We start from the raw sequence: 72,089 nt of genomic DNA on the forward strand, positions 1-72,089 counted from the left end.
TTATTGGGATACTTTTCGGTCGCTCATTGAGAACCAATGGATGTTGTGATTTATCTTTGATGCTTTTCAGTTGCTTATAGAGAAGTGAGGGGATTATTATGATTATATTTATGATGATTTCTAGTGACTTGTATAGGAATGAGGTGATTTTACTATGATTCTTTGATTTCTGATTCATGAGCTTAGTGTAGGTAATCTATATGTAGTGTCAGGAAGTGGCTTGCAATGGCGGCTGGGGCCCTAAGTGGATGCTAGGGTAACTCATTGTAAGTTATTTAATATTTGATAAAATTACACTAAATGAGAGTAAAATGAACCCAATAAAAGTTAATTGCATTGTCTTACCCATGCCTCGAGTTCTAGTACATACAAAGATGGGAGTAGAGAGAACACTTGGTTGTGACCTTGCATTCTGTAGTATGCCTTGTTAGTTTGAGAGGATACTAGTGGCCACATTGGGATCACTAGGGACTCGGGGGTCCTAAGGGACTGCTCAGGTAACTCTAAGTGTGATTCATGCAATGACACTTGCCTGCTTACATAGTAGGTTTCCTACATGTCTTTGTGTGCCTCTGGAAATTAGATGTCAATCTATCTTAGAACCTTTGAGATAGAATACTTTTAGGATTTCTTGGACTTAGAGAGTACTTTTGATATGTGGATTGATATCCTGTTTGAGACTTGAGACTATCTCCTTAGCACGGTAGGGGTGCACCATTTAGGTTCCACACAGTTGAGTGGTAGTGCTTTTTCACTCTTACCATTGAGATCCATCTATAGTCACCATGGTTGGAGCTTCCTTATCTGCATTTATTTTCATTCTTTCTATATATCATTTGAAGGATGGTTATATTTCATGATGAATGTTGTATCTTTTATGATGGATGGGCGTATCATGTATGGTGGATGTTTTCATTTATCTTATTGTACTTTGTATCATGGATCCGAGGAGGATGATGTATCTCTATTTCTACATATGTATAATTCTTTTAAGCCTTCCATACCCTGTGACATGTATAGTGGATGATTGAGCATCTTGAATTTAATTTGCCAAGAGGCATTAAAAAAAAGAGTATATTATTTAAAAGGACATTGGACTTTATAATTATTCTTTCATATGGATGTGGTATTGATGGACTTAGTATTAGATTAAATTTATATGTGATTCAATGTCATGGGCTCCTTAAGGAATGTAACCTGTTATGCATGTTTTTAGTTGATTGTATGTTATTGCTTCCACTACTATGTGTTTGATGTGTATGGTTTATCTTTCTTGTTAAAAAAAAATGTTGGCAAACTTTATAAAAACTTTAGGTTATTTCTTTTGGATCCCTTGGTGGGGCATTACATCTAGTATCAGAGCCTGAGTTTCTACATTGGGAGCTCTAGGTATATTGGAACGCCACTAGTTGTTAATTAGTTGAACAAAAATGAAAACTTTAAACTGTTATATGTACCTATATCAAACTGGAACTTGAACTAGTTGAACTAAAATAGAACTTACACTTTTAGTTGCATATTTTCATACTTCAACACTTAGATTTCAAAACCAAAACTACACTTAAACCTAAACATAGGCAAGGGTGAACATTGAAACTTATTCTGTTTTCAAAATCATGTGTCTTTTATATCCATGCTTACAGTAGTATGTTTTATGGTTGTTTTAGTATCTTGTATCTTGGATATTATTTTAGGATGGTATCTGGGATGAGATCTTAAGTTAGAGGTCATAGCCTAGGCTATGGTAGAGGCCATGGATGAGGTAAGAACATCAGTGTACATGAGTCTATCCAAAAAGACCTTAATCAGGAAAGGAACAAGGAAGAGCATGTTAGTGAGCATCAGGAAGAGAACCATAGAGAGCAGTAGGATGACTCAGAGGAAGTTAACTTGAGGCAAATGATAAAGATCATCATTGATCACCTACCTCCTCATCAAGGTTTTGGTCAGGATGGGGCTCATAAGATAGGATATAAGCATAAACCTAGGTCTAGGAGCCCTTAGAGGGATCGTCAAAGATCAATTATATCTACTCAAATGAAGGACCTTTAGAGATCCAAGGTAAAATCCTTTAATGGGTTGGGTTTAGGTTATGCAACGGAGTAGTGGCTTATTGCTCTTGACAAGGTTTTCACTATGTAGGACTTTGACAGTAATGTCAAAGCAAGATTTTCTATCACCAACTTGGAAAAATTTGGAGCCACTTGGTAGACTATTGAGGAAAAGAAGTTGGGCATAGACATGTACAGTGTCACATGTGAGTTATTCTTGGAGAGCTTTCATGAGTGATTCCTACCAGAGGAATGGAAGCAACATAAAGAAGACAAGTTCCATAACCTGAGATAGTTCACTATGACCATAGTAGAGTATGAGTGCAAGTTCTATGATCTTATACCTTGTTTGGGAATTAGTGACAACCCAGCTCAGTTGGCACAACATTTCATCAGAGGCTTGAACAACCATCTAATTAGGGGTGTTAAGGTGTTTGAACCTAAAACCCTCAAGGATGTGGTACATCAAGCCATCCTCATAGAGCAGAGTGTGAACCTAGGACATGGGGGTTTTGTAGAAGCACATTTAGCATCAGGATCAAAGGATAATCAGGGAGTAGGTGGTAGTAGGAAACCTCCCTCTAGGGGTAATCAATAGTAGGGAGGAACTTATCCTCCAATATCGAGTGGTGGTAGTGGTTCCAATGCTAGGAACTATCACAACACTCAGCACAACAAGCACAACTAGTATGATTAGAGTATTCAATCTTATCCTGGTGGAGGTCGTGTTTAGTAGTCTAGTGCACCTAGAGTTCAGAGGAGCTTCAATGGAGAATTTTTTTTATGTGGACAACATGGACACAAGTCATCTCATTATCCTTAATGGAAATCACAATTCTCAGGCTAGAGACCTGTAGCTTCAGAACCTATAGTTGGTGACATGGGTAGAGCCCAGAGAGTGTACTCAGTAGAGTCATATCCTCCTATAGGGGGAAATGGTCCAATGGGACCCACATAGTGAGTCCTTAGCTTTACTTTTCTTGTAGGCTTCCAAGTGTAAGCCTAAGTCTAGGGGGGTGGATGTAGTGCCTGCCCCTAAGTTACATTTTGCTATCATTGCAAAACTCTTTTAGGCTAGTTTTATGTTTGATGATTAGTAGCATTATCTTGAGATTATTAGATATTGTTTTAGATTTAGTTGATATATGATGAGATTACTTGGTACTCTATACTTCATGTGTGCATGATGTTTATTACAATATTTTTCAATTATTGATGATATTTAGCTAGATGGATTATCATATGCATTTTCTTATGGATGCTTACCCCATACTACATGTGTATGGTGTGCATGTTTTTTTTCTTTATGTATGGAATTTTTGATGTGGTTAAGGAAGGGAGTTGTAGTCACCTACTAGTCAGGATCTACACAATGTACCACTTCCTACCATTGCCTATTTAGCTTAGTATATATTGTGTTTGTACATGCATGGATCTTATGTAGGTTGTAGGTATTGGGTATCAACTTTCCTGAATTGCCAAGATGAGTGTACCCTATTGCATTATCTCAATGGTAAGAGAGGGGAGATAAATTCTTACATTCAAATCCTAAACCTTTAAGCCATTTGTCCTAATTAAAAATTAGGACGAGTATCATAGTTGAGTACCCTCCGAATGTGTTGAATGATGTTAATTCATGATTATAACCCTTTGATTTGATTTGTGTGTGTTTTTCTATGATGGGTTTTCGTGTTTTATTTTTATGAGTCTTTGGTGAATTTTCCATTAATTAAGTCTAATTAAAAGATTAAAATTAATGGAAAATTATTATAATATTTTAATATTTAATTACATTTAATTAATTGAGAAATTAATTAAATTTGAAGATAAAAAGTTATAGTATAATTTTGAATCTGATAATATTTATTTAATTTAATAATAATATATTTAGAGTTCATTTTTAAATAAATGCTAAATAATATTATTATTTAAGTTAATAAATAAACTAATTTCTAATAAACTACCCAATGGGTTGGTCACTCTAGAGTCTAACACAAATGACCAATTCAAGAAGAATAAAACTAGCTTGGTAGTTTTGTAGGATTATTATGAAGATCTTGAGATTGCAGAGGGAAAGAAATTAAATTTTGGCAAAGCAATTCCTATTAAAGAAAGACAATCTTATGTCCAACTCTTCCAAGAGTGTAATAATGTTTTTGCTTGGGGATATGCTAATCTTAAAGGATTTGATCCACACATTTCCCAACATACAATTGAGTTGGAACCCAATTCCAAACCCATAAGGCAAAAGAAAAGGCCTGTTAATCCAAAACTAGAACCTTGAATGCAAAAGGATATTTTCAAGCTTATTGAGAGTGGAATAATATTTCCTATCAAATATACCAGATGGATATCAAATCTAGTTCCTGTTAGAAAAATAATGGAGAGACATAGTTGTGTATTAACTTTAGGTACCTAAATAGATGTCATTGAAGGAGCATCATCCTTTTCCATTTATGAAGCAGATGCTCCACTATGTTTCAGGTTCAAAAAGGTTTTCACTCCTTGATGGATATTCTGGCGATAATCAAGTTCTAGTTAAGAAAGAAGACTAGTTCAGAATTGCATTTACCACCAAATGGGGTACCATTGATTATAAGAGGATTCCTATTGACTTGTCTAATGCAGGGGAAAATTTTCAAAAGGCCATGGAGATGGCTTTCAACAATCTGATATACAAATTTGTACTGACTTGTCTAGATGGCATCAATGTTTTCTCCAAGCATGTTGTAGACCATATCAAACATTCAAGGAAAATCTTAGAGAGATGCAAACAATTTGGTATATCTCTTAATCCAAATAACTGTGTTTTTTTTGTCCATGAGGGGAAGTTATTGGTATCTATTGTATCCAAATAAGGCATCACTATTGATCCTAAGAGGGTTGCAACCATCCTAGAATTACCTTTGCCACATCATAAGAAGATATTAAAAAGTTTCAATGGGAGAATCAACTTTTTCAAACACTTTATTCCAGATATTGCTATCCTGTTGAGTCCATTGACATCAATTCTTAAGAAGAACACTATTCTTAGCTAGTTGAAAGAAGCAAAATATAGCTTTGAAGAAATAAAGGAAGCATTGTCTATTGCTCCTACTTTGGTGAATCCTAATTTTTCAAAAGAATTCACCTTGTATGCCTATGGTAGTATGGATACAATTTTTGCAATGCTGGTTCAACAAAATGATTAAAACATAGAATAACCTGTTGCCTTCTTTAGTAAGGGCTTAGAAGGGTATGAACAAAGATATAGCTTTATTGAGAAGCATGTGCTTGTTGTAGTGAAAATCCTAAAGAAATTTAGACATATGGTGTCTAATAAAAAGACTCATCTTATGGTGGTCGATCCTAGTGTGAAGGAGTTCTTGTTGAGCAAGGAACTCAATGAGAAAAGAATTGGTTGGATAACTAGGGTCATGGGATATGATGTGGATATTTAAGTAACCAAACTTTCTAGGGGGAAGGGTTATGTGAGAATTTAGCTAATGGAAGAACAGAGTATAGATGAAATAGTAGAAGCTATCCTAACCAATCAAGATATTCCCCAACAAGGTCAACAAGAAAGCTAGCTACAAGATATGATACATTTTCTACAAATTGAAGAATTCCCCCCCTCACTTGATAGGGCTAAAAGGAGGTATTTAAAACTATAGTTTGCACCCTACATATTAGTGGATGGCCTTTTGTTTAGAAAGGATATGAATGGAGTTCTCCTTAGATGTATTAACAATGATGATACTAGCAATTTTTTGGAGTAGATTCATGTTGCAAGAGGTCACTTTTCTCAAAAAATGACAGCATATAGAATCATTAGGACTAGATATTATTGGCCCAACCTATTTAAGGATGCTCATGTCTAGGAAAGAAAGTGAAAAAAATATGCATTTTTTTCTAGGAAGGAAAGGCTGGTTGCCTTACCCCTACATCCTATTTTGATTGATCAACCATTCATGAAGTGGGGTATATATTTTGTGGGCTCGATTAATCCAAATTCTAGTGCTGGCTACAAATGGATTCTGACTACCACAAATTATTTGACACATTGGACAAAAGAAACAACTCTAAAAGAGGCCATTGAGACTTATGTTCTAAACTTCTATGATGATCTAATCTATAAATTTGGAATTCCTGACTCCATTATATCTGATAATGCCTTGGTATTTGTTGAAACAATAATAACTAAATGGTCATTTAAGAATGGAGTATATCCCAACACTTCATCAAATTATTATACTTAGGGTAATGGACTGGCTAAGAGTACAAACAAAAACTTATTGAGGATATTGAAGAGGACTTTAGCAGACAAAAAATGGGACTAGCATTCCAAATTGAGATCAGCCTTATGGCTTGATAGAATCACTCCCAAGTGGATTCTAGGAAACTCACCTTATGTTTTGGTGTATGGGAAACAAGCCAAACTACTTATCTCTATAGAGTTTCCATCATTAGAGCTTGTTGATAGTCTAATACTTTTTGAAGAGGATGATCCTTTGAAGTTGAGGTATGCCAAGTTGTTGGAGCTTGAAGAATAAAGGAGTAAATCATTGTAAATAATGGAACATCAATAGATGTAAACCAAGAGGGTGTTTGACAAGAGGTCTAAACTTAAAGTATTCAAAGAAGGAGATCTGATTTTGTGCTGGGATGTTCTTAAAAGTAGACTAGGCCATCATAATAAGTTTTATAATATGTGGACTAGCTCATTCATGATCTTAGAATGAAAATAACACAATGCCTACTAGCTCTCAAATATGGAAGGAAAAATTCTACCAATCCCTATGAATAGGATACATCTCAAGCTCTGCATTGAGGTATGATCTGCCTGTATATATTCTATATATATATTTCTTGTTTTCATTTTTCCAAAGTGTAGTCCAACACAAGTTGTTTAGTTGTAGTTTTCCCTACTTTCAATAAGTTCCTAGGGTTCTAGAAGTTTGAACAAGAAAAACTATTGCATATCTGCTAGTATAAAGTACCCCTGTTCTCAATATTCTTTCATTTCCATACTTAACCCAAACTAAATATATCTAAGCATGTACAACTATTTTTGAAATTGATCATCATTGCTAGTTTGACTATGTGCCTAATAGATTGTTAAGGGTATTGGTTCGATGTCTAGTAGGAAACCATTTAGTAGAAATTTCCAAAAGTGTTACCCATTTTTTATCACCATGCACAGAATAGATAGGTTAATAAGTCATATTTATTAAAGTGGTGAGAATGAAATATTTTGACTCATTAAATGCCCATGTAATTAGGGTATATGTAAAATTTTGACCATGCTTTGTCATTATATCCCTAGGTTTAAACTTCTAAATCCACATGTCTTATGGTCATGAGATTTCTATTTATTATAATCTTTAAGTTATGCAGGTCCTATTTTATGTCACAAAATTAGAAAATCACAAAGGCCCTTGATCTTTAGCAGATCAAGGGTTGTTTCTTTGTCTCTTTGGGGAGTTGTAAGGTCATTACTTATAACAACAAAGAAACAAGTGGACACATAGCATGGTGGACCCTCTTTTTCTTAGCTCTGAGTAGAGTTCATTGTGCATCTTCTTAGCCATCAAAATCTTCCCAAAATAAATGAACCTTACTATATTGTTAAAATGGTTGCAAGAACTTTAATCTATGTGACATAGTGACCATTTTCAATGTCGATATGTGCAGTTAACTTTGGTTGGTGGGACACAATATGAAAAAGAAATGTTAGAATAGGTTGGCACACAAATACATTCCTATTGGTCAAAGTTTGCGAGAGTACATAGAAGATTCAATGATTTTTTTTCCATAGATCTCTGGAAAATCTATAGCTATCACTATTTCACTAAAAAAAATTGCAAGATCTTTATCCATAGAGACAAAGAGAGGAGGTGACACATGTCCTAGTGGACCCAGTTAGCAAGTCAGCAGAGATAAGAAGGCCAATGGTTGACATGTGGTACATTTTCAAAAGGAAGCAAGGGATCAATAGATGGTGTCTCCTAATCATAATATCATAAATATCCTAATATCATGGGTCAACTAAGTCAACACAATAATACATTGATACAAAGACAAAAGGTGGAAAGCCTAACCTACAATGTTGTAACATGTAGGTGTGATTTGGTAGTCAGATATTATTTGACCCCAAGATGGTGAAATACCAATATAGAGATAGAGAAATGTAGGTTGGAATCAATCTATGGGATGAGTATGTCATGCCCTAAATTTAACAAGGCAAAACACAACCATTTTTTTTAAAGATAACTTAGGAGTTCTCATAAGGGACTATACATAGTAGACTAGGTTATCCAATGGATAGGAGTTTGGAACACAACTCAAGGTTTGCAAGGGATGGATATGCTTATTGGGTTATAACATACATTCAAAACACTACCCAAAGTAATCCATAATTAAATTGGTTAAATGTTCAAATCATGTGGCATCATGATCTAATGTCTCAATTTGATGAAACAACATCAATCTGCAAGTGGAGGGAAAATATAATCTTAAAAGTTCCTAATACTAGCATGTATTAGAGCTCACTAGTTTTTTAATTATGATGTATGGATTAGGTGATGATCTAGAAAAAGAGGATATTTACTTGATGATATAATTATCAACGTAGAGGAATTAGGATTGTCAACCTAGCCTTAAAGGTATAATTTGCATTCCTAAAGTAAAATGTCAAAATCTATATGAACATTAGGTCACAATTGCATTGATTGGAATATGTATACATGATGTAATTCATAGTCCTATTTAGCCTTGAACTCCCCCTCTATGTTGGGATTATGATATATGATAACCCTTGTGATCAGATGTCTAGAAAGTTGATGTAGTGTGTACGCATCTCGTATTACTATTTACCAATCCTTTATTATTATTTGGAAGTTATACCATTATTACTTCATGAAATATAAATAAGGGAAAATAAAGGTTCAATTAAGAATTACGATTCTCATTCTTATGTTACCAACTCAGAACTGTTATGTCTCTTAAATAATAAATGTATGTTCTACTAGAAAACATTATCTAACGACCAACTAGTTAACTAGTACTAATACATATACTTATCTAACCGCTAATGTTTATATATAAAATAGTTATTTTATAATTACTAAATAAATCCTACAATTCTATGTCTATTCACTACAAATCTATATATCTATGCTTTGCTTTAGTTCACACAAATATTGACTTCATTATTTATACCAACTACTAACACAAAACCTTACACCTCCAAACACTCCACTAATCCTTTTATTAAAAAATTTCCCTAAATATCCTAATAATTCCCAATACATTCCCCAACCATCCTAATAATTCTATTAATCTACTTGCAAACCTTGACATTTAATTAGCTTGTAACTTACTAATGTAAGAACACATTGATGTACAAAAGAAATTTACGTTCATATTAAAAAATTTATAGATTTAATTATTACTTATTATTATCATTTTTTATCATTACTAAGTACCTACTTGCTATGTAGGTCCAATATAGTTCTTATCTCACATGTAAGACCAGTCATGTGGAATGTAATTGTGCTTAATGAAAACAATAAGATGTATATACCCCCAAAAAATAAAATTACAAATTTCCTAAACTATCTCCTAATATTCAACCCTTCAAACTATCACTAAATCCTATCCTACTTTTATCACTATTAAAATAAAGGCAATATGACTTTAGATTTCATAACTAAAGATATAACAAAAAAAAAACATATTTTCTTACATATGGTCTCTATCATTATTTAATTACCTATCCCCTAATTACTAACTAACACTACCCTTGCACCATAATACATAAATTAAGTAGCTCACTAAATAACTTACCCATTCCTCCTTCAAATCAGGTGCCAAATATAATTTCTACCAATGAATACCTATCTTACACCCCACCTAAGTCTTTTCCTTTCTCCAACATTAATCCTAACCTTTCTACCATGTCAACTCAGATTTTTCCCAAATCTAGTGCTAATTCTATATGTCACATCCTAAGTTACTTTTCCAAGGCACCTAGGAAGATGAATTTCAAAAAAAATTGAAGCCCACCTTTGTCCAAGGCACCATAACATTTCTCCCAAGGTGGTTTCACTTAGGGAAGAGGGATTGACTTATGTTAGTGGCTTGCACCCCCCCCCCCACCCCAAAAAATACCTTGTCACATGTGTATGGGATAAAAAGGAAATTATAATTAGGAGTGCTTTTATTTTTATTTGTTTAAAATTTTATTGTTTTGAATTTTATTGGTTTTTGATAGTGATGTTTTCCTTGAGTAACCCATAGGAGCTTAGGTACTAACATAACCCTTGACCTAGCATAGTGTTAAACATATTTATATAATTTTTAATTATATATATATATATATATATATATATATATATATATATATATATATATATATATATATATATATATATATATATATATATATATATATATATATATATATATATAAATTGTCATGATGGTGACATGAAGGTCACGTGGCTCATATGAGTCTCCATTTGCAATTCTTATAGAATAGGTATTTTTTGTTATTAAAGTTCTTATTATTTTATGTATTAGATTCCCTAAAGAATATTCTCTTATTATTTATTGGTTTTTAATCTTGGGGAGGGAATTATTTTCTTCCCCTATACATTTTCCAGAGGCCTAATTCACACCTACAAGATTGTCCTCTTATGCATTAGGATTATATATTCTTTTCAAGCTAAATTTCTTTTAATCCTACCATAGGATTTTAGTGAATGTGTTAATGATGTGATGGTGTTCCTAGTAATTTATTAATAGTTTGAAATCCAAATGAACAAATTTTCTTACACATGAAATGAACTATCCAATATGATAAATTTTTTTCATTATATTGAATGCATAACATATAAACTTACAATGCAATCATCTATGTATTGATTTAAATCAACTATATCAAAAGAACCATAACCATTATGAAATATTTTCACTAAATGGTTTACACTTAACATAAGGAGAATGATGTCATTAAATAGCTTCTTTGTAATACATCAAATCACATATTGTGAAACTCATAATGAATATTTCCTTGCAAAGGCTACTTTGTTCAATTTTCTTAGCTTCACAATTTCAGCAATATGCAGTAATATGAAATTTTCATTTTTACATCACATTGAAACAAAATGGAGACTTAATCATCACAACGCCTTTTGTGATAAGATGGGAAGATTGGTCTCTCTACACTTTTGATTTTTCAACATTGTCAAGGGTGAAACCCTATTATTTTCAAGGAATCCATCTTCACAAGGCCTGAAACCACACACAAACTAGGAACCATGGAGGCTCACCTCCCATCCTAGGCTTCTATGAAGCCACCCACCGAGCAGAGGAAACAAAGTCCAAATGGGGTACACATGCATCACTTATTAATGCATGAAACACATGATGTAACACTAAACAATTCCATCCCAAGGGTATTTCATAATGGTTCACCAATGGACCTTGAACATAGGGTGAAGGTGTGCTTTCAAATAGGAGACTTGGCATATCATACCATATCTGATATACAATCTTCAAGCCCTTTCAGGGATTTTAGAAATCAACAAATTTACATGTACTTTCAAGGCATCCATAAATCAAAAAATTTAGATGCTATTTTCGGGCTTCCACAAACCTCCTCCAAACATACTACCATTAGTTATAGCTTCCTTGAAACCCATACTCCATAAACTTCCTTTCTACACCATCTTTCCCTTATCACCCCCAAACATACCATATCATACCATATCTGATATACAATCTTCAAGCCCTTTCAGGGATTTTAGAAATCAACAAATTTACATGTACTTTCAAGGCATCCATAAATCAAAAAATTTAGATGCTATTTTCGGGCTTCCACAAACCTCCTCCAAACATACTACCATTAGTTATAGCTTCCTTGAAACCCATACTCCATAAACTTCCTTTCTACACCATCTTTCCCTTATCACAATGGAGCCCATACTCCAAGGTTTTGAACTATATTTCAAGCCAAACTAAGCCCTTCACCCTAAACTTTTCTTCCCTTCCCAAAGGGTGAGTGAAGCCCTCACACCCATAACAACACTCTTGCACAAAATCATAGAAACTCAAAAAAAGAAGAGGACAATGAAAATCCAAACTTCATGCTCATCACCACACAACACAACACAACATGATACAAGATAAAACTAGACATTTCTCTTATAATGCCAATCTACATACCTACATACTCTTGAATACAATACCAAGATTCAACTTCAAAATGGAAGAAGTTAACTACATGGTAAGGACACCAACCTTGAAATTGCTTTGTAAAATGGAAATGAAAGTTTGTTGAAGAGCCCCCTCCAAGATTCCAAAACTTAATAGTCTCTACACTTAGAGAGTGGGTGAACACCCCACTAGTTTTTCAAAGACTCCCTAAAAAGGCCTTCCCACTAACTTTTTTTTATCAAAAACACCAAGCCACCTCCTCTTACAAACCTGTCTCCCTCTAAGTTTTCTATATTTGACTTAGTGGAAACATGGTAGAGAACACATGTGAGAACTCCAATTTCAAATTAATGGAAGAATCCATGGGTAAAGGGGCCCCCTAGGCTATCTAGTCACTATCATGGTCAAAATAAGCCATTTTCCTACTAAGTCTTGAATAATGTCAAAATATCCAAATCCTTAATATCAAAAAGCAAGTAACATACCCCCACTTAAACATTACATTACAAGCATTTTTGAAATTCAACTTCTGTCAAAGCAATTGAAAAGGTTAGAACATGAATGAAATCATTAATTATATCATTTAGGTCTTAGTGTGTAGACATATGTGCGGATCATCAAAATATAGATATTAAGATAACATAACCCTATAGTCTCGAAAGTATATCAAAACATCAAATTAGATGTATCCTAATTGAAATATGTCATCTATACTATGGAAGATCAGGTGAGGCCTCACATCTTCCCCCCTAGGCATGAACCTCCTCCTGGAGTTCATCAACTAGGTGCAAGTATTAGGATCTTACCTATGTTGCATTTACTAAGGTTGGCCCAACGCGAGTCTTCTACTATTGGTGCTAATAAACCAATCTTTACCTTACCAAGGTCTAACCATTAAATTGTTTATGTCCTTACTTAAGGTTATTAACATAATGTTTTGCTATAGTCTTAACAAGTGTAAGATACAATCTATATCTATGCTAACAAAATTTTCAAGGAGTTTGACCATTCTTTTCATATTTACGACATAGAAAAGGAGTGGTGCCTTAGGGATCTTGTCTAGTAGCTTTACAATGCATAACAAGAAGGTTTAATAGTGCACTAATTTTCTACATGGTTTGTCAAGGATCCTCCTTGGTATGTCCTTTTTCTTGTATCTCAATACAATATGCTTGTCAACATAATTCTCGATAAAATGCCTCATAAGTAATGTAAAACCAAAAATGAAAGGAAAATTTTTTATTGGAAAACAACACAAATGTGGCCACATTGGAAAATTCCAATTAAGACAAGACATTTCCCTGAGGCATAATCAGACCAAAATCAAGAAATATAGCGAAGGAGAAAATGGTAATTGTCACATTGTTGGCAAAACATATAAGTGCAAAATTTGCAACAAGAACCAACAAGAATTCACATTGAATAACAATTTCACAAGAATGATGTGGCCATACCAAGGTTCCCTAATGAAGGAGAGGAAAAACCATCATTTTATAGAACTAATGGCTTAGAAGGGAGTCTCATATCGCCTCTATCTCTAAGTGCTTCCCCATGGATTGTGGTTAAGTCAGGTACACTAATACACCTTACACAAGGTTGTAGTTTATTACATAAGTTGAAACATAATAGGTTAGGCTCCTAATATTGTAACCAATTGCTTTGATACTAGAATGTCATGCCCTAAATTTAATAGGGAAAAACACAAACAATTTTTTTAAAAAGATAACTTAGGAGTTCTCATAAGGGACTATATGTAGTCGACTAGGTTATCCAATGGCTAGGAGTTTGGAACATGATGTAGGGGACTCCCCTTAATACCATAAACTCATAATAGAAACAAAATATGGACTTCTTATTATCACCGCAAATGTGAAATTATAGAATTCTCAATGCCAATATGCTAACCCAAATGGGCACCTTCATTATAGTAATCTGCAAGATAGTGCTGCAAACTATCACCCAGAGTTGTCCTAGACAATGGTTGGGCCTTTCTTAAATAGGCAATTTTATGCCACTAGGGAAGGTTCTAGATGCTCAAACTCAATACCTAGGGTTGAAAGACACTAAAAATACACATAGAGTTGGCCAAATACATCTTTGATAAATTATTTTAGAAATTTCGGTAGCCCAACTTTCGAAGGCCATAACTCACGAGTTGTTGCTCCAATTAGCTATTATAACCACTTTTTGGAATTGCCATCTCTTGATCTACAGGCTTAGAATTGTGCCATCACCCTTTCATTGAGTTTTTAGACCTCATCCGAGCACTCTAAGGCCTCCAACAATGAACTTGAATATTTTTCTACAAAATTTTCCACCAAAAATATGCAATAACTTCTCTGATACTTAAGCTAGAGAAATGAAACTTTATAGTAGGCTTATATCTCTAAAATGAACCTTCTTGTAGAAAACAAGAACATTCCAAGCTCGTATGAAAAACTTACTAAAAAGAGAAAGTTCCCATAAATAGTAACCACCCTGTCTACTAGTCCTTATTAAAATAGAAAAGACTAAAAATAAAATATTTTTTGGGTGATGCAAGACTGCCCTTACACCTAGGATACTCTTGGATCAGAACATACCAACTCAAGGTCTACAAGGGATGACTATGCTTATCAAGTTACAACATACATTCAAAACACTACATGAAGTTATCCCTAATTAAGTTGGTTAAATGTTCAACTCATGTGGCATTGTGATCTAATGTCTCAATTTGATGAAACAACATCAATCTAATAGTGGAGGGAAAATATAATCTTATAAGTTCCTAATACTAGCATGTATTAGAGTTCACTAGTTTGTTAATTAGGACGTATGGATTAGGTGATGATCTACAAAAAGATGATGTTTACTTGATGATATAATTATTGATGCAGAGGAATTAGCATAGTCAACCTAGCCTTAAAGGTATATTTGCATTCCTAAAGTAAAATGTCAAAATCTATATAACCATCAGGTCAAAATTGCATTGATTGGAATTTGTATACATGATGTAATTCATAGTCCTATTTAACCTTGAACTCCCACTCTAAGTTGGGATTACGATATATGATACCCCTTGTGATCGAATATCTAGAAAGGTGACGTGGTGTGTACACATCTTGTATTACTATTTACCAATCCTTTATTATTATTTGGAAGTCATACCATTATTACTTCATGAAATATAAATAAGGGAAAATAAAAGTTCAATTATGAATTACAATTCTCATTCTTACATTACCGACTCAAAATTGTTACGACTCTTAAATAATAAATGTATGTTCTACTAGAAAACATTATCTAATGACCAACTAATTAACTAGTACTAATACATATACTTATCTAACCACTAATATTTATATATAAAATAGTTATTTTATAATTACTAAATAAATCCTACAATTCTATGTCTATTCACTAAAAATCTATATATTTATGTCTTGATTTAATACACCCAAATACCAACTTCATTATTCATAACAACTAATAACACAAAAACTTACACCCCCAAACACTCCACTAATCCTTTTAATAGAAAAATTTACCTAAATATTCTAATAATTACCAATACATTCCCCAACCATCCTAATAATTCCATTAATCTACTTGTGAACCTTGACAATTAATTAGCTTGTAACTTACTAATGTAAGAAAACATTGTTCTACAAAAGAAATTTATGTTCATATTTCAAAATTTATAGATTTAAGTATTATTATTTTATTATTATTATTTATTATTATCTTTTTTTGTATTATTACTAAGTACCTACTTGCTATGTAGGTCCAGTATAGTTCTTATCTCACATGTAGGACAAGTCATGTGGAATGTAATTATGCCTAATGAAAACAATAAGATGTATATACCAAAAAAAGAATACAAATTTCCCAAACTATCTCCTAATATTCAACCCTTCAAACTATCCCTAAATCTTATCCTACTTTTATCACTTCCCAAGATCCAAGGTAGATGTTAAAATAAAGGCAATATGACTTTAGATATCTACATTAATTAAATACCATTTTCTACATATCAACCTGTTCCATGACTCAAAATATAACTAAAAAAACATATTTTCCTACATATGGTTTCTATCATTATTTAATTACCTATCCCCTAATTACTAACTAACACTACCCTTGCACCATAATACATAAATTAAGTAGCTCACTAAATAACTTACCCATTCCTCCTTCAAATCAGGCGCCAAATATAATTTCTACCAATGAATACCTATCTTACACCCCACCTAAGTCTTTTCCTTTTTCCAAAATTAATCCTAACCTTCCTAGCATGTCAATTCACCTTTTTCCCAAATCTGGTGCTAACTCTATATGTCACATCCTAGGTCACTTTTCTAAGGCGCTTAGGAAGATGAATTTCAAAACAAATTGAAGCCCACCTTTTCCCAAGGTGCCATAACATTTCTCCCAAGGTGGTTTCACTTAGGGAAGAGGGACTAACTTATGTCAATGGCTTGCCCCCTCCTTCCCCCCCCGCCCAACAAAAATACCTTGTCACATGTGTATGGGATAGAAAGGTGCTTAGAATTAGGAGTGCTTTTATTTTTATTTCTTTAAAATTTTACTGTTTTGAGTTTTATTGGTTTTGGATAGTGATGTTTTCCTTGAGCAACCCATAGGAGCTTAGGTACTAACATAACCCTTGACCTGACATAGTGTTAAAAATATATATATATATATATATATTATTGGCATGATGGTGACATGAAGGTCACGTGGCTCATATGAGTCTCCATTTGTAATTCTTATAGAATAGTTATTTGTTGTTATTAAATTTCTTATTATTTTATGTATTGGATTCCCCAAGGAATATTCTCTTATTATTTTATTGGTCTATAATCTTGAGGAGGGAATTATTTTCTTCCCCCATACATTTCCAAAGGCCTAATATGCACCTACAAGATTGTCCCATTATGCATTAGGACTATGTATTCTTTTCAAGCTAATTTTCCTTTAATCCTACCATAGGATTTTAGTGAATATGTTAATGATGTGATGGTGTTCCTAGGAATTTATTAGTACTTTTAAATCCAAATGAACTATTTTTCTTACACATGAAATGAACTATCCAATATGATATCTTTCTTTCATTATATTGAATGCATAACATATAAACTTACAATGCAATCATCTATGTATTGATTTAAATCAACTATATCAAAAGAAATATATCCACTATGAAATATTTTCACCAAATTATTTACAATTAACATAAGGATAATGATTTCATTACACAACTTCTTCATAATACATCAAATTACATATTGTGAAACTCATAATGAATATTTCCTTGGAAAGACTACTTTGTTCAATTTTCTCAACTTCACAATATCAACAATATGCAATAATATGAAAATTTCATTTGTACATCACATTGAAACAAAATAGAGATGTAATCATCACAACACCTTTTGTGATAACATGGGAAGATTGGTCTCTCTACACATTTGATTTTTCAACATTGTCAAGGAATCCATATGCACAAAACCTACAACCACACACAAACTAGTAACCATGGAGGCTCATCTCCCATCCTAGGCTTCTATGAAGCCACCCACCGAGTAGGGGAAACAAAGTCCAAATAAGGTACATACACACATCACTTATTAATGCATGAAACACATCATGTAACACCAAACAATTCCATCCCAAGGGTATTTCACAATGGTTCACCAATGGAACCTTGAACATAGGGTGAAGGTGTGCTTTTCAAATAGGAGAGCTTCCATATCATACCATATTTTATATACAATCTTCAACCCCTTTCAGGGCTTTTAGAAATCAACAAATTTGCATGCCCTTTTAGGGCATCCACAAATCAACAAATTTATAGCTTCCTTGAAACCCATACTCCATAAACTTCCTTTCTAAATATGGCATACAATGGAGCCCGTACTCCAAGGTTCTCAACTATATTTCAAGCCCAACTAAGCCGTTCACCCTAGACTTCTCTTCCCTTCCCAAAGGGTGAGTGAAGCCCTCACACCCATAACAACACTCATGCACAAAATCATGGAAACTCAAAAAAATAATAGGACAATGAAAATCCAAACTTCATGCTCATCACCACACAACACAACACAACATGATACAAGATGAAACCACACATTTCTCTTTCAATGCCAATCTACATACCTGCATAATCTTGAATGCAATACTAAGATTCAACTTCAAAATGGAAGATGTTAACTACATGGTAAGGACACCAACGTTGAAATTCCTTTGCAAAATGGAAATTAAAGTTTATGGAAGAGCTCCCTCCAAGCTTCCAAACCCTAATAGTCTCTAAACTTAGAGAGTGGGTGAACACCCCACTAGTTTGTCCAAGACTTCCTAAAAAGGCCTTCCCACTAACTTTTTTAGCAAAAACACCAAGCCACCTCCTCTTACAAACTTGTCTCCCTCTAAGTTTTCTATATTTGACTTATTGGAATCATGGGAGAGAACACATGTGAGAACTCAAATTTCGAATTGATGAAAGAATGCATGGGTAAAGGGGCCCCCTAGGATGTCTAGTCACTAACATGGTCAAAATTAGGTCCCTAACATGTTATACTATCACATGGGTAGCTCATTTTCACATAAAAGACACTTTGGGACCACCTAATGACCCCTCAAAACCCTAGTCAAGTCTAAATTCGAATTTCCTTTGATTGTGAGCCATCCTACCCTTTTTCAAGTGGGTTTACTTACTCATTAGCAAGGTAATTAGTCTTAGGGTAAAATGCCACAATAACCAAAACCCTAGATGACATGTCATTGCACCCAAAATCCACAAGTGTTAAGTGACACATAAAACAACATTCGACATCACCATGACATGCCCCTAATGCATCTTTATGATTAAACATTTCCACATATAAGAAAAATTACATTTACAAAATAAAATAAATCACAACAAAGTTTTTCCAATATTCTATAGATTCGCCTTGGTTAAACTATATTCACATAGGTTTGAATCTTGTTTCTCACAAAATTTTCATGGTTCCATTTCTTGCACATTAAACTCGAGCATCAGTAGTCCAAGGAGGTCATATAAATATATATCATAAATGCATATAATTTCAAATGTCACATAATCTTATTAACATAATTCAATTAAATTTCCTATCCTAATCATTTCAAATAAATCATTCAAAATGTTAAAATATCAAGATCCGCATATCATAAACCATCATAATCAAATCAACATTTATCTACATATCACATTAAATCATAAATCACTCATTATCATAGTCTAATTCTATCATGTCATAAAGTTGCATCTATATGCGTTCAATCATTCCATTCACAATATCAAGTTCATAGTACATATCATAGATGCAAAACACTATTGTAAATGTCAAAATCAATAGATAAAATAAGTCATTGTCCTACTATGTCTTGAGTAATGTCAAAATATCCAAATCCCAAATATCAAAAAGTAAGTAACATAACCCCACTTAAACATTACATTACAAGTATTTATGAAATATAGCTTCTATCAAAGAAATTGAAAAGGTTAGAACATGAAAGAAATCATTAATTATATCATTTAGGTCTTAATGTGTAGACATACATGCAGATAATCAAAATGTAGATATTAAGATAACATAACCCTATAGTCTCGAAAGTATATCAAAACATCAAATTAGATGTATCATAATGCAAATATGTCATCTATACTATGGTGGATCGGGTGAGGCCTCATAGAGTAGGTGATTCAAGAAACCTAGTTTTGATGAATATAAGATCTACAATTAAGTATGGAGATGAAGGAGATTAGATCAGATCAAATCAATTTCTGTGGGATGATCACTAAGAAAATATGATTCATTCTAGAAGTAATTGCAAAAGTTAATGACTATACCGGTGGAGGATTGGTTGTGGATTTGATCTTTGGATACTATAAGAAGCAAAGCAGTAGTTAAGGCCCTCCTACAATAAGAAACACCTAGCCTTACCCATGATGGGGAGAGTATAGAACATAAATGTGAATGTAAGTTCTTAGAAATATCTATACTCTTCTAGTGAATTTCTGACATATGCCCCTCCCATTTGAAGGTTGTTGCAATCCTAGTCGATTTAAGGATTCCCAAGATGTGGAGAAAGGGCTGGCATTTTAAAGTTTTATGAAAGATAGTATTGTTGAGATCTCCCAAGATTCCTTTGCTCTTTTCCTCTATAGACTACTTTATTTTATAGTTAATCTGGTTGAATGTTGTTCAATGACCTTTAAGATCTAATTGAAGGAACAATCTTAGAACCCTTATTATGTCTCCTTATTGCTTCAATAATTGATTTGATATAGATTTTTGTAATTTAATTCTTGAATCACTAGGTTGTTTCTTAGTTTTGGTTGCAAGAAATATTTGATGTATTCATATAAGTTACAAGTTGAGATACTCTACTTTCCTTAAAGTTGTGACATTTTGAATGTTGGCATTCCCTTTAACATCTCATTTGAATCATATCCTCCTTGTGAAATATTTATATGTGAATGACTCTTTGTAGTATTGTGTTCTTGTTAGCTACCCAGAAGTGTTTCATCAAGTTAGGCTATTAATATCTTCATCCTACCATATTCTAGTGTATCACCCCATTTTTACCTTTTCAGTATCTACCTTCAAGAAATCCTTCTAACCCTTTCCCACTCAAGTTTATTTTCCTATTTGAAAAAATAAATTAGTGAAACATCGAGAGAAGCCGACCTATAACCTAGAGATTCAATCCTAACTTAGGTACTTCCCACTACCTAGGAGTGTTTCCATGTTTATGTAAGTGACTAAATACTAGAAATTATAGTTTCAGTCTAGTCGCAACTTTAAGAGATAACAATTTCCAACCTGGTTCTCTAGCTAGGCTCTCCATTTTTTCTTCATCTAGTTCTCTCTACATATCTCCTATTTTTTTCCTTAATAATAATCATTTCATCGTAGAGCCAAGAGTCTACCTGGAGAGAGGTGTTAGCTTTCAACTTAACCTTGTGGAGAAAAGATAGCTTCACCATATTATTTTCATCTCTAGTCTCATCATCAAACCTTTTCTCTAAATTAGTTATCACTTCCTAGGTTTCCTTTAGTCGTAATTGATTTTCATTATTTAATCCCTTTTGATCCATCATCTTTTTCTAGTACTCCTTATTCAAACTCTACTCTTTAATGGAAAGGGCATTTAACTCTACATTTTTCTCCTTGTCAGAATCCAACAAGACCTAGCATCAGTAATTTCATTTTTAGTGGATGTAGGACTTTCACTTTGGTTCAAAATATTCTCGTTCTACTCCAAAAGTTCATAAATTGATTTTGACTCCCACTCTTTGCTACTTTCCTAATCATTATTAACCAAAGAGAGACCCCAACTACCAGAATACACATTTAGGTTAGAACTAAGATCCCTAGTTTCTATTTCATTTCCATCCTCTTCATCTATACTTTTCTTAGTTTTAATGGCTTCCTCATTATCTTTCTTCTCAACCTTAATCTCCTTCTTTTTACTTTTCTATCAGTACAACCCTCCTCGATTTTCACAGTATTATTTTTAATTTTCTTAGCACTCATCTTTTGATGAGACTCATTACCAACTAATTTTCCCTTCTTCTCCACAATCGGTGAGAGCTTCACTACATTATTTCTATAGTAATTTTTAGTTAACAAAATAAGGCCTTTATGGAGTACGAGCTTATTTTCCTTCTTTCTATGGGTCTATAAATTATTTAGTATAAAAAATTTCAAGTAGGAAGGAAAGAACAACCTATCCTTATACCAAAAATGGTTTAAAAAAAAAGAATTTATGAACCTTTTTTGATCTACCATCCAAATGTCTTGTTGGATTACCTTAATTTGGTCTAGGTCATAGAATTCCCCATTCTTCACTAGCCTTTTTTCCTCCTCTTCCTTTTTGGGAAATTTATTGAAGGCAATGTTTGATATATTAGTTTTCTTTCTGAATTTTGAGCCCTCCATAGAAAGACCAATTATCTCTATTATAAACTTCTTAGTCAAATCCATTATTACCCCATAAAGCATAACTCTTTGCTCAGACCAATTCTTGAAGAAGTAACCAGTAATGTGGGTTTTTTAACCTCATAGTTTCTCATTGTACACTATCACTTTACCCTTCTTTAGAATCTCCCACACCTCCCTTTTCGCTATCTACCCTTTACAACTAGATGACTCTAGTTTCCTCATCTCCCTGCCTATAGTTCAACCAGCTCTATAATTTTTTTGAAAAATGGTAACTTTCATAGGATACAAAGTATGTTTAACTTGAATTAATCTTTTCACCCAAAAATGTGCCAAGTCCTATTGATGATGACACAAAAGTACTTCCACAAAATATGATTATACTCCATAATAAAACCACCACTTATCATAGTAACTCACAAGATCTCACACACTATTTCCTTCACTTGCAGTAGTCTTGTCATAATTAATTGTTTCCATTATATTGATTTTCTTGTTGAGGTTATCATTCCACATCTACTTTTCATCCTTGTAAACAACTTTATTAGCTATCCAATTAGCCACATTTTTGCCTTCTCAGTAATTATGTTTGATGATGACTTTATCAAACTTTTTATCAATTTTTTAATTTCCATAATGCTTCCATCAATATTCCATGTAATTGTGTTCTTATTATTCAACATATTAACTATGTTTAAAGAATCCCCTTCCAATCATAAGTTCCTATAACCAATTTTTTCTACCATCCTCACAGTATAAATAGTAGGAATAGCCTTAGCTTTGTGACAAGTTGAGTGATCAATAGGGATAGCCACAACATCAACTACTTTGCTATTATGGTCTCTCAAGACTCCACCACACCTAGCTCTTCTAGGGTTCTCTTTAGCAAAACCATAAAAATTAGCTTTCAACCAACCCGAAGGAGGGGATTTTAATATAAGACCCTATCTATGATCATTATGTTTTGAGCTAGTTCTTATCATTTTCATTAGATTTCTTATATGCAAATCATCACTATTTTATTCTAAGCTATTAAATTCTTTTTAATGGCCTTGATAATATTTTGACCCACCACCCATTTAGGACTTTCTTTATTTCTAAATTTTCTATTATTCCTTTCTTTCCAAAGACTCGAACAAATATGAGGAAGAGAAATATTCCAAAGAAAACCAAGTTAAGTTCCTTTTATAGGACATTTCCAATTCTAAAAACACTTAGCAATATTATTGGGCTAAACCCACCAAATACTCCAATATTGAAGGAGGAAACTCCAAACATTCTAGTTGTAATTACAATTCAAAACAAGGTGATTTATGTCTTCAATATCCATCTTACATAGGGAACATCGGTTCACTATATTAATACCTATTTTTTGAAGATTATCTAGAGTTAGAATTTTATTTTGAAGCCTAGTCCAAAAGAAGAGATTAATTTTTGGGATAAGATCCTTAATCCAAGATCTATCCCATAGAGGGGGACTGACTTTCTCCTCAAATCTAACATAGAAGAAACCTTGAAATAACCACAAGGTTAAATTCCCCACACCATAGTATCCTCCTTGTTAGGATAAAGGCTATAAGAATTAAGGGAAATTTGAATGCTGGAAAAAATTTGATGAAATTCAACAATGTTAACCCATCCATTGTTAGTCTAGTAGTTCCCTACAAACTCTCCATAAGCCTATTTGCATCTTTATATAGTAGAGATGTCCTCAAAATCCTCTGACAAAGGATCATCCAAAACCCATTCATCTTCCCAAAATCTAACCTCTTTTCCATCCCCAAATTTCCATTTAGAACCCTTATGTAGAATATTTTTAGACCCTTGGACAACTCTCTAAATAGTAGAGGAACTAGAGAAAATAGGTTACGATAGAAAGTTAGAAATAGAAGTGGCATTAAAATGGTACCTATGTCTGTAGATAGAGCTCCATTCTTTATCATCATGGTACACTCTCCATCCTTTCTTAGCCAATAGAGCTTTTTTCATACTCCTAATATATATGATACCCAAACGTCCTTCTATCTTTGGTTTATAAACCTTTTCCCAAGCTATCAGAACCATTCTCATCTTTTCTTCAATTTCAGACTACAAGAAATTCCTTTAAATTTTATCAATTGCATTTGCAAATTTTGCTAGGATTTTGAATAAGCTAAGTGCATAAGTAGGGAGACTTTGGAGACTATCCTTAAGTAAAATGACTTTATCTTCTTGACTTAGCATATTACCTTTCCAACTAGCTAATTTCTTATGGAATTTCTTTAGTAGATGCTCCCAAAAGGATTCAGAGGGATTAAGCCCCAAAGGGAGACCAAGATAAGTGCTTGGAAAAGACCCTATAGAACACCCCAAAATGTTGCAATTTTCCTTTGTCTTAGAAAAAGAGTATTAATAAAAAATAGAGAGATCTTATCCCAATTAATCAATTGCCTAGTAGCAAAAGAATATAGATTCAAGGCCTTTTAAGACTTCTAGCCTCCCTAACATCAAATTTTTCTAAAAAGATAGTATCATCTACAAAATTTTCATGATATCAGAGAAGAGGATCTAAAGGTGGTCTCACACCTTGAATTTCCCCTCTCAAAACCAACCCACCAATATACCTACCAATACTTTCAGCCATAATAGTAAAAAGAATAGGAGAAATAAGATTACCTTGTCTAAGACCCCTAGAGGGTATTAAAAAATCAGAAGATCTCCCATTAACTAGGACATCCAAAGGAGAGGTAGAAACAAACTGTATAACAAGATTAAGAGTTAGATCACTAAAACTAAAAGAAAGTAAAACCTTTTGGAGTAAACTATAGTCAATTCTATCATAAGCTTTAGCTATATCCACCTTCATTACAAAACCCTAAGAATTAGAAGGAGATAAAGAATGAATATTTTCATGTATATAAATAATAGAGTTCAAAATTTTTCCTCTAGGTTTAAAACCATTATGTTGATAAAAAATTAGGTTAGTAAGAACTTTAGAGATAATTTTGTAAATAGCTAAGGGGTCTAAAATGTTTAGGGGAGTTAGCTCTACATTTCTTTTGGATAAGACAAAGGAATGCAGAATTAATCTCCTTAAGCATTTTTTTTGCTCCAAAAAATTCTTTGACTGCATCACAAACATCTTTACAAACCACTTCCCAAAATTTCTTGAAGATAAACATTAGAAAACCATTTGGGCTGAGAGATTTGTCTCCTTTAAAGGAGTAGACAACTTTTTAAATTTTGTTCCCAGAGGGAATAGCTATCATCATTTTGTTCTACTCACTAGTGACCACTTGAGGGATAGCTTCGAGAAGCTCCATATATTTAGTTTCATCAACATTAGGATCTGAAGATAGAAGAGATGAGAAATAGGAAACTATTTCTTTAAAAATTTCATTTTCATTATTTATTTTACACCTTCCCCTAGAAAAGCTAGAAATATGATTCTTAGCTCTATGTTTCATCGTGGAAAGATGAATTTTTTTAGTATTTTTGTCACCTTCTTCAAGCCATATAGACCTAGATCTCTACCTCTAAAATATTTCCTCTTTAGAAATAATATCATGGTATTTTACTAGCTTTTTATTTTCTTCTTTAACTAGATCCTCTAAATACCCTTCCACTTGAATTCTATCTTGGATGATATGTAGATAATCATTCAAATTAAATTTATTCTCAAAGATGTTTACAAAAGACTTCTTATTCCATTCTCTCACTCTTCTCTTAACATTATTAAGTTTGGAAGAAATAAGGAACAAAGTAGTACCTTCAATGTTAATTTTCTACTACTTTTCCAATAAAGAATTAAAATTTAGGTGTTGTCTCCACATTTTATCAAACCTAAATGGGAAATTCTTCCTAGCTTAAAAAGGCTCTACCTTAAATTAGAGTAGAAAGTGGTTAGAGGCAATATTCTAAACATAAGAAAGAGAACAAACATAGTCATGAGTCTAGCCTAGAGAAATAAGGACTCTGTCTAGGTGGGCTTCAATATAGTCATTTCCAACTCTTTTATTTCTCCAAGTAAATTCAATACCTTAGAATTCCATATCCATTAACCCTTTGTTATTAATGAAATCTATGTGTGTTGAATGTGGGCCTCAGATCCTCACATACACTTCAACATGGTCATTATCAGAAAGATCATCCTGGAATGAATATGAGATTGTTCATCTGAGTAAACCCAACAATGTGGCCTGTTGCCTTCTAACTAGAAGGTTTATGCTTTTTCTCTCAAAACAAGAAGTGGGCAACCAGACCTATAGAAAGGAGGATTTTAAGCTATATGAGATATGCAAGATTAATCTAGATGAGAATGCACAATTAAGATAAGAAATAAAGAAACACGTTATGCTAAATGAATTCATAATAAGCTAATATGAGATTGCAACATAAGAATTTAAGCTAAGAATGTAAGAAAAAATGAGTGAATATTTTAGCATAAATTCAATGTAAATTCCAATTTTCTACCTTTGTAATGAAGAATGGAGAGCTTCTTTTATAGAATCCAAGAGATGATCGACGGTCGAGATTAACCAAAATGGATGATCAAGATTGAAGAGGAAAGCCAATCATAAAGGAAACTTCCTCATGAAAAGGGAGTTAACTAGTTGCCTTTGAGTGATAAAAGGAGTTAACTAAGTCCTTTTTGAGTGATAAAAGAAGTTAATTGACTCCTTTTTAAGTGATAAAAGAAGTTAACTGATTTCTTTCTGAGTGATAAAAGGAGTTAATTCTTTTTTGAGTGATAAAAGGAGTTAACTAACTCCTTTTTGAGTGATTAAAGGAGTTAATTGATTCCTTTTTGAGTGATAAAAGGAGTTAATCCCTTTTTGAGAATATTTAATTTAATAAAATAGAATATGACCTCATAAATGGATAACTTTAATTAATTGAATAATTAAATTCAATAATTAAAGAGAGGAGATATCTTATTAAATTAAATGTATTTAATTCCTTTGTTCATTAACTTAAGAGATAATTTTAATTTAATTAAAGTAGAACACTTATAATTAAATTAAATTAAATCAATAGGTTTATGTAGCTAATTTGAGTTGATACTTAGGAATTAAATAAATAATGTGATTAATGTAGATTAGGGTTTTTTGCATTCGACATCTAGGCCAAGTAGTGGTTGTCAGAATTAGAAGTGCCTAGTAAAATAGGACTTAGAAATAATTGAATAAGACAAAGTTGGTTAATATGGCAATGTGCCAATTTTGGGGTATTACATTTGCCCCTCTTTGAATGAATGTGTGAGTAGCACATTTGATTCAAAGAAATCAAAAGTATGAAGCATAAATCAAGAAATGAGATTGGTTTCAAAATTGATAATATGGGGACCAATTGATAAGCTTTTTAAGATTATCTTCAGAACAAAGCTTAAACTTAGGGGATCTAGATAGAACACCTAGATACCAAGATTGATAAGATTTTAAAGATTCTTCAGAATGAAGCTTAACCTTAAGGGATCTAGATAGAACACCTAGATACCAAAGTTGATAGCATAAAGATTTATCAAATTTCATAGAATTGTTCCCAGAACAAGACTAAACTCGTAGGATTCAGGGTTTAGATTGTACCGATACCTATCCATTAAAAGATGACAAGATTAAAGATGATTTATAGAATTATCCCCAGAATGAGGCTTAATTCTCAGCAAAAGTTAAGATTATCTCCAGACCAAAGCTTAATCCTTAGCAAGAATTTGGAATTATTTCTAGAAAAAAGCTTAATCCCCTAGAGTCCAGATAGAACACCTAAATATTGGTCCAAAAAAGAGAGTAAGATCCAATCATGAGTCATAGAATCATCCCCAAAATGAGGCTTGATCCTTAGGAATTGGGGTTTAGACTATCCTGATACTTGTTCATCAAACTCTGACTAGAAATATTATAAGATATGATTAGTTGATCAAAAGATGACATAGATACTAGATAGAAAGAAGAAAGATTTGATTAAGTTGAATTTTAGATTCAATGACGTAATCATCTTGGCCCCTCAATAGTGAAATTGAAAGATGACACACCAAAAATGTGATGTAGCACAGTATGTTAAAAGATACTAAAGAAATCCAAGGTTTGAAAAGATAAAGAAATGAACAAAATGGTTACAAGAAATTTTGAAGTTAATTTGAAGTGATTTCAAGGTCTAGAAGATCAGTTTTGACCAAAGTTTGGCCATATTAGATCAAATTTGACTTTTTTTAGAATTCTATTGGAAAATTTGGAGAAAATGTAATTTGAAAAGATTCTAAGATTCACAAAGTATTAGAAAAATGGACTGCACAAGCATTCAATCGCGTTGGTGCCAAAAATTTAAAATGCAATTTTGAGCTATTTAAGTGTGTCAAATTTTGAATTCAACCTTGAAAATGGATTCAGAGCAGTCAAATTTGCCAGGGGTGATTCTTGTGCAAATTGGAGCACTTTATAGAATTAGGTCAAAAGCTATATAAGGGCCTAAAGGGACATTTTCAAATCATTTGTACTTTTGTCTTAAGTAAAGAAGAAAGCTCTGAGGCAAAAATGGTGGTCCCCATGTCTAGGCATTGATTTGAGCACTCCTGATGACACAACTGACTGACGGAGTACATAACTCTAGTGAGTAGTTGATAACATTGCTTTGCTTTATGTTTTTCATGCATTTCAAATTTATTTAGCACATTTTCACTTTGCTATGTTGGTCCTTGTGCATGGATGTCTCTCCTCATATAGACCCTATCTCTTCCTGCGTGAAGAACCATTTTCTTCGTCTGGTTCAGTGGGTATTCTTGCATGAGAGATACCCTCATGTAGCATAAGGAGCCCTAAATTTTAGGCATTTTTTGCTCATTGTTTGAATGTTCCTCACATAAATAGTTGCATCCTGACTCAAAGATGTGCAATCTCATGAGAGGACATGAGATTTCACATGGAAAACTGGTGTCAATTGAAAATTTAAAAGTTAAAATTTTTATTTTTTGTTGCAATTTTGCACTTTGTTTTATTGTGTTTGTTTAGCAAAGATGAATGGTTTATCTGTTGTGTTTATATGTGCATGTTACATTTTAGGATATTAGGTTTTGATCACACTATCTACCTTATGGGATGCTATTATGATAGTTCATTGATGCTGACATGGCTCATATAGATAGACTAGGTTTATCATATCTATGCTAGATTCCACTAGTATTGGTGAATGACAGCCTGCTTACAACAATATTGGAGCGTTTTCATTTAAAGACAAACACATTCCACTTACCCCAAGGGGAGATGACAGTGACACCAGAGGACATCTATAGGATTCTCTGCATACCATTCCATGGTCTAAGAGTGGTTTATGACACTATTCCATGAGTAGGTTTAGAGGCACTGAGGGCCATCTTTGAGGAGGACTTCATTATGGGTAGAGCCATCACATGGGATGAGCTTGTGCATAGATATGGGCCCACTCACAAGTTAGCATCAATTCTGGGCATATTTATCAATTTCTTTTATGCTAGATAGAAGCCAACATGGATTAGAGTGTGAATGGGGCAAGATGCTCCAGATGATGTTGGTGACTCTAGATAGATTTGGGTGGGGACAACACATGCTCACACATATGTATCATGAGATGCACAAGATAGTCTACCATGAGAAGAAGAGCATGGTGGCCAGAGTATATGCTCTACAGATATAGGCATGGGAGCACTTGCTAATGACGAGGCCCATTTTTGAGGATAAGAGAGAGCTTATGGAGCCATACATATGCAGATACCAAGAATACAAGTCTGGGGAAGACTGATTATAGTATGGTGGTCCTGGAGAGAGACTAAGGACTAGGATGATGCACCCCAGGAGCTAAGCCACATGTTTACTTCATGACCACAAATAGGTCAATCCATGCAGATAATAGAGAGATCTCCTTTGACATGGGTATGGCGACAATATGGATAGTCGCAAGACATCTCATAGGAGTATTACTCTTATGCTCGACTAGCAATAGATGGAGAGTGTGGATGGTCTGCGAGATTGAATCTAGGGAGATTCATGATAGATGTCATCAATTGTGTTCTGACATAGTGGGACTACTTGCTAGTAGTGGTAGATAGAGGGATGATGCTAGCTTACCAGGTGCATTTTGTGAGCCATTCCTTCCCACACTTTATAGATCCAGTGGGGATGGTAGCTTCTAGACCATAGGGACCACCACAGTAGCTAGAGTAGCAACAATAGGTGAGACACTAGATCATATAGGTGCAAATCCATCCTATGAAGATGGGATTGGATCTAGGTGTTGGTGGGAGTGAGACAACTTATAGGCAATGGTAGAGAGCTCACATAGAGGAGCAACAACTAGTTGAGCAGTAGGCTAAGTAGTTGGATGAGGAGATGTAGGACAAGCCTACTACAAAGATCTAGGAGGCCTTAAGGAGGGCTAGAGAGTGGATGCGATAGGCCTCACAGTAGTTAGGAGAGCTACAGATATAGGTAGATGTTAGAGGTATGCAGATAACTAAGTGGGATCATGAGATTTGTGGGCTATAGGAGTAGCTAGAAATAGTAGAGAGGAGATCAGAATAGTGGCAAGACAAGATCCAGCTATAGTCTACTTGAGCAACATATTATTTTGTAGCATATGTGGTAATAGTGCTAGATGAGGTTAAGCGGGTGCCTTGATTTTCCCAATATGTTCTAGAGTCAGGAGGTGCATGTCTTACAACTAGGCCAAATATGCCTCCTCTGCCACCACCACCACCTCCTCCTCCTCTAGAAGGTGAGGGAGTAGGAGAGAGTTAGTTTGATTTTTCTAATTTATGATCTGGCTATGTATTGATTGGTGTGCTAGCACCATTTTGTATCATTTTGATATCAACATCACTTGAGTAGCATTCATTTTTGCCTCAGATATACACTTTTGATACACACACACACACACACACACACAGAGTTTTGATATATATATATATATATATATATATATATGAGATTTTGATTCGAGTACCATTGCATGTGTCACTTTCTATCTTTATAGTTCATTGTACATGAGATGTTTATGCTTATTATTATGAATGCAAATATGATGTGATGTATGAATGTAGTGTAGATAAGATGAGTTATGATAGTATGTACAAAATGCAAAATGCGAATGAACTTAACATCTCATGCAGTGTTCTATTTTATTTTTAAGCGACAGGTATCCCATGAAGATCGATAGGACAAACCAAAGACTGAATGCTTGTGCAACTATGAAGAAACATGATACTTTAAAGAAGCCAACAATTCCTCATCACAAAAGATGTAAGTAAATCACTAATCAAACTTATGTAAGAAAAATAATAATGCAGCCCTATGCTAGATACAATCTTAAACTAGATGCAAAGCTAGGTCTAGTTACCAAGCTTTAAAAATTATCATCACTGAGCACATAGAAAAACCCCATATGTCATACAATTTCCACTAACATTACAATCATGGAAATATGAATATGACATATGTTCTAGTTTTGTATGGATTAGATGTAAGAATTCAAGGCACAAGAAGCCAGAATGACTAGAACATTTGTCCCTTTTAATATAGCAAGCAAACATAAGCATCAAAGCATAAATGCTAGGATGACCAAAATGTTTCTTGCATACAAACACACCAGACACATGAGAGATCCCTCTTATGCTAAGTAATTAGTAAGTATTCTACTTTCAATGACCCTTGCATCCATAACCTGAGGTAGAAGTTTTTCATATATACTCGTAGTGACCCGTACGTTCACTTAGTAGGTCAAGTATCAATATTTATTGTAGCATGAAGAATTCACTCCAACAAGCAAAGAGAAGGACCAACCTCACTCATTTATCCATATAAAAAGAGTCAAGGTACACATGGCCATCCAATATGAGATGGAGGCTCTTATAGTGGACACACCATTTATATGTATGCTTTAGATCATTGAAACTAAACCACAAATAGAAAGCAAAGAAAAGATAATGCTCCTAGTCCTTGCTTCTCTTGTCAAAAATGACATCATCAAGTTGCTCAAGGAAACATGATTAAAATGAAAGAAAAACAAACAAATAAAAGCTCAATACATCCAAGAAAATTCATTATTTTGAGTTTGAGTTTATGTGTTATAAGATTGATGCCAAGTATCAATTTTCAGAACATGTTTGAAAGAAATCTCTTTAGTAGGGTGACAACAATAGAGAAACATGGTTAGAAAAACTAGTGATTGAAGTCAAAGAGGAATCTTCAGTAAGAAGAACCTTGGTAGGAACTAAGCAACAATAGACAGACATATTTAGAACAACCAACAACTGGCACGAGAGAGATCTTCCATGAGAGGAATCTCAAAAAGTGATAGAAAGGACAATAGGTAGACATAGTTAGAACAACTAGTGACTGACATGAGAGAGATCTTCCATGAGAGGAATCTTAAAAGGTGACATAAGTGATAGTAGGTAGACACAATTAGAACAACTAGTGATTGATGCTTAAGAGATTATCTATGAGAGGAATCTCAAAAGGTGACACTAGTGATAGTATGTAGATGCAGTTAGAATAACTGGTGACTGATGCTTAAGAGATTATCCATGAGAGGAAGCTCAAAAAGTGACACTAACAATAATAGGTAGACATAGTTCGAACAACTAGTGGCTAATGCTTAAGAGATTATTTGTGAGAGGAATCTCAAAGAGTGACACTAGCAATAGTAGGTAGACATAGTTAGAACAACTAGTGAATGATGCTTAAGAGATTATCCATGAGAAGAATCCCAAAAAGTGACACTAGTGACAATAGGTAGATGCTGTTAGAACAACTGGTGACTAATGCTTAAGAGATTATCTATGAGAGGAATCTCAAAAAGTGACACTAGCAATATTAAGTAGATGTAGTTAGAACAAGTGGTGACTAACTCTTGAGAGATTATTCTAGAGAGATGAATCTCAAAAAAGTGACACTAGTGATAGTAGGTAGACATAGTTAGAACAATTGGTGATTGATTCTTAAGAGATTATCCATGAGAGAAATCTTAGAAAGTGATACTAGGGACAATAGGAAAACATAGTTAGAACAACTAGTGACTGATGCTTAAGAGATTCCTATGACACTATAGGGTGTTGCCCCAAAGTTATGAAAAGATTCAATACATGGATGCATGAGAAAAAACAACAAACTAAAGTAGGAAGACAATTGTACATGAGCCAGAAGATGCACTATAAGATATATCATTGGGAACAAGAGGCACGTGTTTACTAGGTTTTCACCTTCTTCATAGAGATTCTATTTTTTTTGCTACCATGATGCTTGTTTCCAGATTTTCACCAATGGCACTTTTCTTGCTTTTTCAATTTTTTGTATTTTTTCCTTTTTGATTTTTTTAATGTATTTTTTCCTTTTTCAAATGTTTTTTGTATTACCAAGATACTTATTGCTAGGTTTTCACCAAGGTAATAATTTTTTAAGGACTTTTTGCAATTTTTATAATTTTTTTAGGACATTTAAGTATTTATAGAGAGCTGTTAAGTTTAAATAAGCTATAGAATTTCTTTAGGTGGAGATTGTTGATGGGCTCCTTGAGCACCTCTCTCTCGGCTATAGAAAGTTGGTAAGCACTAGATCCAAAAACTATAGTGACTATTTACAAACCAAGCTAGTTAGGTTCAAACTTCCCCTTTTGTACTTGTTTTTGCTAATTCTTAGGGTTTTCTCTCAGAATGAGATCACCTAGTTGGAAGTCACATGGCTTAACTTTCTTATTGTAACTTCTAGACATACACTATTGATAAGCTCAAAGATGATCACGCGCCACTTTTCAACATTCATATAACAATTTTAGCTCTTGAAGCCAAGATATTCTATAGTCTTCATCAATCATGAGGCCCTTCATGGAGATTCTTAGAGTAGGAATCTTGACCTCAATGGGAAGCACAACATCACTCCATATTCTAAAGCAAAGGGCATTGCACCCATTAGAGTTTTGATACTTGTTCTATAAGCCCATAAGCTAGATTAATCTAAAGGTGCTAGTCCCTTCCAAATTTACAAATTGTGCAATGCAAAATTTTAAGGATCACCTTATTGGATGCTTCCGCTTAACCATTAACCTGGTGGTAATAAATAGAAGACCAATGTTGTTTGATTCTAAAATTTTTGCATAGCTTCTTAAGATCCTTATTTTTAAACTATCCTCCATTGTTAGTAATAATGGAGGAAGGTACAGTATACCTGCATATGATGTAATTCATAATGAACAAAGCTATAGTTTTTCCATTTTCTATGGAAAGAGGGACTGCCTCTACCCACATAGTGAAGTAGTATATAGAAATAATGATAAACTTATGTCCATTTGAAGAAGATGGGCGAATCTAACACATGAGATTGAAGGTCCATTATTGGAATGGCCATAGTGTAACAAATGGAATTAGATCTCTAGCAGGGGTGTGAATTATATTCCCATGGATTTGACATTTCTTGTAGGACTTAGCATATTTGATCACCTCTTACTCCATATTTGGCCAATAGTAACCATCTCTAATAAGTTTATGAGCTAGTCTCAAGCCATTTGAGTGAGATCTACAAATGCCCTCATGTACATCTATTAATGCGTGTTTGGACTCATCAAGTTGTAGACACCTAAGGAGTGCTTCGGCGAAACCTCTCTTAAACAAGTCATCAGCAATAATAACATACCATGAGGCATTATGAATAAGGTGACATCTTTCATTCTAGATTAGATTGTTGAGAATGGTTTTTTCATGTAAGTAAGAGTATATGTGGTGGTAGCGAGATGAGTCATGTCCTATAATAGAATAGATCATCCTAGATTCAGGAGAGTCATAGGTAGGGTAAAGTAACATTTCCACTAGGAACTCATGTTAGAGATCATTTTCTAGCATTTGTAGTAAGGAAGTAAGAGTGGCCATAGCATCAACTGCTTTTTTGTCTACCTGAGGAATCTATTGGAAAGTGATATGAGCAAAGTATTTCTTCAAGTCATCCACCATGCACTTATAAGGAATCAATTTCTCATCCTTTGTTTGATATACATCAGTGACCTAATTGATTATAATCTATGAATTACCAAAGACATTCAATTGATCCACTCTCCATTCAACTACAATCTTCATGCCATTAATGAGAGCTTCATACTCTATGATATTATTTGTAAAAGGAAATATAATCTTGTATGCCTTAGGTAGTGAATACCTCTGTGGTGTGATGAACAAGAGTCTAGCACTCGATCCCTATTGTGTGAAGGAACCATCAAAGAACATCATCCAAGTTTGATGTGTAATCATTAAATTGATTCATCAAGAAAATCAATGTTGAGTGGGAGAAGACTCTCCATTGGAAATTCTACTAACTAATCAACAATCACTTGTCCTTTGATATCCTTTCGTTCAACATACTGAATATTAGACTCACTCAGTATCATGATCCACTTAGCCAATCTTCCTATTAGAGTTGGTTTGCTAAGTAAATACATCAGTGGATCAATTTTAGCAACTAGTCACATAATATTAGCAAGCATGTCGAATCTCAACTTTTGAGAAGCAAAGACAACTACCAAGAAAGCCTTCTTAATGATACTATAATTCATTTCATAAGAAATCAATGTGCGACTCTGATAATAGATAGTTGTTTCCTTGTTATCATTGTCTTCTTGTACTAGTAAGATACCCAAAGATGACTCTATTGCTAAAATGTACAAGATGAGAGGCTTCCCATGAACATGAGGCATCAATATTGGGGGATTAGCAAGGTATTATTTTATCTGTGTTAAGATCTACTCACAATCTTGACTCCAATTGTATTTCATACCTTTATGCAGTGTCTTGCTAAAAAGTTGTGACCTATCTACCAACATTGAGATGAATCTATGAATGGATTGAAGTCTTCCTTGTAAGCCCCTCATCTAACTAATATTACAAGGTGGAGGCATGTCCATGATTGGTTGAACTTTCTTTGGATCAACCTTGATTCCTTTTGCAAAAACAATGTAGCCAGGTAGCTTTCTAGATGTTACACTGAATGCACACTTCTTGGGGTTAAGTCTCAGACTAAATTTTTCCATGTGATCTAGGATAGGTCCCAAATCTTGAAGGTGACTATTACATTTTGTGTTCTTAACTAGGGTATTGTCAACATAGTCCTCCATTGTTTTATGCATCATTTCATGAAAAATTGTAGTAACTGACCTCTGATATGTAGCACCATTATTTTTCAAGCCAAATGACATCACATTTCAACAGAAATTTCCCCATGGACAAGTGAAAGCAATCTTTTCCTGATCTTCTGGTGTAATTTTGATTTGATTATAACTAAAAAATCCATCCATGAGTGAGTACATTTCATATCCTGCCATCATATCCACTATCATATCAATGTTGAGGAGTAGGAAAACATCCTTTGGACATGCTAAGTTTAGATCTTGGAAATTTGTATAGACTTTGATAGATTTGTCATGCTTGGAGACTAGAACAATGTTTGATATCCATTCAGCATAATCAATAGCTTAGATGAAACCAACTTTCAAAAGCTTTTCTAGTTTAGCTTTGACAAGCAATGCAACATGGGGATGCATTTTTCTAAGCTTTTGTGATGCATTATGAGATCAAGATCTAATCCTAGCATGTTTGAGTATGTCCACACAAATTTTATCTTTTTCACTTTGAAGAAGGCAATGAATTCTTGTTTTCCTTTTGGAGATAATGACTGTGCAAGATGTATCATGTGAGGATGTTCTTTTATTCCCAAGTTGATCCTATGCATTGGTTCTATCAACATTGATAATCTTTCTTGAAAATGACTAGGAAGTGCATCAAATATCTCATCCATAGGTGTCTTAGAGAGGTTTTCACCCTTGGATATGTCTTTTTTTTTACATTTTTAGGTTCTGACACTAGCACAATGTGGTTTTCACCATTGAACCTTTTATTTCTTTTCATCTTTATTATATGACTGAGATATTTGATGTTAGCTTCAATCATGTTGACACTTTTTTCACTGGTGGAAGATGTCATAGGTTCGACAACATTTAAGTAACAAGCAAGAGCATAGTTGTTCTAAAATGTAGGGACTTCACTAGATGCATTAGAATTCTAGTCTATGAGCTTAGGATAGGTGAGTGAAAGAGAAGTGATGGGTTCAATAGTATTCATGGTATAATAATCAAATGCTTGGATATGCAATTTGAGACCTAGAGCAACTTTGTCCGCAAGTGTGTTCAAATGCCTTTGAGTTCTAACCTCATTAATTGAAGACTTGATGACACCAGCTGGATAAGACTCATTTGATCTAACTCTAGATGCTTCAACTACTTTTAGGAGGTTTTCATAGACATGAACTTGACCTATATCTTTGTCTATAGTTGCTTCTAAGAGAGATTCAATTTCATATTTCTTAGAATCTGTGCTACATGGTGATAGACTGTAAAATTCCCCAATAGTGATAGGGACAAACTCTCCTTCATCATCTAGACTTCTAGAAAGATATTCAATGTGTAAAGCATGACTAGACTTTTTGGTTCTTATTGGGTATTATGTGAATTAGTAGTATCATTTAAAGAAACACCATCAACATCCATGGTGCTGACACATGGTACACAATCATCAAGTTCAACAAAGAATTTAGCAAGACCATCATGAATGGGATAAGGATAAGGATCCTCATCATCAACATTGTCTTCATGGTTATTAGACTCATCTAGTGACTCATTTTCAGATGAATTTTCAAGTTTTGGTACAAATTTGTTGATCCCTAGATGAAAGGGAGTCTTCTTGAAGCCTAGACCAGATGTCTCTCAGTTGCTCCTAGCTATTTCTTTTACCAGATCAATTATACCATTTTTATTGCCTCCAATAGGACCAATTCCCTTGTAGCCAAAGTATTTCATGAGTTTAATACCTAGACCATACTTCTCATGAGTAAATTCATGAGATTGTTCTATGAGGTCAACTAGAGTTTCCTCTTTGTACATCCATGCAACAATAGGTCTGTTTTCACTTTCCTCCTCAAGAGGGACTATAGCTTTGAAAAATATACTATTATAATTGGCTTGAGGTGTCAACACAAAAGGTCTCTTTGCTTTAGACGGTGTCCCATAATGATAGGGAGATTCAGGAAGAGATGTCAAAGATAGAACAAGTTCCATTTGATATTCACAAATTTCAATTTCTTTTAGCTTTAGTGACCACTCGATTTGCTTTAGCTTGTTATCATAGTAATCTATAGACTCTCTATTAGTAGGTATGAAGTTTACAATAGATTTCAGCATGTTATAGAGCTAGTACTTGCAGGTATAGTGACTTTAGAGCCATGAAATGGGAACTTTATGCATTGATGATAAGTGGAAGGTACAACTCGCATCTCATGTATCCATGGTCTTCCTAGTAGAATATTATAAAGGAAATGTCCAAGACTTGACAAGTGACACCCCTTTTGATAGGACCAACCCGAAGAGTTAACACAACAAGACCCAAAGACTTGCACTCGACTTCATCAAATGCTTTGATAGTTATCTTATGACAAAGGTCAATGGACTCTTTAGAATATTCTAATTGTTTGAGAAAAGTAGTAGAGACAATATTCAAACTATCTCCATTATCAATAAGCATGCATTGAACACATTTCTTGTGTATCATGACCTTAATGTGTAGAGGTTGATTATGTGGGTGATTTAGTGAATTTTGATCTTCCTCAGAGGTCATATAGTAAGGTGAAGTCAAATGACCTACCATAGATTGAAACCTATCAAGATCAAGACCTTGAGGCACAAATGGAGTCTCTCTCACCCCAAAATAAGAATATGAGACTTCATACACCTCAAAGTTCATAGAGTAAAAAGAAAATATTTTTTTGAGATCCTCGTACGTATTATACTCATTATGTCTGACATTGAATGCCCCTAAGATTCACCATATCAACTAGATCTATAGTTCAAATCATACATCGAACTTCATCTTTGTCATGCTATTGTTCTCTTAATTCATAGAGTAAGACTCAAATATATTTTATGAATCGAATGAATCAATAAACTCTTCTATAAACCATTGGCACACATTTAAATGAGGTGCTCTACCTAGTTAAGCTATAGCCCTTCACAATTTAGTCTTAAAAATATACTAATAAAATAGATCACTTTCTATCAAGATGCTATTTGATTTAATCATTCTTAAGGGCATATTGTTTAAATGTCTAATTATGCCTAGAATTTAGGTATGACTCAATAAAGAACCTACTTAACTTAGTGGTTAGAGTATTGCTTTCATACGGTGAGAGTCATTGGTTCAAATCCAATAGTAGGTAAAACTTATTTGCTACGATTTATTACTCAACTAAATCGAAGCAAATAAGTTTTACTCTATTTTGAATAAAATAAATTTGTTAATAAAAAAGAGAAATTCATTCCATTTTAAATAATGATAATGAATCCATTTTGAGATCATTATCGAAGTTGAACTTTACAAAGAAAGAGATTACTAAGTAAATTGAAGTTAGAACTCCAAAATGATTATTGGCCGATCAACTCATTACAAAAAATTTGTGCTTTTTTATTTTTTATTTTGCTAACAATTAGCAATTGGAATCAATATCCTATTTATTATTTATGAGAACCAATCCTTTTATTTTTGGGGTTTCGACACTTGTTGAAAAGAAGGTAGGACATATTGCTCAGATCATCAGCCTAGTACTAGATGTATCTTTCCCTCCAGGTAGTATGCCTAGAATTTACAATTCTTTGATAGTTAAAGATAATGATACAACTAGTCAACCAATAAGTGTGACTTCTGAGGTACAAAAATTATTAGGAAATAATAAAGTTAGAGTTGTCTCTATGAGTGCTATAGATGGTTTGATGAGAGGAATGAAAGTAATTGATACAGGAGGGCCACTTAGTGTTCCAGTTGGTGAAACTACTCTCGGGAGAATTTTTAATGTTCTTGGGGAACCCATGGATAAATTAGGTCCTATAGATGCTCTCACAAAATCTCCTATTCATAGATCTACTCCTACCTTTACACAGTTGGAGACCAAATTTTCAATGTTTGAAACAGGCATTAAAGTGGTGGATCTTTTAGCTCCTTATCACCATGGGGGAAAAATTGGATTATTTGGGGAAGCTAGAGTAAGTAAAATAGTCTTGATTATGGAATTAATCAACAACATTGCTAAGGCTCATGGAGGGGTTTCTATGTTTGGTGGAGTAGGAGAACGTACCCATGAAGGAAATGAGAGGGCTTTGTTGAGAATCTGTCTATGAGTAGGTGAGATTTTGAGTAGTTCAAAGATAATGATTTGAGCATTTGTTTTTTGTAATTGATTGAGTATACTATAACCAACAAGTTTTGTTCCTTTGCCAAATGGACTAGCAAGAGGTTTGTCTTTGTGCTTTTCTATCTCAAGAGTAGAAGTTGCAGGGCCTTTGAGTACTAACCTTGCATGAGAATGTGTAATAGTATTGGCATAAGTTTGTGATGACTCACTATCAGATGTGTTAGAAGTAGGACTCCTTAAGACAAATGATTTCTTAAGTTTAGTTTTGTCATATTTACCGTTGATGGTGATAATGTCACAATAATCAACACCAACTGGTTCAACCATATGGACTATCTCATCATCATTGTTAGAGTATGTATAGTTGACCTTGTTGTTAGGTTTTAGTTTTGAGTTTTCTCCTTTCTTGTAGTGAGGGAGTAGCCATTTGAAAGCCTTGTGATCTGAGTTCTTGTTATGCCCATCCACTACAATGTCACCATCATCAATTAGGTCTTGAATTTCATGATGCAAGTTGATACAATTGTTGGTTTTTTGACCTTTGTTTTGGTGGTATTCACAAAATGAAGTTTTGTTACACCATGGTGACCATGGTTGTGGATCATAGGGATGAGAATTGTCCAATGGAGAAATGAGTTTGTTTTGTAACAAGGTCTTGTAAACCACATCCAAAGGTTCACTAAGAGGTGTAAAATCTCATTTAGGGCATGTAGCCCATGAGTTCCTTGATTGGTTCTCAAATGTCTTATTGTCAAGAAGAGGTTTCTCAACATTATTGGATGCTCTAAGATTATCTATAAGATTGAACGTTTCCTTAGAAGGTTTAAGAATAATGTTTTTAACAACTCTGTCATGTACAACCTCTCAGTTTTGGTTCACATATCTAGACTTGTCTTTATTAGAGGTTGAACCTTGTTTAGTTTCCTTTTGAAGGGTTATTTCACCCTTTCTAACCATGAATTCCTCTATTTGGATAGCTTGTGTGACCATGTCTTCAAAGGTACGTGGACCTTGAAGTTGAACTCTATACCCAAAAATAGGCAAGAGGTTATTCATAAAGATGTCAAGTTTCTTTGTTTCTAGGATTTTGCATGAGTATTTGGTGTAACATTATCTCCATCTCTAAAGGAATCTGAGGAAAAGTTCCCCAACTCTCTATTTAAGGTTGAACAAGTCCCAAATATTAACCAAGTGTTGTATGTTGTGATATTAATGTTGGACAAACAAGTTAGCAATTTCATCGAATGTTTTGATACCAATAGGCAATTGTGAGAACCATCACCTAGACTTCTTGGAAATAGATGCATGAGATATGTTTGATTATGCATAAATTCCATAGACAAGGCACCAAATTCCTACAAATGATCTTGGTGATCAGTGCTTCCAAAGTATTTATCGTACTTAGGTAACTCAAAACCTCTTGGAAAAGGAGGCATGTCTATACTCTTATCAAAAGGAAATGGACAAACAACATCTAAGGTGTACCCTTTTGTAGGTTTTTCTTTATCATGCATCATTAGGGATAACTATTCTTACATGTTTTTTAGTAACTTTTGCAATTTAGAAGTTTTAGTTTTCTCTTCATGTGTAATGCTGGTTTCAATGTTAAAGTGATGAGGTAGCTTGGTTCGCTCTTGATCAAGTTTAAGAAAGTATTTCTCTTTCTCTTTGTTAAGAAAGATTTCCATGACCTTTTGGAAGTTTTTGTCCGTATGACATTTCTTGATATGATCAAAGAGTATTTCTACCTTCTTCATTCTCATTAGTAAAGAGAGGTTCCTTATGTCATTCATTCCTATGTTGATCTTGGTCTCTACTTTATTCTCCATGTTTGGTTTCTTGATCAGCCATTATAGGATTGTGATAAATTTCAGTGTATTTTGGTTGAAAAGGTTGTTTGAATAAGAATTCAGTTGTGTTGTTTGGAGATGTATGACCATTTCTAGTTTCAAGATCCTCTTGATATAAGGGGTTCCTATTTTATTGTAAGTTTATAGAGAATGCTCTCTGAACATGAGATGATCTGACAGGTGAGAAGGATCATGAAGATTGCACACTAGATGAACAAGAGATAGACCATGTATGAATTGAAGAGAAACCTCTATTGCAATTAGTACCCCTAGCTCTACCTCATCTAGGTTTTTGGGGATAAAACAAATTTCCACTTCTTGTTGCCATAGTCATAGACAAGGATGAAAAGTGAAAGCTTAAATAGGGGCCACACTAGAACATAGTCTCAAAAAGTAAGATAAGCATACTGTATACTAAGGTATGAGTCATTTGAGTAGTGCCTAGAACATCCAAAGATTATGACTATCATGACACAAAGTATGACAAGCACAAAAGACCAAGGATAAAGTAAACAAGAGACAATACTAGTTTGCGTGTAAGTTACAAGTCATTAGCTAAGCAAGAAGTCTTTGTTTGACACTATTTGTAGACATAGAAGAGGTAGAATGATGTAGATAATAGACCAAATTTAGAGCCTAGGTAGCTTTGAATTTTTTTTTTCATAGTTCATAGGCACAATTGCATGTAAGGATTCCCAAGGAACCCATGAAAAGAAATAGAAACCCAGGTGAAGATTCAAAGCAATAGATTTTACAAAGTTTTCTTGCATGAGGACTTATGCAAAGTTGCGTGAGGATGTGCTAACTAACAACAGTACATGGTTCTAAAAATAGGAATGGTCCACAAGATCTTGTGTGAAGATTCTCATAGGCACACGCAAGAAACTAGATAGGGCCACATGAAGAAATACAAAGAAAAAGGTTCTCATATGAAAGTTTTGAAACTGGGTGTGGAAACAAAGACCAAACTAACAAGATACTAAATTTTGAAGAGATTTTTGCAAGTTTCAGATAGTTCTGGATAGATTGTTGGTTGTTTTGAAATTTTTTAGACAAGTAGTAAGATCGTTTTCAAATTTTGGAAAACATTTTGATTGTTTTGAAAAAAATAGTTGGTTTTCAGATAAACACGGGAAGCAAGTAGTAGTTTCAAACAACCCAATTAAGGACAAAGCAACTCAGAGGGGTGGGGGAGTCTTGACCTTTAGTTTTTTTGATAAGTTTGGAAAATTTTTATAGACTTAATAAAAATCATGCTTTTATCTATAAAATAAAAATTGGTAGAGAAGGCAAAACCTTTGTCCCACAACTTATGTGCATGTCACACGTCACATAGCTGTGTCACTCCCTAGAGGGTTCCCTTATTTTTGGTGTATTCAAAGGGCTCAATAATATATATGCTGAATGAACACCCTTGTGGTAGGGGTCAAGCATGTATACCACCTTCCAATGCCTAGTTGCATGCTTATGGTGAGCTCTACAAGAGAAATTCTTCCCCCTCCTTACACAAAGGCTATGCATCCTTTCAGAGGTGAACCGAGTAGCAATTAAATAAGAAGTTTTTACTTAGATTTCATTCATATTAATTCCCAGTGGCTTCACAAGCAAAGTTGAGGCCAATAGTCCACACCAACATTTTTAAGTGCACACACTTGAATAGCACGACTGGGGTTGATGCTAACCAGTGCTATTTACAGAGCCTCTTATTGACATGTGATATCAGAATAAAGAAGAAAAAATTAATATGGCTTTGGAGTCTTTCACTCAAAAAATCTTCTTTATTAGAGTGAGGTGGAATCTTTGATGAAAGGAGTGTGCTCACTTGGGTCATTCCCAGAGGTTGGATTGCTCTGATAGGCCCTCTAAAGGATGACTTAGAATAGTGATTCAGATCCAAGGGTCCAAGTTTCTAATTTCCTTCAAGGAAAAAGAGCATACTCCTCTACCTTATTTCCTTGCCCAAACATGCAAGAACTATTAATCACCAAGTTAGCTTAATTGATCCCACCTTGGCCTATTCCAAGACTTTGATCCCCTAAAAGGAAATCATCATCTCTTCATTAAAGGCTTCATTTGGGAGAACCACTAACTTGCTTGTCTCCCTTAGATGCCATCTTTCAGAGGCTTCTAGGTTTTTGATTTACCCTTGGTCATGACCTCCAAGTGTTAAAGAGCATACTCCCCTATTCCCCTATCTTGCACCCTAGGAAGTTCACAAGCCCTATTTATACTATGTGTAAAAAGCAATAAAAGAAGACACAATGTTTAAGTGGGTTTGAAATAAGTCTTCATCAAGCATCCTACAAACCATGGTTATGCTGTAGAAAAATAAAAATCAGAAATACAATGCTTTAGAAAACATCATTAGTCAAACAGAAGCTTAACTATGGGAAAATAAAATTTAACCTTTTTATTCTTTTTTATACCTTTAAAATAGCTTAGAAAATGTCAATACCTATGAAAACAACAAAAGTCAAAAATTGTTTTACGTTCTTTTAAAAAAAATATTTTAAATGCCCTGCAAACCACCATTAAGCTATAGAAAAATAAAAATCTGAAAGAAAATGCTCCAGAGAAAAAACTATTAGTCAAACATCATTAAAAACTATAATCTTGAAAATTGTTGTTGTAAAATTTCATGTGAAATCTTGCACAAACCCATGTGAAGAAATGGGGTGCATCATGTGAGAAACCATCTGCTCATGCACTTTTTCACATGAGAAAGTGTAGAGTAGGATGTGAAATCTTTAGATCTTTGTGCAAAAATGAAATTTCTCGTGTGAAAATTTGGAAAACTATACAGACAAAAGTGACAAAATAATAAAAAATATAGAAAACAAAGAATATGAGGGTAGAAAAATTATTTTTTGAGCCCCACGATGGTTGCAATAAATGTGTGTGTGGAATGTGGGCCTCAGATCCTCACATACACTTCAACATGGTCATTATCCAAAAGATCATCCTGGAATGAATATGAGATTATTCATCCAAGTAAACCCAATAGTGTGACATGTTGCCTTCTAACTAGAAGGATTATGTCTTTGCTCTCAGAACAAGAAGCAAGCAACTATACCTATAGAATAAAGGATTTTAAGCTATATGAGATATGCAAGATTAATCTAGATGAGAATGCATGATTAAGCTAAGAAATAAAGAAACACATTATGCTAAATGAACGCATTTTAAGCTAATATGAGATTGAAATGTAAGAATTTAAGCTTAGAATGTATGAGAAAATGAGTGGATATTTCAACATAAGTTTGATGCAAATTCCAATTTTCTACCTCTGTAATGAAGAATGGAGAGCTTCTTTTATAGAATCCAAGAGATGATTGATGGTCAAGATTAACCAAAATGGATGATCAAGATTGAAGAGGAGAGATAGTCATCAAGGAAACTTCCTCATGAAAAGGGAGTGAAGTTGTTGCCTTTGAGTAATAAAATGAGTTAACTAAGTGCCTTTTGAGTGATAAAAAGAGTTAACTGAGTCCTTTTTGAGTGATGAAAGGAGTTAACTGACTCCTTTTTGAGTGATAAAAGAATTTAACTAATTCATTTTTGAGTGATAAAAGGAGTTAACTAACTCCTTTTTGGGTGATAAAAGGAGTTAACTAATTCCTTTTTGAGTGATAAAAGGAGTTAATCCTTTTTTGAGAATATTTAATTTAATAAAATAGAATATGACCTCATAAATGGATAACTTTTAATTAAATTCAATAATTAAAGAGAGGAGATATCTTATTAAATTAAATGTATTTAATTCATTTCTTCATTATCTTAAGAGATAATTTTAATTTAATTAAAGTAGAACACTTATAATTAAATTAAATTAAATCAATAGGTTTATGTAGCTAATTTGAGTCGATACTTAGGAATTAAATAAATAATGTGATTAATGCAGATTAGAGTTCTCTGCATTCAACACCTCGGCCAAGTAGTGATTGTCAAAATTGGAATTGCCTAGTAAAATAGGACTTAGGAATAATTGAATACACCAAAGTTGGTTAATATGGAAATGTGCCAATTTTGGGGTATTACAAAATCCATAAGATCCAATCTACCTTCCAATTGACTAGTATTTCCTCCTTTTTTGCGTGTTCATAGAGAGGAACATTAAAATCCCCCAAAATTAACCATTTACCATTATAGTCTAAACTCTTAAGCTTAGATAGAGAATCCCAAAAAAATTTTCTAGCATTTTTGTTATTAGGAGCATATATTTTTACTACAAACCAATAGTAACCCAAAGATAAATTATGTATCTTGACTACAATAAAGTTCTTATGAGTATCCATCAAGGTACTAGAAAACATAGAATTCTTCTACACAATTAGAGTTCCTTCTGGTGCTCCTTTAGAGCTACTCACCATAAGACCATAGTTATTAAAAGATTTCAAAATTTCAGCTTTACCTTTCTCCATCTTTGTCTCTTGGATCACCATAATGTTAGGTTTATGATCCCTAACAAAATTTCTAACTATATCTAATTCATGGATGCTATTCATCCCCCTTACATTCTAGGCAATGATTTTCATTTCTTTTAGGGGTAAGGTCCAGGATAGTCACTTGCTTCACATCAACAATATTTTGCAAAAAATTTTATTCTCTCTTATTTTTAAATGTCTTTCTACCATATTTCTCTAGAATTCCAACTTCTGGTTTCAATTTTAGAGATCCTATTTCCAATTTACTTCTTTGAGTAGCTACTCCCAAAGGTATAAGAGGTGTCATTTTCTTTTCCACCTTTTTCCTTTGTGCCAATTTTTGTTTAAAGTCTTCCTTGGTAACTTTCTATTCCATTTGGTTAGAAGTAGGTTCAAGAATATTCATAGACATCTCTTCAAGAAGAGGTTCTGACAGAGGGAGATTTCCTCCATCTAGAGAATCCTCAACAAAGTTATTCAATAAATCTTCCAACTATCCAATCCTTTTTTCTAATATTCCTCCTTCAAAATCCCTAATTCCATCATCTTCATCCAGATCCTCAACATAATTCTAATAAATGACCATATGGTTCTATATTCTTCCTCATTCCTCAATATCTTGAGAAGAGGATAAAGGTTTGACCTCATTATTTCCTTCATCTTCCAACTTATCCTTCCTATCATTAGATTGATATTTAAGGGTATCTTCAATTTTCTGGCCAAACTCATTTTTGAACCTTTTTTTCTACAATTGCAACCTTTTTCTTATTTTTAAGTTTCAGAGGATAATTTTTAGCCCAGTGACTCTTTTTTTTTGCAAACAAAACACACAATAAGAAGGCCTTCAAAAATAACCTCTTGTGACCATTTTCCCATTTTTGAGTTGATTTCCACCTTTTGAGGAAGGTCCTTCATGTGCACTACTTTGACATAGATCCTAGCAAAAAGTAGTTTAGATCTAGAGGAAATCATATTATCAATGGCAATGAGCTCTCCAAAGGGCCTAACTATCCCCTTAAAAATATCTTCATGCCAAGAATCAAGTGGGAGACCCGAGAGTCTTACCCAAACAAGAGTAGTGAGAAAGAACACATCTAAGAGGTCCATATTTGTTTCCCATTTTTTAATCATTAAGGAAGTATTGAAAAATAACCATGGTCCACCACATAAAGCCATATTCATATCCTCCTTACAAGTAAATAAAAAGGAGAAAAAACCTTTAGACATTAAAGCAATATCAACCTGACCTCGTAGGACCGATTTCCTTTTAATCATATTTCTTAAGGTTCCAATATTTGGAAGGGCCCCTAGAAATTCTCCAACTAGGGTTAACTCCATAGAAAAAAAAGAATATCGACTATCAAGTCTGGGATAAAAATTTGAAACTAACCTTTTTTCAAACATAATTTAGTAGCAACAGGAGGAAAGGTTGACTTGCCTTCTGGTCTTCTGCTAAATAGAGAAGACCACTTTCCTTGACCATCTTCATCCTTCTCCTTCTTTTACTCCTCATCATGAGATCCTTTAGATTCCTTATGCACCATATTGGAAGGGCCCCCTTTTAATTTCTTATAAACCATAGGGGAAGGCCCCTTTTTCTAAATTTTCTCAAGTGGGTCCCTTATAGGGGCAGGGATATCAATCAGAGGATTAGACAGTTGAAAGTTAGAATCCCCATGTCTTCTTGAAACAAAGCACACCAAGACTCTAAATTCTTCCTACTCTAGATTCCCATTTGATCTATTACTAGAATCTATAGCCATATTCCCTACAAAACCCTTGGTAATCGCCATAGCTAGATTCCTACCTACAACATTCCCTACACAACTAGACTCAATCCTCATAGCCAAATTCCCACCCAAAACTCCTACCATTAGTGATTGCTGATGTAGATAGTAGTTTATACTTTTGGTTTCATCAAATATCATATATTCATGATGAGTCTATGATAATGTGGTATGATCAATGTTGAACAGTATTACTTTCTCATGTTAGTTATCATCATTTATCAAGTTGCATTAGTTTTTATCATTATTCATTCATTTTAGTACATCTAGATATGTTAGTGACATTTCCTAGTTTTTTAGGTTGCATTTTACATTCATTACATCTATTATTTATTTATTGTATTTCATAGCATTTGTATTAATCTTCAAATTTAACTCATTCAGTCTTATTTAGTCCATTACACTACCATTACTATCTATCATTACTCATTAATCAATATCCATCTACATCATAAAACATATCCATATACATCCATACATCTTAAAATGACACACCATAAATATCATACATATACATTTCATAATCCCTAACACATAGTTCCTACATCATACACATGTTACACATCATATATGTCTTAGCATGAATGATGACGATACTACTTTGGGGCAGTATCTTAAGAATTGGAGAGCATTTACATTTTACATTCATGACTGCGTTTGTCATTGATATCAACATAGCAATAAGTCTGTGAAGATTGAAAGTGTAATAGAGAGAGATTTTAGTTGTATGGACAAGCTTTTTCTTGTCTAGTGATGTGCAATTATGGACATGTTTAGTACAATGTCATAAAGACGTGGTTCAATGTGCAATACGTAAGTCAAAGACGTATGAAATTTGTACCTAGTTTACAAAGAGAAATACAAAAACAAAGTATTAGGAAATAAGTTCCTCATATTTTTTCACTATCTTACATCTAAGATCTAATGAAGAGATGTGCGGTTAGCTAGTGATAGAGGATAGTTTGTTGGTGACATCAAAAAATGTGAAAGCCCTAGTATCACATGTTTGAATTTTTGTATAGGTTGTGAGCTAATAGTGCTATTGTAATTGTAATTACTTAATTATCTTATTATAATTAATTGGGAAAGCCTCAAGGCTGACTCAAGGAATTATTTTGAAGATATGGTATAAAGAAAATTTGTTTTCCTTGTTTGTAACATGTTGCAATCATTGTATGAAGTGTATTGTAAGAAAAGGGGCAGAGTACTCACTGAATGTGAGATTTATGAACTAGTTACAAGATCAGAAGGACAAGAGGTCTATTAGAGAGGACAAAGGAAGGAAGTACTACTCAATTCTGTTATTCTACAAGGAATAATACAAAGATCATTTGGATACTAGGTTCATTGGTCTTGCCCTTGAAGTTATTTTGGCAATGGGTCTAGCTATCTTCCACAACTCCTAATAGGATTAGCACAACTCCTAGCAAGGTTGGAATCTCCTAATATGAATTGAAAGTCTACTAATAATGACTGATATGTACCAAATTTTGTTATAGACCCCTAATAGGGTTCATCCTCTAACAAGGAATATTTATATTAGTACATCATTTTGTGGGTACCATCCCCACCAGAGTTTTCCCTCTGATTAAGGTTTTCCCTAGTAACATAGCTGGTGTTATTGTGTATGAGTATCTTGTTGTGGTTTTTAATTATATTACTCATATGGTTAAGTTTTTTTAAAAGTTGGTAATTATGATATTAGTTGGATAACTAATTCAACCCCCTCTCTCAGTTATATTGGTGGACTATATATTCTAACAATTGGTATTATAGTGTCAGGTCCTTGAAGGATAAGCTTAACAACTTTGGAAGATCGATGGAAAATATTTTTAGAAATGAAATTCCTAGATTTTATGAGGCCAATTATGATAGTTGGAAGGAGAAGATGAAGACTCATCTATTGTGCATGTGTTTAGGTTATTACATCTTGAAAAAAAATCAAAAGACAATTGTGACAGAAGAGAAGATTGAAGAATGCACTCAAGCAAAGGGAGATCTATTCATGTGCAACATGAAATTTGGAAAGAATTAGAATATATTTTTGGAGGTGATACACATGCAAAGAGAGTAATATTGAAAAATTGGATATGTGCATTTCAAGATGCTAAAATGATGGAAGATGAATCTATAAGAAACTATATTGGTAGGATATCAAATATTGTTATAGGAATAAAGTCACATGGCTCAACTAAGGAAGAATATGAGGTCGTGTGGAAGATTTTGAAAAATTTGACACCACCATTCAAGCAAGTTTCTTAGATGATTCAATTACTTATACCCTGCACCAAGGAGTTTACCAAGGAAATGTTGCTTGGAAGATTGGAAATAGCAAAAGTAGATGTAAAGGAATTAGGAGAACTGACAAGAGTTGAGACAAATTTCAGTGCCTTGAATGTTGGACCAAGATTATTTAGAAGTGCAAGCCCACATGGAGATTTTTTTGGTAGCAACAAAACCAAATTTGATGAAGACAAGAAGATTATGGAAGGTATAACACTTCTTGTGAGAAGAGAAAAAGATGGTAAGAATATCTTTAAATGTTGGAAATGTAATGAATTTGGTCATTATACATCTAAATGTCCTAAAAGAGAGAAAAAGTATAAGGGAAAGTGTGAGCCTAGAAGAGATAGAAACTATTTGTATGCAAATGAAGATGAAGAATTTGATGAAAATGATAAAAGTGAAAGTGATGATGAACTAGGATTTGTGTTAGAGTAATTATTTTGTTTTACTTATTAATTAGATCATCTTGATTTACTTAATTAAGTGGTTTATTACTCTAGTTCTTAAGCTTTGTTTTAGGTGCATATAATTAATCTTTTATATTAATTATAATGCACAAACCTAGTTAGGGTTTTGTGATTCCTTTTGTAAGGATTCGCCTCTTTGTATTTTTTCATTCACTTATTGGATCAATATAGAGGTTGCTCTTTGCATGTCCATAAGATGTCTCTGACCTTTTGGCCTCCATGATTTTTTCTTGCTTTTGTTCTTTGCTTTTTTCATGTGATAGGGTTATGCATGCAAGTGTTCTTGGGAGATTAGTTTTTTACCTAATCTAACAATTTCTATCTATTAAAGAAGATGATCTTGATAGAGAAATTAGAGAAGAAAAGGCTCTAGTTTCCCAAGTTGAAAAGAAATTTGATTAGATAATAGATAGTGGTTTTTCACATTATATGAATATGTTTGTTCAATTCAAGAACTATGATAGAGCTATTGTTAGAGTTGGTAATAATGCAACCTATCTATTACAAGGATTGGATCCATTAATTTAGATGGAATAACTAACACTGATGATGTTTATTTTGTTGATATATTGAAACATAATTTGTTATCGATTGCAATTCATAGAAAAAAGTTGCACTACCAAGGATAAGGATGGCAAGATGATTGGAACTGGAACTAGGTCTAGAGGTAATGCATTTTAGTTGAATCCCACTAAAATGACTTGTTTGATTGATAAAGTGGATAATAATTAGGTATGGCATATGAGATTTTTTCATATAAACTTTGATAATATTGTAAAGGTTAGTAGCACATTTGTAGTTAGAGACTTTCCTAAGATTATTAAGCCTACTAATGTGGTTTGCAAAGAATGTTTTTTGGCTAAGTAGAAGAAGGTTTCTTTTCCCAACAAGAAGTTCACTACCATAGAGAAGTTGGAGTTTATTCATAAAGATCTGAGTGGTCCCTCTGTAACAAGAGGATTCTATGTGTAGGACCAAAAAATGGGCTAATATCTAACATACTATAAGAAAATCACAAACTCAATAAACATACATTAACACCCTCTAGTCTACTATGAAAGCCAAATAATCAAACAAAGCAACACAAAGTTAAAAACCCCCTCTTTCATTTGTAGCTCCCATGTCCTTCTTTCTTCTCCATGCGATGTAGCTCCAATTGCGTATAGTGCACACAATTAGGAAGTAAAAGTTTATGATAATGATATGAGAGTACTAGAAGAAGTTATTTGAAGCATAAAGAGACTAAGAAGTTATGACTTGGAGGTTAAGAATCAAGGGACTTGAAGGACTTCAAGGATTTTAAGGGACTTAGGATTAGAAATGAGAGGAAGAACGATCAATTTATAATCATCACGCAAGATGAGAGCATTGGACTTGTCACCTTGGATATGTGATTTGGCAAGAGATTCCTTTGAGAATCCATAACTCATATGAAACAAGATGCCAAATGTAGGATTTTATGATGCTTAGAGATCAAACATGACTAAAAATGGTTGAGGATCTATGACACATCATGTGACACCTCAAACCCACTTAAAGCCAAGAATCTATGATGATGAAGGCCAAATATAGACATGCGTAAGGGAATAAGAATATATGGATTATGACATATCTTAGCCAAGTGTAAATGGAGAATCCATGATGTGTCACACCCATGTGTCATGATGATGTTAAGATTGTGTCAATATTATGTGGAATATGTGAATTAAAAATCCATATATCCACACAAATAGAAATTAGGAATTTGGAAATTATGAGTGGAAAATGGGACTTAGGAAATTATGAATTCCCATAATTTGTGAATGATGGATCAATTAATTAATAAAATTAATAAATTGAGGATGTTAATTAGGAAGAATAATTAGTAAAATGATATAGGATTAAATTATGGGTTATTTAGTCCTATAGAGAAAATTAGTAGATGATTGGCCAATTTGATTAAATAAGCAGGATAGTATCCTTTGATGAAAATGTGACAATTATGTAGATTGACTAGGATGATGATAGGTAGACCAAAGCCATGGCCAAATTGATTGATTGATTATAATTGATATCATGCCAAGCACATATGACATGAACTAAGGACATGCAACACTTAATTGATATCGTAAATGCTACAGGATCAAGATTGAGTTATATGGTTGATCATAATAACATTAACATACATTGTAAATGTCATTAAGATGGTTTGATGATGTCATGATCTAACACAAAGGGACCTAACAATGTCAATGATTGAATAACAAGAATGATGGTACCTAGCACTAAGAGCGGTGATAATACTAAGCTCAAGTTGATAAGTTTGATAGATTGACAGGTTTCCAAGGCACTAAAAGCCACAACAATGCCTAGGATTGGACAAATGATGATAGATTTGGGATTTTTGACACATTCCTGTTTGATTAAGATTGATTTCAAGTAGAGTTGGGGTGATTCCAGGTTGATTTGATATAATTTTTGATGATGTTGAAATGGTTCTAAAATGATCTGCAATTGATGTGAAAGAGGATATGAATGATGATAGACACTATTGGGATATAATCAAGTTGGCCAAGGGATCAAAATTAGTGGAATGAGAAAATGGGATGAGTTATTATGAAAAAGTGATGAAATGGTAGACGTGAACCATTTTTGAGCGTTACATTTTGCCCCTCTTTGGAACATTGCAATTTAGAGCATTGTGTCAAAGAACTTTAATGAGAAAGCCACAACAACTTGCCCCAATAGGGGTGATTAATATGGGTGCCCCCTCAAGAAATTGATTGAGATAGGCATATGATAGGTCAATTTTTCTATAATGAGAAGATAAAGCCATAACATTTGATAGATCATAAATCAAAGCTAAAATGTGAAAGTTATGAGGTCCAGAGTGCAGAATGAGGGTCAATCAAGGGCCCAAGAGTAGTTTCAAGGGTTACCACTTAATATAGTGACAAAATACTAAAAAAGATAGCTTAATTTTTGCACAAAAAAGATACAAATTGAACACAACTAACAAATTGCAAATCAGCGTTCAAATGAAAATGTTATGGGCTCCAAAGTGCAACATAGGGGCTCTAGGAGTAGTTTTGGGCATCTAACTACCCCAAGTGTGCAAAAAATACATCTAAGTGAACTTAGGGAACACTTGGGGATTCAAATTGTACTATGATAGTACCAAGTGCACCCTAGGCATACTTGGGAAGCATAACTATGCTTTGAAAGTGCAAACTGTACCCTAGAAGGCTCTAGGGGGCCAAAATCAACCCGATTTGACTCAAAAAGATCTAAAACTTTGTGTCTATGCCAAAAATGATAAAAAGAGGTCAGAACATGGGTAAAATCAACCAAATGTGGTAAAATTGGTCAAATGGAAGCTAGACTTTGTGGAAACCCACAAAAGGTTTATAGACAATGTATGATGATGCAAGAATGCAAGATGAAGATGATTTGGTGTATCATAATACATGATCATGACGATGGATGAAGACATGAATGATACAAGACTGAGGTGATGAGATGAAGACCAATTAGAATGAGGTGAGGACTTTTTCTTTTGTAAAGTGCACTATATATTATTGGACCTTTTATTTTGATATGATAGATGGAATGCAACACATCATGGGATAAAGGGCTAGAGTGAAAATGCAAACCTCTAGCGTAAATAAGCACGATGTAGATGGAAAATGAGCTTGTCCTCCCTAAGTAATATATACATGCCCCAAACTCTCAAACTATATGTTTAATAGACAAAAAACCAAAAGATGACCATGAACCATCCTAACCACTCTCATAGATCAATTTATTCCATCAAGTGGCATAGGAATATGATCTAAGAAAAAAAAAGAAAAAATAAATCACTCACTAAAGAATGTGAGCCAATAGCTATTATTGTCTATTATTACTTTCCTTTTAGTGTTTTAGGTCTTCAAATAGTGTTTGATAGGTTGATCATGTGATAGTTTTGTTTGTGGACTCAGTTGATAGGTTCATAGTGACACATTGGATTGATTGTTGGTTCATATTTCTTAGATAGGTGGGATTGTCATTGAAGTGTAGTGCTTTGAGTTTCAATCCATGAAAGTGCAAGTGTTTAAGCAAAATGGATGATCATCCACAATGAGTAGTTACAAGGCTTATTACACATTTTTTGTGGATTTTGTGATTTTTAGGGTTTTTTGAGCATATTTGATGTTTTTGTGTGATTGGTCTCTTCGAGACATTTTACGATGTTTAGTGAATTGTTCACGACATTTTATGAATTTTAGTGATTTGTTCAGGGCATTTTATGATTTTATAATTGTGTGTGTGGGGGGGGGGGGGGGGTGGGTGTGGGTGGTGGGGTGTGATTTAGCTATTCAAGGTTAAGATGTACAAATAAAAGTTTTCTTAACTTAGTGAACCCATAAAACATTCACATTCATACATGCATCCAAATGAATATGTGAATACTTAAAACTTGCAGGTTACTGTCTAATCAAATTGTAGAAATGTAAAGCATGAAACACAACACATTTATCAACACATTTGACACAATGATTTAACATGGAAATTCAATTTGGGAAAAAACATCAATAACATGCTACTCCTTTTCACTCTTATGAAGTGATGCCCCATGAAAGGCCAACCCTATTAAAGGTTACAATACACACTATTAAATGTGACCTAGTTAAGGGATTTCAATCACCCTATTAAAAGTGAGCATTGCTAGAGGACTTTAGGCCATTCACTTGGAATGCCACCCTATTAAAGGATTTTTCAATGATTGTTAAGTCAACCTTAATCCAAAAGATTTACCCTATACTAATACAATTGTTAGAGAGTAATAGTAGAGCTTTGATCTGATACAACTTACAACTTCACTTGTAGATTATAGATCTATGTTCAGTCCACAATTCTACTTGGCTTTCATACTTTGTAGCTCTCACAACTTGTTCACCCTTCAAGCATTCATCTCCTTAAGTCTTCTTGCATAGTACACCGTTGCAGACACTTCTCTTGGGTCACTTGATGAAGTAAAAAACCCTTAATTCCTTCTCCTCTTAGGTTCTCACACATGACACCAATCTCTCTAACTCTTTTGCTTCATGAATAGACATTCCTATATAAAGAAAATTAGAATATTTTCCTACTCATTATCCATCATCTAAATTAGGGTTTTGGATGGATTAGGTAGTATATAATGTATCTACCCATATCTTGTCTATTCTAGAAACTTCTCCTAGAATCCATTTGAATTTTCCTAAAAATAGTTTACATAATATTCTATATCACCAACTCATGAATCTTATCTTCCTCCTAGTACACAAGTTCCAAGAAAATAAACTTGTCAACTTTTTTTTGGTGAATCTTTGATCTTTGTCATAATTTGGCAGCTTGACATTATCAATCTTGTAATGCTTGGCACATGCTGCATCACTCGACATCAACTGTAAAATCACTTGGCATCAACTAAAATTTACTCAACATCTACTATATTGCTTGACATCTACTAGAATTTTCTTTTACTCGGCTCCAACTGACTTTCTTCTTGGCTTACACTAACTTTGCTCAGCACCTACTATCCACTCAATCAAGCTTGGCAGAAAAAATTTATTTAATTTATTCTTCTAAACTTTCTAAGTGTAGCTAGCCATTTTTTAACCTTAAGTAGATCATCAATACATCATATCACCACTGTCTTAACTGATCCTTGTACTTCATTACATAATCATAAATCAACCTTTCCTCTAGGTGCTTTTGTTACATCTTATTGATCACATCCTCCTCATCAATCAACTAAGTGATAGTACTTGAATCATATAAGAAACTATCTTACAAACAAATAGAAGGTTTGACATCAGTGACAAGACAATGATTGAAACACATAGTATTCTTCAACAATCTCCTTCTTAACAATACTCTTTTCAATTAGATATCAACAATCTCCCTTTTTGGCATTAATGGCAAACCAAACTGATCAACCAAGTCAATCAAATTATGAACATCTTGTTCAACCAAACTAACTAGGTTAAAATAGTAAGACAATAAAAAAAAGAAAATTTGTATTCCTTCTATTCCTCTTTCAATAGCATCAATCTTTTGATTAGATTACAAAATCTCTTCCTCAAAACTCCCTCTGAGTTCCTTCTTGTATCTTCCTCTTACTAGGTAGATTACAATTTCTCCCTCTTTCTTTCTGGCTCTCTAATTTTCTCCTTCTCTATTCTGACTTGATTCTTGATATTTTTCTCCCTCTCTAATCAATAGATCAATTTAGGACTTTCTTCCACTTTTCTCTTGATTTTTGATGATGTACTTTCTCCACTATTCCTCTTGCACTTGATCAGTTCAATGTACTTTCTCCCTCTTTGATAACAATGCCAAATACATATACCAAACACTTGGCATCTTTAATACATGCAAATATACGCTTTTGTAGGTTCTTCAATTTTCCCTCTATCACCTTGCTTGTGATTGATTTGTAGTTCCAACTCTATGATTACTTTTGGCAGTTCCTAAAGTACAATCCACTGCATCAATTTGTATTATATGAACATTAATTTTTTTGATGCAGGGCACTCCCTCTATTTCTTACATAGCCTTTGATAGGGGAATCACCCCTAGTTTACCTCTTATATACTCATGAGCATCCTTAGGTAATGGTCTTGTGAAGATATCAAAAATTTGCTCCTTTAACTTAACATATTCCATCTTCACCTCTTTGGCTTGAACTGACTCTCTTACATAGTGATACTTGATTGCAATGTGCTTTTCTTTGTATGCATCACTGGATTCTTTGATATATTGATAGCACTTGTATTATTATATTAAATTGTCACTGGTTCTGTGATTTCTTCCTTCATTCCTTTGAGTAGCTTATTGATCCATACAATGTTTGTGCAGTTTATAGTAGTAGCAACATATTCTACTTTAGCAGTAGATTGGGAAGTACAACTTTGTTTCTTGCTAGTCCATGTAACTAGTCTTTTGCCTAAGAAGAATGGTCCTCCACTAGTACTCTTTCTATCATCAATGTTTCCAGCCCAATCAACATTAGTGAGGCTCTTAGTTCAAACTTTTCATTCTTCTTGTAGTATAAACCAAACTCTTTTGTTCCTTTCAGATATCTCACTATTCACTTCACAACCATTAAGTGATTCTCTTTGGGAGTAGTAGAGAATCTTGCAACTATCCCCATAGCTAATGAACTATTAGATTTTCTATGTACTACATATTACAATTTGTCAATCATAGACTTGTACAGTGCCTAACTCACCTCAGTTGAATCATCATTCTTTGACAACTTGTGTCCTATCACCATGGGTGTACTTACTGGCTTAGAATCTTCTAGTCCAAATGTCTTCAATATCTCTTTGACATATTTTGACTAAGTGATGTCTATTCCATAATTCATTTGATATACTTGCAATCCCACAAAGAATTTGATCTCTCCAAACATAGACATTTCATATTCTTGCTTCATTTGATTTGCAAAGTCCTTACACAAAGCATCTTGTCCTCCAAATATGATATCATCAACAAATATTTTAGATAATAGTATACCTTTGTCCTTTTCTATCTTCATGTACATATTGCTATTATCATCAATCCTTTCAAATCCAATCTTCACAAGATAAGTATGAAGTCTCTCATACCATGCTCTTAGTGCTTGCTTCAATCCATATAGAGCTTTGTGCAGTCTAAATACCATGTTCTTATTGTTTTCATCAACAAATCCATTTGGCTATTCTATGTAGACTTCCTCTTCTAGTGCGCCATTCAGAAATTCAGATTTCACATCCATCTGATAAAATTTAAAACTTTTATATGCAGCATAAGCAAGTAGAATTCTCACTCCTTCCATTCTTGCAATAGGGGAAAATGTCTCACCGTAGTCAATTCCTTCTTCTTGTGCATATCCTTTGCAAACTAATCTTGTTTTTTTTCTTGTCACTTCACCATTCTCATCTAGCTTATTTCTAAATACCCACTTATTGTCATCTAGTCTAGGAACTCGACTCCATGTTTTGTTCGTCTCTATTTGTTGAATCTCTTCTTCCATGGCCTTGTACCAGTCATCATCTTCTAATATATCTTTTACTATTTTGGGCTCCTTCATGCTTAACAAACATGATTCACTTCTCACTCTATTTATTATCATTGGCCTTTCATCTCTATTTCCAATTATTTGATATGTAGGATGATGTCTTTTGACATATTTAGACAATCTCAGCTCTTGTAACTTCTTTTTGTCTCTTAGCTTCAGAGTCACTATGTACATCTCTGGTAGGTATCTTAGCATCTCTTTCATGTATACTGATCTCAAAATTAGAATGTACATTTTCTTCATTCTACAACTCAACATCTGAATGTAGCTTGGTTCTTGAATGAAGCTTGACATTTACAAGTTGTGACTCGATAGTTACTAAGACTTGCTATTGATTTGTAACTTTATTTGTAGCATCTTCTTCAATAGAAATTTGTTCATAGAAGTATACAAATGATTTGTATTCTTCTAGTTCTTTTATAGGTTCAGCCTCATGTACTTTTGTAAATTCATCAAAATTCACATTTGCACTCTTCACAATTTTGTTAGTGTTAGTATTTAAACACTTATAGGCTTTGCTTCTTGTGGAGTATCTATGAAATATACCTTCTTCACTTTTTGGATCAAACTTTCCATTCCTAACATCTTTAAGAATATAACACTTACTTCCAAATACCTTAAAGTTTTTCACATTAGGTGGATATCCATACCATAATTCAAAAGGTGTTGAATGAATACCTTTCTTGACTTGCACACAGTTCAAGGTATATATAGTAGTACTTATAGCTTCTCTCTAGTATTTCAAAGCAACATTCTTCTCCATCATAAGTGTTCTAGCACAATCCATTATATATCTATTTCTTCTTTCAGCAATTCCAATTTGTGGAGGGGTCCTAGGTGTAGATGTCTATCTTTTGATTCCTCTATCATTACAAAACATCTCAAACTCATTTGAAGTGAATTCTCCACCTCTGTCTAATATCAAGCATTTTAGACTTTTACCTGTTTCTTTTTCAACTCTTGCCAAGTACCACTTAAACATTTGAAAAACATCAAATTTTTTTTTTATAGAAACATGTCTGTCATCATTCTAGAGTAATCATCAAAAAATAGCATTATGTACTTATCTCCTCTGTAGCTTTGCACTTCCATAGGTACACACAAGTTAGTATAAACAATTTCTAGTATTTCCTTAGAGTTATAAGCTTTACTTTTAAAACTTGATTTTTACATTTTGCCTAGCTGACATTGTTTGCATACTATATTATCAAGTTTCTTCAACTTAGGCAAACCTCTAACTCCTTTCATGTTACTAATACTAACCAAATTATCAAAATTAATGTGACATAATCTCTTGTGCCAAAGTGATACATCAACAAATTTTGCAATAAGACAAGTAGGATCCTCTATATCTAGATAGAATAGATTGCTTCTAGTTTGACCACCTTTTACAATCAGCTTCCCATTTGTGTCATATATCTTGGTAGTTTTATTTTCAGATTCAACTTTGCATCCTAAATTATTCAATTGTGACATGCTTAACAAGTTATAATTTAATCCTTCAACATAGTAAGTATTGTCACATGAAATATTATCTGAGTTTGATAGACCCTTTTCCTTTTATCAAACATGGTGCATCATTTCCAAACCTTACACTATTTCCATCATAACAAGTTAAGGTAATGAACTTACTTTTGTCTCTAGTTATGTGATGTGAGCATCCAATGTCAATGATCCATTTATCATTCTTGTTCACACAAGTCACAAATATAGTTGCCTCATCCTCATTAGATTCATCCTTCATTAAAACATATACCACTCAATCATCATGTTCATCACAGTCATGTTCATTAGCAATGTAGCATGACTTCTTGCCTGTCTTTTTAATCTTTGCCATCATCTTCTCTTCTATTTTTGTGCTTGTCTCCTTTTCTATAGTTCTTTTTCTATGTACATCTTGTAGCAATATGACCAACTTCATTGTAATTGAAACAAATGATGGGTAAATTGCCTTTGAACTTGCCTTTACCTCTATGAAATCTTCTTGCCAGTAGTGCTTCCAATTGTTCAATGTCTTTCTCATCTATATTACTATCATTGGATGCATATTTTATCTTTCTTTTCTTCTTCTTCTACTTTACCTCCTTAGGTCCTTCAATAAAAATTTAGCTTTGAAAGTTGATTCAAGACTCTCTATTTTGTAATTGTCAAAATTAGATAGCTCAAAAGTAGTGAGTCTACCTACTAGACCTTCAAGGGTTAGATTATTTCTTCGTATAAATCTCAACTCTTGGATTGTAAAAACTCCAATAGCATAAATAGGTAGTAATATCCTCAAGAATTTACTTAGCACAATATCATCATCTATTTAATCAGTAGCACCTTTTATTGCACTAACTACTTCTTTTATCCTAGCAACATATTGAGCAATATTCTTAACTTCTTCCATTCTCATGTCATCAAACTTAATTTTGAGGCTCTCAAACTTAGCTCTTTGAACATTTTTGTCTCCTCTATAAGTGGTGGGTAGGGAATCCCACATATTCTTTGTAGGGTCACATCCTTTGATATCATCAAATTTAGTATAGCTTAGGGCAAAGACAATTTCCAACATTGCCTGATTGTGTTCTTTCTTTTTCTTCATATCTTCAACAATTAGGGCTCCTGCTAGATCAATATGTCCCACTATAATAAAAGATTGTTCATGATCTTTAAGTCCTCAAAGGTGTAGCTTCATCAAACTTTTTCATGCAGGAAAGCTACCTCTATTGAGCTTGGGTACTTCTCTTTTAGAAGTCTTGATCTTTGTGCTTCTAGTACCTTAAAACTAGTCCTCTTAAGCAGATGGCTTTGATACCAATTGTTGAAAATCTTTTAGAATAACTAAGAGGGGGGATGAATTAGTTTTTCAAGGTCTAGATGTACAAATAAAACTTTTCTTAACTTATGAAGCCCTTAAAACATTCATATTCATACATGCATCCAAATGAATATTTGAATACTTAAAAATTGTAGGTTATTGTTTAATCAAATTGCAAAAATGTAAAGCATGAAACATAACACATTCATCAGAAAATTTGACAAAATTATTTATTGTGGAAACCCAATTTGGAAAAAAGCACCAGTAACATGCTACTTCTTTTCATTTTTTTGAAGTGACGCCCTGTGAAAGGCCAACCTTGTTAAAGGTTATAATACACACTGTTAAATGTGACCCGATTAAGAGATTTCAATCACCCTATTGAAAGTGAGCCTTGTTAGAGGAATTTAGGCCATTTACTTGGAATGCCACCCTATTAAAGGATTTTCCAATGACTATTAAGTCAACCTTAATCCAAAGGATTTACCCTAGATTGATACAATTGTGAGAGAGTAACAATAGAGCTTTGATCTGATACAACTTACAACTTCACTTGTAGATTACAGATCTCTATTCAGTCCTCAATTTTTCTCTTCTTTCATACATTTCAACTCTGATAGCTTTTTCACCCTTCAAGTATTCATCTCCTTAAGCCTTCTTGCTTAGTACACCATTGTAGGCACTTCTCTTGGGTCACTTGATGAAGCAAAACACCCTTAATTCCTTCTCGTCCTTAAGTTCTCACACATGACAACAATTTCTCTAGCTCTTTTGCTTCATGACTAGACATTCCTATATAAAGGAAATTATAATATTTTCTCACTCATTATCTATTGTGTAAATTAGGATTTTGGATGGATTAAGTAGTATACAATATATCTAACCCATATCTTGTCTATTCTAGAAACTTCTCCTAGAATCCATTTGAATTTGCCTAAAAATGGTTTACATCAAATTCTGTGTCACCAGCTCATGAATCTTATCTTCCTCCTAGTTCAAAAGTTCCAAGAAAACAAACTTGTTAGCTTTTATTTGGTGAATCTTCAATCTTTTTCATAATGCAACAGCTTGACATTATCAATCTTCTAATGCTCGATACATACTACATCACTCATCATCAACTATAAAATCACTTGGCATCAATTGGATTTTACTGGTGCTTAGCATCAACTAAAATTTACTTAGGATCTACTATCTTGCTCGACATTCACTAGAATTTTCTTTTACTTAGCTCCAACTGACTTTCTTCTTAGCTTAGACTAACTTTTCTCGATACCTACTATCCACTTGGTCAAGCTTAGCAGACGAACTTTATTTAACTTATTCTTCTAAACTTTCTAAGTGTAGCCAACCATTTTGTAACCTTAAGTAGATAATCAATACATCATATCATCACTATCTTAACTGATCCTTGTACTTCATTACATAATCATAACTCAATCTTTCCTCTAGGTGCTTTTGTTACATCTTGTTGATCAAATCCTCCTGATCAATCAACCAAGTGATAGTAATTGAATCATATAAGCAACTGTCTCACCAAAAAATAATAGGTTTGAGATTAGTGACAAGATAATGATTGAAACATAGTATTCTTCAATAATCTCCTTCTTAACAATATTCTTTTCAAAAGATCTTTTCAATCATATATCAACATTTTTTCAGGATCATATTTGAATTTTTATGATTTTTTTTTAGGATCATATTTGAATTTTAGGATTTTTCAAGGTCATATTTGAATTTTTATGATTTTTTTAGGATCATAAGTAGTCTCAAGTGCTAGCCCCAATATGATATGTGATAATTCCAATGGTAAAAAATTGCTTAGGGATATGCCCCTAGTTCAAGTTCACACTTATGCACTATGTAGGTAATATGCCCCCAGAGAAGATGTAGACTATGTACAAAGGCCAAACACAAAGTACATATAGATGGGTGACACTTAGTTAAGATAACAATGGATATTAACTAGTTCATGGGTCATGATCAAGGACTAGGGATGTCTTGCAATATGAAGGATATGATCAGGAAATGACAAAATGAGAAAAACTAAATGAAATCACAATATATAGATGAGCAATAATTGATTACACATGGTGCTTGTTTTCTAGGTTTTCACCATGGTACTTGCCCAAAGTGCCTATTTTCTAGGTTTTCACTTTTGGACAATTTTTTTCTCTTGACTCAAATTTTCATGCCAAGATGCCTATTTGCCAGATTTTCATCAAGGCATGCAATTCATCATGACTTTTTTCACTTTTTTCTTTTCTCATGACCTTTCACTATTTTTAAAGATATTTTTTCAGGACTTTTTGCCTTTTTTTTGCTATTTTCCAGGACTTTTAAACAAAATCACAAATGTTGTTGATGAATGTTGAGAAGAAATTTGTTGTTGGTGCTGCTAGTTGATAATCTCTAGATCCATGATTGACTATAACTACGTAGGATTCAATCTGAGTTTGTAGCTAAAATCAAACCACTGGAAAGGCGTCAAGATATACCTTCATGTACCATACATAAGATAGTGTCTTCTTCTCATGAATCAAAGCATCTAAGGATAATTCGGTCAAAGGATTCTTTGTATGGGATGTCATTGATGATTATGTGTGCAAAGGCTTGATGGATAGAGGTTTGATTTTGGGTCTTGGAAAAGTTAGGTATTTGGATTTGGGGATAAATAGCTAGGTATAAGGGAGGATTGGGAGGATTGAGACCAATGACTTCCCACATGAATGCTGATTGAGAGAGCTCAAAAAGACTTTCTAACATGTTGAATATTTGAACACTTATATTCATGGCATCATCTCAGTCATTTTCTATCCTTAGGGGTAGCTTAGCTTTTGATTTTTCATGGTCTAATGGTGCCTTTTGATTTTCACCAGGAGACCTACTTTTGTCTTTTTTTTTCTCTTTTTCTTTGCAATTAGATGGTGGAGTTGGCTCCCCAAAATATGCCAATGTGTTCACTTTAGGAGAAATTGCTTCTTTATGATCACCAATTTTAATGCCTTAATAGATTTCAAAGTTTTTTGCAAGAGTGTCATCATTTTCAAATCAATTAAAAATTGGTGGTCCATGTTGGTCTCAATCCAAAAATTTAGGATAACTTGAGGGGATATCATATTCAATGTTGAATGGGCTTTGGTTGAAGGTATATATATGGATATCTGATTTAGTGGTATAATCAGGGTCATGCTCAAAAGCTAGAGGATTATTGGTTTTAGGTCGGGTATCCTCAGATGCCTTTTCATCATTTGAAACATTCACAGTCTTACATGTGGGTACCTTAGTACTAGGAGGACCTATTCACAATGGTTTAAATGCAAGCCCCAAACTAGGAGGTCATCCATTTGTAGTGATAGGTTCAATTATTCCTTGTTTCTGAGATCAAAGACCACTACATCTGCCATAACTTTTTTTTTTGTATGATAATTAAATTAGGTCCATACTTGCTAGGAGATATCAAAGCGGGTTCTTGTTCTACTTTTCCTTCTCAATACATATGGACGTATTCTCATTGATAGAAGTGGTATTTGGTGGATTGATCTCAGAATTTTGTGATTTATCATGAGAAACTAATGACTCCCTAATGTGGGATACTTGAGACATAAAGTATCCTTGACACACTTTGTCTTCAATATTCAGCTTTTCCTTGGCCTTACTGAGGAGTATGTCAGCATCAACATATTTAGTGGAATTTGTGGGTTGTGTTTCATTGTTTGTTGGGACTTGGTATGTAGTAGCATCTCTCAGATTAGCATAGAACTAGAAGGGATCTAGATAAATAGTGATAGTAACTTCCACAATATTGTAGGAAAACTTTAGACATTAATGATATGTATATGGCATGGCTTTCATATCATGGATCTAGGGGCATTCTAGTATCATGTTACAATTCATTGTGATATCTAGGACCAAGAACAATGTGTGTTCAGTAACTCCACCAACTCTTATAGGTAATTTGATGACACCCTTAGAGAAGCATTTTTCATCATCATAGGCCTTTATTGTGATTTTTTGAGATGGATCTACATCTTCTTCAAAGTAACCTAGAACCCTGACAATTTTGAGGATACAGACGTTCAGTCCTACTCTGCAATCTATCAAGACACATATGACCTTAGCATTATGTATAGAGACTTCAAGATGAAGGGGATCATTGTGGTTGGGTCTATCCTTAGGAATATCCTGTGATGCAGATAGGTTCCCAACCATGGCATGGAACTAGGAAACATCGATGTTAGCTAGGACCACTAACTTTTGATGTTGGTGAGATGTACACAGTAGGTCCAAGATGGATATTTACATAGGGGTCTTTTTGAGCTATTCAACAAGGGGTGCAGGTCTAGTAGAGGTAGTAAGTCTAGAAGGAACTCTAGGGAAGGTGATCTTAGTATGGCATGTAGTGATAGTGAAACAAGGGTCTTTAGCCTTTAAGGTGAATGTGGATATGAGGGAATCGGATTCATTGAAATAATTAATGGTGTATTCATATCTAGTGCATGTGTAATCCACATTAGCTTGTGAGTTTGAGTTTGACTTGGAGGCCTTCTCTTTGTTGTGATTACGCAAAGCATCCTTAAAAATAGTGTGATCAGAGTTGGATGCTAGCAGTGATGGATTGATTGTGATGACACCATCATTGATAAGGTCTTGTATTGCATATTTTAGCTAGAAACATGATGAGGTCTTATGTCCATTGGTGCAGTGGTAATCACAATTTTTTTTGTCATCCCACAAAGATGATTTAGTTAGTGGTTTGTCTTTGATTGGGGGTAACTGCAAGAAGTTATTACTAAGTAATTATTGAAGTGCAGTCTCAAGAGGTATCCCCAATGGTCTAAATTTTATATCTTTAGTTCTAGGATATCTTTGAGGTCCATCCTATAGGGAAGTCTCAATTTTCTATTGTGGAGGTGGTGTTTTATTAGGAGTTTGTGAATTCATAGGGTTCACACCTTTCAAAGTCAGTTGAGGTTGTGCTGTGCTAATTGTTCATGCATCTACAATGCCATCATTGCTCACATTCTTGTTTTTGGAGAAAAAGTTTTCCTTGTCATTAGATAAGTTGGTGTTTTTATTTTCCTTATTCATCTTGAGGATTCCTTTATAGATAAGAGTGTCTTCAATACTAGCCCCTTTTTTCATCAGCTTGGAAATGGTGCTTCAACTTTTGATCTTAAGTTTGTAAAGTTAGGGATTAGGTTTTCAATGCATAGATTAACTTGTTGTTCTTCAAATTTTTTTAGTAAGAATTAACTAACTAAGCTTCTCTAGCATAATAACCATATGATAAATGGTTCTCCTATCTTCTATTTAGTAAAGAACAAATCAAAAAGTGTCATCTCATTTGTAATGTTGAAGGCAAAGTGGGAGATGAACTTGTCTGCTAGTTCTGACCAAGATTTGATGTTATCAGGAAGTTTGGAATACCATTCAAGTGAAGGCCCACCCAGAGAATGAGGGAAAAATCTCATGAGGTAGGTAATCTCATCATTGAGTTCAATAAAAGAGACTTTTTTTCCTTGATGTGATCAACGAGGTTGCCTTTTCCTTGGTATTTTTTGAATCTTGGAGCCAGAAACTGTTTTGGGTATGGAGGCATATACAAAATTTATCAAATGTATTAGGACATATGTACCTTTCTATATATAGAGCCTATTTATTCTAGACTCCCAAAGCCTCAACTTGTTTGGAAATTTGTTTGAATTATTTTAGTAACTCATCATTAGTGTTTTACATAATAATTTTCTCTTCAAGTCTTTTGTGTTTATGAGTAGATTTTTTGAGATGGTGAGAACTATGTCTACTCAATTTTTACATTTCTATGTTTGAAGATTCAGGTGATGTGTCACTAGGTGGTGGAGGTATGTTAGTACCTTGAAGATAAAAGGGTCTTTGGTGTGGTACTTGTTGCAGTATCAACTACAATTGTTGTGCCATGTGTTGTTGTTGCATCACTTGTTGTGGTAATTGTGCCATTTTTTGTGGTTGTTTTTTAAATACCCCTATTGGTTGCATACAATAACATGTATGTGAGTATTGTTACAGAGGTATCTGTTGAGGTTGTTGTAGCACACATTATTGTTACAACAAGTGTTGTTGATATGCAATTTGTCTCTCATGGAATCTTTGGTATTCTAACTATTGTTTGAGTTTCTCTTGTTGTTTAGTAAACAAGACTTGTTGTTGTTGGAATTGATGTTGGTAAATTGTATAAAAGTCAAGTGGATTTACATTGGATTATGTATTAGGGATGTTGGATTCTTACATCACTTGAGGTTGTTGTTGTTATGCTTGATGTTGTTGTTGATATGTTGAATGTGTATTGAGTGGATTTAAACTTGGTTGTCAATTGGAAAAATTAAGTCCTTGTACCACTATAGGTTGATGTTGTCAAGAGATTTGGTTATGTTCTTGAGAATTGAACATCATGTTTGCATTGTTGTTTTGATACCTTTGCATGTTAGATGTTTCTCCTTGGAACTTCGTATTGATTTGACAATGAGACATGTTCCTTTTGGGAATAGGTGAAATGTCAATAAGACATTTCCTCTGTATGTCAATAGGGGTTGTTGCAATTGATGTTTCACATGGTGTACTTATGGGAGGCTCCATAACATTTGACATCATAAAATTTGGTAAAGTTAGGATCAAGGGTGCACTTTTTTGATTTTTCTCCAAAGGAGGTATGTTTGGCATCCCTAGAGTACAATTCCCTTTAGGCATATCTTGTTATTGCATTATGTAATTGAGATCAAGTATTAATGTCCTTTTGGGGTATTTAGGAAGAGTCATGTTTTCATTTATTGGTGGGGGTTCATCAAACAAGGAATTAATGTTAATGTGTTCAAATGTACTTTAGAGGATTTCAATGGTTGATTCATGATGGAACCTTATAGGTGCCATCATTTTGTTTAAAAACTCTAAGGTTTTTTTCCCTTAACTAATACCAAATTGATCATAGGTTGTATGGTTTCAACCATTGAGTTGGTTTGATGTTTGGACTTGGGCCCCTCCAAGTTTGGGTTGAATTTGACAAGTTTTTGGGCCGCCAAAAGTTTAATGTTCTTTCGAAAGGTTTTGTCTTGATATGCCCTAGCAATTTCTTAATCAGTGATGCCTTAATCCATGTCAAAATCATTGTTTGGGTGTACAGTACCTTGTATGTTTGAGGTGTCAAAGGTATTTGTGTTGGGTTTGTTGAATTTGAAGGAGTGTGTTTGTTCATCCTCAAGTGTGGTTGGTGTACTTCAACCTCCGAGTGATATCAGTATGAATATGGGTTCAAAGTTAGGGCTCCATTGAACCATTCCATGCATAGAAGAAGTGTTCGAAGGAAACCTCATAGTAGATGTGGTTCTTAGGGTTAGTTGCACCATTTCTTGATTGTTAGGGTTTTGTGGATACATGCTTCATGGGTCTAGAAGTAAAGGTTGTGATGCTTTGATATGGTCTTCATCAAATTTTTGTTGGGTTTTCTTTCTCTTCTTTAGTCTTGGATGAGGTCTTGGTTGTGATTATGCCTCAGAAATTAAGGGTTGGTATACTTCTTTGGGTCTCAAAGTTGATTGTGTCCTTGTAAGTACTAGCATGATATCTAAAGATGTAGATGAAATGGAGGAAAACCTAAATGGACCCTTTACCTCCCATGTGCACACCTAAAATACCAACTACACTTAGACAATACCAAGTGTGCCCTTGGTACACTTTGGGCTTTGAAGGTAAGAAGTTGGTAAGTAGATGTACACTCGAAAGTGTCACACTCTAAACCCTTCTATCCAAATGATTCCATGAGTTGGAATGCTTGGATGCCAGCTTAGAGCTCCCTATCCATGGAGTGCAAGAGAGCGTATTTCAAGTTCAAGGGATCTCATATGAGCCTTAGAGATACTCATCTTGCTAGTACACCATGCAATAGGAGGTTCCAAAGAAAAGATGCAAGAATGCAAATGTCCCAAGGAGTTCCTCAAGGATACAATGCAAATGAAAATTAAGCTAGAATGAGATGCAAAGTGGAGCTATGCTAAAACATGTATGAGAGTGTTACAATCCAAATATTAAGCTATGTGAGATAGATTATTGCAAAATAGAAGCTAAACTAACATGCAACATGAATCTAAGCTAAAATGCTATGGTATGAGAGAATGTAGACAAGAAATAGAAGTTCTCCACAAAGCTCCAAAGAAACCTGTTAGAAAACCTGCAACATAACAATATTCAAAATGAGGATGGATGATTTGAGGGGGAAATCTCTCTCCCTTTTAAAGTCATATGGACAGTAGAGATCAAGATGAAGATGGTGGATGATCAATGGTGGAATTTGAAAAGAGGAGTGATCCATGTGCACACACAAGTCAACCAATAGAATATAAGTTGACTTGTCATATAAGACAAAAGTCACAAAGCCTTTTCTTTTGATTGCAAAATAGAAAAAAGACTTTATGTGTTCACTTTAAGTGGGTTAGAAGAATGGGGTCTTTTATTTAATTAAAAGGGGACATGTTCTTTTAATCAAATAATGAACTTAGGATAGCATAGTCAAACTATAGGTTATAATCAAATAAATTGATTGTTAGCAATTTGGTCTAGGTAAATGATTAAATTAATTTAGCCAAAATGTTGAAAAGGGGGCTAATAGTCTAGATGACCATTTTTAGGTGATTACATTTGCCCCTCTTTGACTAATGTGTGATCGATCTAGGAACACATTATGTCAAAGAAAATAGAAAGCCAAGTAGGTGGTGATAGATATAGATATCTGATTTTGAAGAACAAAATGTAGAAAAAGATAGCAAGTCCTAAATGTACAGCCTGATAGTGGTAGTACTAAACACTAGGAAAAGATGATGTTAGAATTCAAGAAGAATTCTAACACTTAGCAAAGTAGATAGATCAAGAACAAGTGAGAAGATCAAACAAATGCTCCTAAGAAATAGATAGTTGTAGCAATCAGTTATAGAGTATTTCTGCCCCCTCGCGATCGAAATTGAAATGAGGTAAGGGGATGCAAAAACTAGCTAGAAATGAGAAAATTAGAATATAGCAATGTCCAAGATGACAAATAGATGATTAGAACCCAAGAATGACTATAAAAAAAACTGATAAAATGCCCCAGTTTGACTAGAGTTGACCTTGAAGGATATAGCATAAAATTAGGTCAAATCTAGTAGAAAGATGATTTAGATGTGAAAAGGTGACTAGAAGTAGATATGAAGCATAGAAATGATGAAGACATGAAGGAATGAAGATGCCCTAGCGATAATTCAGAGATTAGACCTCAAAAGGTCAGCTAACTGCTTAGAAGAAAGTAGAATTTTAAAAGACAATTTTGACCATCAAGATGAACTTGAATTTGGATTTCGATCCCAAAAATGAATCCAAGATGTCAAAATTATTTGAGAGGTCAAAAATTTATATAATGTGATGATAAGATAGAAAAGAGATGAAGCGAAAGATTAAGAAGGTGAAAAGACACAAATAAGAAGAAAATAAAGAAATATATGAAAGGAGTTAGCTGATATGTCCACAAAAAGATGAAGAGAGAGCTCTCCCCATATGCAAGAATGCAAGACTAAGCTAGAAAATGAACCTAAAATGCAAGCTAATATGAAAAGTGGTTTACTAGCAAGAAGTGCATAACATTTAGACTCTTAATTTCATCATTGAGCATTTATTAGGGACATCATGAGATCATACAACCATCACTAGTATAACTATGAGGATATGAATATGATCGAGATCAGATAGGTATGTGGAAATCCAATCTAAGCATCAGAGACATGTAAGTCAAGATAACTACGCAATTAGATTCCCTAAGTTTAATTTATCAGGATTACACCTGTATCAAGGCATAAGTGCTAGGATAAACCCCAAGTGCAGTCTTGCGCAACAGTCAAGGATGATACATTTGTAAGCCAACGTGTTGAATAGGACCAGTATAAATGCTTACAACACTATAGACAAACAAAAGTATAACCACAAGCAGAAATCA

Source organism: Cupressus sempervirens, chromosome 2, assembly GCF_028749045.1.
Source record: "Cupressus sempervirens isolate cs-2001-9-10 chromosome 2, ASM2874904v1, whole genome shotgun sequence".
Lineage (NCBI taxonomy): Eukaryota > Viridiplantae > Streptophyta > Pinopsida > Cupressales > Cupressaceae > Cupressus > Cupressus sempervirens.